General features: G+C 36.3%; 2 protein-coding genes and 2 long non-coding RNA genes across 4 annotated transcripts; all 4 read right to left on the bottom strand.

Moving 5' to 3' along the window:
- Window positions 1-18097: 18097 nt before the first annotated feature.
- On the bottom strand, window positions 18098-19051 carry LOC140165366 (uncharacterized). Its single transcript, XR_011860694.1, has 3 exons — window positions 18928-19051; window positions 18381-18501; window positions 18098-18165 (listed from the first exon to the last, which is right to left on the bottom strand). It is a non-coding gene; the product is annotated as an uncharacterized lncRNA (long non-coding RNA).
- Window positions 19052-27378: 8327 nt separating this feature from the next.
- Window positions 27379-41763, bottom strand: LOC140166782 (low-density lipoprotein receptor-related protein 12-like). The gene is made up of 5 exons (XM_072190273.1): window positions 41700-41763; window positions 41036-41398; window positions 34684-34791; window positions 30603-30719; window positions 27379-27758 (listed from the first exon to the last, which is right to left on the bottom strand). The coding sequence occupies exons 1-5, from the start codon at window positions 41761-41763 to the stop codon at window positions 27379-27381; spliced, it is 1032 nt and encodes a 343-aa protein (XP_072046374.1).
- Window positions 41764-57823: 16060 nt separating this feature from the next.
- LOC140166781 (uncharacterized) lies at window positions 57824-63039 on the bottom strand. The gene is made up of 10 exons (XM_072190272.1): window positions 62853-63039; window positions 61989-62102; window positions 61485-61616; window positions 60915-61035; window positions 60664-60735; window positions 60458-60529; window positions 60243-60314; window positions 59777-59848; window positions 59232-59315; window positions 57824-58936 (listed from the first exon to the last, which is right to left on the bottom strand). Exons 1-10 carry the CDS (start codon window positions 63037-63039, stop codon window positions 57865-57867), a joined length of 1998 nt encoding a protein of 665 aa, XP_072046373.1. The 3' UTR covers window positions 57824-57864.
- A 2250-nt stretch (window positions 63040-65289) lies between these two features.
- LOC140165365 (uncharacterized) lies at window positions 65290-67030 on the bottom strand. Its single transcript, XR_011860693.1, has 3 exons — window positions 66927-67030; window positions 65884-65997; window positions 65290-65668 (listed from the first exon to the last, which is right to left on the bottom strand). It is a non-coding gene; the product is annotated as an uncharacterized lncRNA (long non-coding RNA).
- Window positions 67031-72089: the final 5059 nt, after the last annotated feature.

The raw sequence follows: 72089 nt of genomic DNA, 5'->3' as shown, positions 1-72089 counted from the left end.
TTCTGAGCTTTGGATATTTTAAAGTTGCCGAAAAAACATGCACACTTTTTTACCGTTTTTAAATCGGATGTATGCCGAATTCAGGGCTCGCCATAAAGCCAGCAAACCTCGAACCCTTGCACTTTAACCTATACACTTTTAGTTGTGTTCACCATCATGGAGCTCTATATAATTATGATAGAGCTCCATGCTTTGATAGTGACGTATTGTGTTTTTCGATGATCGCAGCAGTAATCGCGCGCACTAACCTAATCGTGCGCACTAACCTAATCGGGCGCACTAACCTAATCGCGCGTACTAACCTAATCGTGCAGAGCGTATACACATGCGTACAAGGGCGGTTTAGCGACACGCTTGCAGCACAACCGCGTAAAAGCACTGGTGTCACTATAATATTAATCCGCAGCACTGAACATAACACGAAATCTCAATCTAACCAATCACTCGCCTAGCACTAAACACTCATCATCAATGTATGTAGCAATACTTGAACCATAACACGAGCAGTGGCCAACATTATATATGTGACCGTACAGCACGAATGAATGCCGTATTTTTCTGCGCTATGTATCTCAATTAAATGAGGTACAGTAGCACCAAATTGAAATACCTATGAATATGACCTCATGCCCATTTTACACTGTAACTCAGAATACAATTGAGGACATTTACGGCTCATTCGTGCTGTACGGTCACATATAACGGTATCCCTCAATCTGACCCTAGCACCAAACCTTTATAATTGGGTTGAGTGATATTGTTAGGTATAGTGTTCGCCAACACTATCCTCTTATTTGAGCCCTGAATTCGAGTAACGGTGGGCCTATGTGCCTTTCATTCGTACATTAGACAGTCGAAAATGAAGTTATATTTTTAATTATTTAATAGAACGTGGCACAAATTTAAGTGATGGTCAAATCTGTAATGTTGTAAGATGATTTTTGAAATTGCATGTATGTGTATAATAAATCAGAAGATGTATTGTTAGATATAATTCAATGTGTATGTAAAATATTAAATTTGTTTGCAAAAAGAACCTGAAATGGCAAAAACAATTGTATTTGTATTATTGTCTCTTGTGAGCACCCCAGAATAACACAACTTGGCCACGCAAAAATATTACCACAATCACAACCAATCAAGCCGACCACAACTGCGTTATGTGATGACGCAAATCAGAATTGACATAATCGCAACAAACGCATGGCACAACCACATTGACATAACCACAACGCATCCCGATTACATAACGACATGACCATAAACACAATGCCACAACCGCGCTGACACAAGTTCACGCAACAATTCAATGATACCATACCACAAACGTACATACAAACACCACAACCACAAGGATACAACTACACCTATTAGTTTTATTAGCCGCCATTGTTCGCATAGTCGTTCACTAAAATAAACTTACTAAATATACATTTTGTTACTGAAAATTTGAGCAAGAAACGACGGAGATATCGTGCCAAAAATTTGTTATCACCCAAATCGAAACGTGCACTTGGATACTGTCAATGGGCAACGTACAGCATCAAAATACGCCTAAAATTATACGCCTAAAATTATACGCCTAAAATTATACGCCTAACCTTGGTCCTTAAGCTGCTCATCTTATTAATGTTATAACAATGCAAAAAAAGAATAGTTTGTAATATATAGGTAATTTGGTTAACAAGGAAACACAGCAAGGTAACACAGCAAAGTGGGTCAGTACTTTCGATTGTGACCTAGTATGCTGCGTTTCCTTGGTAACAAAAAATCATAATGCAAAATGGTCTTTCTATGGATTGTTTTAACAAAATCGGGGGACATTTTATGTTTTGACCCACGAATTATCGTGCCAAAAAACCCGTTGTCGCCCAAATAAAAGTGCATAAAAAAATACATGCCTAACCCGAGTCCTTAAACTGCTAGTCTTGTAAATAACAATCCCACAAAAGAATAGTTTCTAATAAATTTTGTAGTGCAAACTATTCTTTCTATGAATTGTTTTAACAATATACGGGATATTTTATGTTTTGAACCGTGTGGAACCCATAATATTAATAACCAAGTCGTAGGTAGGTCAAACTACCGACGGCAAAAGAAATAAGATACCAGCTACAGTAAGCCAAATAATTAAGATGCCAGTTACGTTCACCCCATGCATATCCTAAATAAAGGCAGATCTGTCATAATTGGAACCAACAGCCAATAGCTGCATCTTTTATCTCGAATTTAAGACCTCATTTGTTGAAATTGTTCAAGAAATAAAGACACGGTGAACAAGAGAAGTAGCGCCGTGCTTTCATTGATTATCACGAAGAACTAGCGTCGTGCTTTCATTGATTAAAAAACAAAAGTGCAACTTTTTATTTCGTATCTTCATTAGGTTTTGGATCACCGTTTCTTTAATTCTCAACCAATTTCAACAAATAAGGTCTTAAATCAGAGCTAAAGAGTACAGGTTGCTTGTTTTAATTTTGACACATTTGTCATTATTTAGGATATACAGGAGTGAACACAACTGGTACCTTAATCGTTTGGCTTACTGTATAATGTCATCAATAGATTGATATCAGTCAAGAAACATAAGACACGGGGATCCAAAATCCCATTGAAAATGCAAGTTGCAAATTGCTTCATTGGATGCATTATTGATGTGTGCACAGATCATTGATTAGAATATCAAAATGCAACTTTTTATTCTGTTTCTTCCTTAGGTTGGATTTTCGATCAGTAATTCTTTCTGAACCGATTTCGACAAATAAGGTCAGAAATCGTAGCTAAAGGATACATATATTGGCTGCTGGTTTTAAATCGTAAAGGTTCGTTCATACTACCACCGCATCTGGGATGCGGTGCTTTGCGATACGGTGCGTTGCCGCATCGCATCGTACTGCAAACTACTGCATTGCGATATCGCAATGAAGTTAAATACATTTTAACTTGCAAATGCGACGAGTTGCGTTGAGTTGCGGCAAAAGTAATCGATATATCGGCATCGCAAAGCAACGCAACGCAAATGCGGTGGTAGTATGAACGAACCTTAACAAATGGTCTACAGTGGTGAAAATAACTGGTACCTTATTTCTTATGCTATCTGTATATAATTTTCTGAATCCTCATCGACAGAGCACACAGTTGTAATTGGTTTAACACAGCGTGAGCAATTTTGAACTTTGCCCTCTGTATAAACTGGATATCTTGAAATGCCCATGGAATACCTGTAATAACCGTAAAATTCATCTACAAACCTGAAACTGATTTAAAGCAAAAATATACTGCGCCAATAAAGTATCCTTACACTTGGAAAAATAATCACAATTTCAAAACTGAACAATATTGGGGTAAATGTATTTTTTTAAATAGATGCACTATCTAATCCTGCACATTATGACACCACATTGAATCCAATGTGACCTCAAGAAGTAAAGTTGCAAGCAATTGAATAGACGAAGGTCCAGTTTTAAAAGTGACAAATTTGCCTATCCAAGGCGCAAAAAGATTACAACAAGCGCAATAAAGAGACAACACAGTTTCTTCAATGAAGCGTTATTTATGCAGTTTTTTATTTGAGTTTTTACTTCACTGTACTTTTCATAACTTTCATTTTATTTGTCAGTTCTTTTGTTTCAGTTTTCTTTTGTTCCTTTTGTTTTAAATTAAAGCCAAATGCATAAATTAGCCATTCACCACTCTCAAACCAGATTTGTGGTCTGTGGAGTTTTGTATAGGCCAGTTTGTCACTTTTGAAACTGGACCTTCGTCTAATCAAATGCTGGTAACTTTGCTTCTTGAAATCACATTGGATTCAATGTGGTATCATAATGTGCAGGATTTACTCCAATATTGTTCAGTTTGGAAATTGTGATTATTTTTCCAAGTGTAAGGATACTTTATTGGCGCAGTATACGATGGTCGTAGTACCAAGTTGACCCATGTTAAATGCGCTGGGGAAGGAGGGGGGGGGGGTGGCAAAGAATCTTTGGCAGCCTAAGGGGGGGGGGGCAATTTTTGGCAGGTCGAGAGCTTTTTAGCATGCCGAGTGGCGTAGCTAGGTGGGGCAGAGTGCCCCTCCAGTAAATTTTCAATGATAAATGGTGATAGCAAAAAATTGACAAACGGGAACAGAAAAAATAAAATAGGCTATTTGTTATTTTGAAAAATGGACCCGTCCCCGTTCTTGTCAGATTAATTGTTTTTTGTAGTTACTGATGCTAAATATTGGATAAATACGATGCATATCCAAATTATTGCATTTCGAACAGCGCCCTCGTGAAGATGAAATTTATTGCAAATTCCACATTTTCAGGGGCCCAAAGTCAATGTGGTCCACCTTCAAAATTTACAAGCATTATGTGCATATAGGGATGTAATCATTTTTTGTCTTAAACGGAACCTGCTACCAGAAATAATTGCAGACCCCATTGAATTGAAACGATTCTACTGTGGCAGTACATCAAAAATGTACAGTAAAATAAGATACGTGAAATTAAAGAAAATTAGATAAAAACAAACTTACTTGGACTAAAATCGATCAGCCGTGATGTCATTCTTGCATACGATTGGTTTGAGTAGCGGATTGAGAAACCGTGATGCAACAGTGTTACTTTTGAGAGACCGATTTTCGATACATTATCACAAACTTCTTGCAGTAGAGGTAAACATTTATATAAACAATCACATTCTCTCAAATGACTCGTATAACACGACCAGGAACCAATGGGTATGATGGAATAGCAGGAAATATTTACGAATGAAGCGTCACACACCATTTGTCACGCGGATTCGACCTGTTAGCGTATAATGCGCATCTCACAACATTTTATATGCAAATTGATTATTTTACCTTTGGATGTTGGTAAAATCATATAGACGAATCCAATTTCACGCATTCCTACACCTCAATGGCAGCCATAGCCGCGACGGGGACCCAGCTATCTCACCTAAAATGAAATGTGAAATGATGCGGCCTTGAAGGGTATTTTAAACTGCATTCTATCACCCGTGTTACACGTAGACAAAAGAATGATGACAGTTTACAACACAAAAGAATCTAACATCGAATTTTAAGCGGGTTTAATCCACCCAATTGGGCACTCACAACACCTGTTTGGTGCATGCGGGACCCTATAATGGCCGACCAAATCCTGACCATGACCTGGCTCGTTGGATTCGTCTATAGCTGAAGTATTCTGGTGTAGCGATGTCTGCATATTCTGGTTTACTCCAAATCACTTGTGTGCTGATTACCAGTTGCCCCAATTGTTCCGATTCACTTGACATTTTGCGAGATAGTTGATTAAAAAATTTAATTGGAACTATTTTCTAGTTACTTTGTTTCATTGGGTCAAATTTACTTCGGCGATGAATTGTAGCAAAACCCGTCTTTAGCTCTTATGTTATTAACACATTTTACTAGCCGGCATCTTATTCCTTTCACAACTGAAGAATGTAGCAAACTCATAGATTTATGTGAATCAGGGTAAATGTCTTAGGGCCGCTACAGACTTCGAGTATTCGACGTAGAATATTTGATGTAACATATCTACGTTATCTAATCTAGTCCCATTCTATTTCCATTAATGTTAGTTCTAACGAATGTTTGATGGCGTAAAATCGATAATATGGTGAAGTGAACATTCAATTGACTGAAGAGGTTCATCAGGTCTGTTGATTAAACAGCTAATAAAAGTTCTTTGCCAAGACCAAAGGAAAAACTTACGTTTTTCTGCTGACAGTTTCGCCAGAAACCTTCTGGCTTTCTCAAAGCGATTGATGTTATATTGATCCATCTGCTTGGAGGGCAAGGGCAAGATGGGTCAAGGAATCAGTATGGATTCGCAAGAGGAGACAACACCATGAACAGAGACGAGGGGACATTCTTGCTAAGCCACATCTTTGATCCTCTGCTCAAGACCAACGGTGGAGACAGGAGTACTTCCTGTAAAACAACAACATCCGTCCGGGATACCCGCTCCAAGCAGATGGATCAATAACAACATCAATCGCTTTGAGAAAGCCAGAAGGTTTCTGGCGTAACTGTCAGCAGAAAAACGTAAGTTTTTCCTTTGGTCTTGGCAAAGAACTTTTATTAGCTGAACATTCAATTGCTTAAAAATAATTGAACAATTAACTTTTTCAGACAGCGTGGCATGATGTAACTGAAAATGACCTACATACATCCAAAGACATGGAAATTCATGTTTCTGGCAGGTTGATTGACTTGATCATATCAATAATAAGGTTAATAAGATACAGGTACCCACCTATTGTGCAAGATCAAGACAGTTTTATTACTTCCAGATATTAAATTCTAGGTTATTTCATAAATGTGAGTGAGACATTATGTGTGTGGATCGGGGAGCAGAATGATAATAACTATTGTGCAAGATCAAGATCAAGGCAGTTTTATTATTTCAGATATTAAATTCTATATTATTTCATAATGTGAGTGGTTCGGAGAATTATGTGTGGGGATTAAGGGGACTCGGTTGTAAAGGTGATTTTCCAAACCCATCATCCTAATAATTCAAGTTTGGTCAGATTGTGCACCTTGATGAAACATCATTTTTACGAAAACTGCACAGTTGCCATGGCAACGGCGTCCATATTGATTTTTTGGGTAAATTTGCGTGCAGCTTTTTTCGGTAACGGTTTGTTCATACATTTTGTGATAATCATGTCTAGAAACATATAGGACGGGTTTTTTTGTGAGCAAATGCGTCGTTTTGACGCTTAATATTATTTAGATGACGCGAAAAGACATTTGGCTAAAATTAAAGTTTTAAGTTTAGAAACACTGAATATGCACAATTAGTCAGTAGAAATGCAAATGGAATCGCATAAATGGCTTGGCTTATTTGCAATAATAATTTTTATTATTATTAATTTTAAAAAAGCTAAACAAAAACAAATTTCTTTAAAATACTGTTGATAGATGAGTTGACTTATCACGCATCATCACAATTTTCATTGTATTTCGCCTGGCAGTATGCGCGCGCATCATATTTTGATCAGGACTCGTGTTTTTAAAAAAACCCACCACATCACAATAAGGCTATTGAATAGTGTAGTGGTTGCATGCAGTTCACTTAAGCATATCGATATACCGATCCCTTGCCTTTGTTGATAAACATTGAGGTCAACTTATCTATAAATTTGTCAAAACTGCCTCCTAAAAACAATTAAAATTGTATACATGCATTAGTATAGGAATATACAGGAAATATTAGTAGTTTCAATTTTGCAATTTCTTGTCCACGTCTATGAATCATCAAATGAGAACCGAATGTCCAATTTCATTCTAATAAAAAGCAAAATAAAAAGCAAATTAAAGGTGAAATTTCAAAGAAATTAAATATGAGAAATCCCTAAAATGCCGCCTAAATACACCTATTGTCCCATTTTACAACGTCAGTGTCCCCTTAATGTGTGTGACATTATTTCTTAATAAATACATTTGGTCGTCCTCTTCCTGTACTGTTTTATCTTGCTCGAACCTTAATTTTGCTCCTCTAAATGAATTGATTGAATTAAATTATACTTTTAAAATGAATTATATAGTTCCTGAATTGGAAGCTCCGAATCATCTTTGATATGTATGTAAAAATACTATGTGATACATTATGAGTTCCATTCACTTCAATAAAATGTGTTCATTGGATCCGGTTCACCTGCATTGGAAAACAAATTCCTGTTGCACTACATTAGCACTGTTTGTCCCATTCCAAGTTTGCCATTTTATACTCATGACATGATTGATGAAATTGTCGAAATATTAAATTTCTTGAGTAGGAGGTTGGAATATTATATTACTTTTAATAATTTTATCATGTTTTTATTGTTTTTTATTGGCCTAATTATTAGGGCAAGAGCTTCATAATCGAAAGCTTGTGGGTTCGATCCCCACCACGGCTATTGTGTTGCGTCCTTGGGCAAAATTACTTCACTCCACCCAGGTGTAAAATGGGGAGCTGCTGGAGATGATTATAATCTAAGAGTCTTTTATATATATATATATTCAGTGTTTGGTGGAAGTCTATTGTTTAGAAACTGAAACGCAAGTGATTAAGTGAGTTGGTCTGTAAGTTGACTTCATTGGAAATTGGCGCATCAATGCTCATTTTAATAAATAGGTAGTAATAGGTGATGTCAATCACACTCACGTCTGTCAATTAAAGTTTTTGTTCATTTTTTAATATATTTTTTTGGATTTCTTAATTTATCTATTTATTAAACAAAAGTAGCTTTGAAACTTTCAACGGAAACTAATGAAGGAAAAATTTCATTTACCTTGCAAATATTTTCGGTATCCTCAGGCAGTTGTAACTGGCTGATTGTCTTCCTCACACGTGGATGATTTAGGTGTTTCTAGAAGACTTTCGTAAATTTTGGGAATATCCCACACACCGACATCGCCCGGTTAATAATTACACCACACAGCAAGAGACACTAAAATGAATACACGGGATCAATACACGTGGATGTGCTATGCACGATTGATATTCAGACGATAAATCTTTGGATACCGGGTTTGAAAATGATGAATATCTCCCGTAAATGATTTCGTATAAAGAAACCAGATCATGGTTCCTTGCACGTGAATATATATTTTTAACAGATATGATAGTCGCTGGCTTGCGCTTTGAGATACTAGCTTGCGTCTTGAGTCAAAAACTGACAATAATTTTGATTTATATGTGCCGAATTATATAGCGCAGTGTATAGGTCAATCGTGAAGGTAGTCTAAAACCATATGACCAATGGTGTACAATGCTTGACTAACACACAGCGAGGACAGTAACCGGGCTAATCGGGGCTATTGTCAGTAGCCTTAGTCAGATGTCCTTCGGCTCTTATGCGACATTAAACAGGTCGATATAAAATGGCTATGTGTGGCGGTGGATTTAACCTACCATGGCGATTTCTGCCATGAAGATATCGGGGCGATGACACTGTGTCCCGGCCGCCCGTCTCTGTTTAACCTGATTTGTTCTTTCTTCATTGCTATGGATTCCTTGATCTTTCTGTTGTGAGTCTTGTTCTCCTTTTTGATGATCTCGCTATACGGTGCCCGGTGGACTTCAGATGTTATGCGACAGTAGAAGTCTTAACAGCGCTCTTGCTTTGGGATGTGTATTCTTTGATACGCTCTCCAAGAGCCCGCGCAGTCTCACCAATATAATTATACACTGTCCAATCCGCGCACGGAATCCTGTATACCACACCTGACTGATCTTGGATCTCAGAATAATTGTCCTTGGGCGCCACCAAATGTTGGCACATGCTGCTAAGCGGTTTGAACACAGTCTTGATATTATATGTTCCGAATATGTGTTTGAGTTTCTCCGACACGTCTTTCACATACGGTAAGAGAGCGAGGGGTTGATAAGTTCTAGGTCGAGCAGCAGATGTGGGATTTTGGTATGTAATATATTTTGGAATGTAAAGAAACCTTTAAGCATTAGCTTTAATAAAGCGAAACAAATATTTCAATCGGCTCACAACTTTTAAAGATATGTCCTTTTAAAGAAATGTACCCGTTTTTCATTGTCCACGGATGAGGGTGTTTTGGGACACCCTGTATGACATGTTACGTCACAGAGCGTGTTTATAGTGGGAGCAGATGTGCGGTACATTGCGGTATAATTTCTATCCGGTCAGAAATTATCCGGATACTTGCCCACTATAAACACTAGCAGTATATGTATGTACGGTACATCGATATCCTTCTCAACCGATGGATATTGTTGCCAGATATTTGCACTATAAACACACCAGTATAAATTGTGTGCGGTATAACCGGAAGTAGGAGATTCTTCATGATGCGTAGGATGCGCGCAGGACATTCGGAACGATTTTCACCCCAAGAGTTATCAAAACAGAAGCTACATGTTCACCGCCATCATGGCCATGATCATATTGTTGAATGGGCTGTTTATAGCTCGCGCCACAATATTTACACATTCCCCGTGTGACCTCGGGGTCATTGCAAATGTACGATAATGTTAGTTGGTATATAATTTGTGCGGTAACTGTGTCTCACTATAAACAGATCCTGTACGGTATACTCAAAATGCGGTATATTCACTATAAACACGCTCATAGTCATTTCCTGGTGTAGAAACACATAACTATCCTAACGCTGTGTCTTCCACAGACACATTTAAACATTTAAACCCAGAAGTGAAATACACAATCTCACTAATCAAACCTTGATACCATCCGCTAGGGTACAACCTGTTCACCACCCCATGGTGCAGCCATAAACGACTAATTTGCTCCTACAATCCAGGAAAAAATAGTTGGCACATTGACACTTACACTAAACAATTAAAATGCGTGCCCTATCAAAATGGGAGAGGCGAGTGAAATATGCATGTAATATGAAGTACAGACACCCTATATCTCACCCTTCCCCATTTCCCACCCTTCAATGTTGGAGGGTCTCACAGACCTGTTGACAACATGGCTTGGTCCAACATTGAATTGGGGGAGCGGGGACAGAGATATACCAAAAGACAGGCAAAGTGTGCCAACCTTTTTTTCCTGGCAAGTTGTAGTTTGACGCAACTGTATTTTAATTTAAAAAGAAAAGAAAAAAGCGCAGTGATTTATAGTGCGCTACGCACAGGCACAACGCCTAGACGTTGATCCACAAGCCTCAGCACACTTTACAGGTTGTCGCTGACCACTACGGCCCTACATCATTCCACAAACCATTAAACAACAAATCAGGGACTTTGCTGCTTCAGGAGCGCACACCCTAGACATTCCACAAATAACCATCGCAACCAGGATCAGCTCCCCGAGTTTCGTACGGGTTACAACGAGACAAATTAGCAGTGAGTTCCTTGTCCAGGGGAATTTCAAGCTAACTCAATTTTTCCACGTGAGCGTATAGGCACCGCCAGGGTTCGAACCCGCAACCTCTCGTACCACAGTCGAACGCCTTATCGATTGAGCTAACTTGACTGCTAGATAACAATCTAACAAATAACAATTATGGTATTAAAATATCATATCCAGCTATAATGTTCCGTTTCATCCAGTTTGGTGTTATCGTTGGTTAGATATGTCATTTTATATGGAATAGACTGAAGCTCATGAGAACAAAATAAAAACCGGTAAGATAAAATTGAAAAAAAAGGCAATATTTCATTAATTTGTCTTACATTGTTTTTTCCTGGTAATAATCTTCCGTGCCTACCATTTTTTATTCACATTTGTTCAATATTTGCATTGGTGTAAATGTTCCCCCAAAGCATCAATTGGTAATGGGTTAACATTCAATCTAATTTATAATATTTCAATTCTGGCCTATTTTTTCTTAATTTTCGAAAAGACAATTTTTGCTACATGACTTCTTATGTCACGCCATCTCTTGCAATAATTAAGGTCTGGGGAAAATAATGTGGTGGCAGCAGAGCTGAAACAGGTAATAAACGTATATATTGAGCATAAAGGTTGAAATGATGTCGTTAAAATGTGTGTTTACTACCAGCATGGAAGAAAGAGATAAGAAGGAACCACAACGAACGCATTCACTTTGTCCACTCCCTTTACCGACATTTAGTTGACATTGTTATTCATGAGGATTTACTTTGATCAATACCCCGCGTTAAATAGGTGATTGGTATTGTATTCCATGTATTTGCATGTCTTCTGGAGCGTGTGTGAAGGATGATTTGAACTAATGACCTTCCGTGCAAGCACCCTATAGGATTTTCTCTGGTGACTTGATCATCGGTCTTTGATGGCCTACATCTTTTTCTTCCATTTTGCCCAATTTTTCCGAACTTTGATGACTTTTTTCTCAGAGTTCGCAGTCTTTGGCACTGAAACGAGTTAGCTAGTTACGATTATACACATATAAACTATTAAATTAAACAGGTTTTATGTACCGGACTCAACCGGAACATTGTGCATTATTTAAGAACATTTTACATCTATTTTTCATCGAAAAAGTCACCAAAATCTTACCTTATTTGCTAAAGATGAAACTCAGCAAAAAACCGGCAGATTTTGATTACCTTTTCGATGTTTTATAGGACATTTTCTACACAACACGATCAAGAAAACAGTTTGACTGTAGATCCCAAAACAAAGCTACTATACATGTTCAGAGCATCAGTGAAATTCCATAATCTTACTTCTGGGTAGCGTTTGTTTGTTCGTGGATGGGTTTGTTATAAAATTTTTCCAGTAATGATTTCGCCAAGCATCGATCGCGGTAAATGGATCATACATGAAAGGAAGTACCATTGATAGCTTTTCTTTTCATGCGTCAATAGATAAGCGGATTAAAATTTGGCCGATCGAAGTCGTTGTGGTTCCTTCTCATCTCTTTCTTCCATGCTACCAGCTACCTTCGGTTGTATTTATAAATACGCACGTGACGCGTGTGCACGACATACCAAGACCAGCAAGCGTGACCAAATCCTCATGCCACTGATATGGATAGAAACTCCTTAGATAAATATCATCAAATTTAAGTAATAATTGAATTGCAATATTATTACACATGGAGACACATGGGGGAGGGGTCCGAATTTGGAATATGTTATCAAAAACAACATTTTGAAAATATTTTTCGACGGAAAAAATACTATCGACGGAAACGTTTACAATAATACTAGTATCACAAAGTAAACAAAGTAGACAATTTTTCTGCACTGTCTGGTGTTGCTTACCACTTTTGCATTCTAATGTTCAAGAAGACCACCCGTTGGGCCACTTTCAGACTTCCTACCGCGGAGATAGTCACGTGTGTATTTATAATAAACGGACACTCTGTGATTAGTATTATGATATACTAGTCTAGTAGTCGAAGTGCGGAAGTGCTACGACTTGGCACTTAGACGCTTCCGTAAAGCATACTTACTACTGTGTAAATTTACGGTGCTCAACAACATAAAGCAATAAGCATTTGAAAACAATATGAATCTTAGAAGCCGACTTTATTTTATGTTTCAAATTATAAATACAAACCGCATTATATGAATTTAACACTGTACATTTATTTTAAGAAACTTGATATATATTGTTATAAAAGCCTTATCCAAAAATATTAAAACGTTCCAGTAAAGGAATAAACCCTTCGTGCAACCTGTATAGTCTCGTGTCTGTACAATCTTGGCTACAGTTCTGTATCAGAGCAGAATGTTGAAAAACGTACGATTTATTTGTTTTAAAATCAAGGAATAAACCCTTAGTTCAACCTTTATAGTCTCGGACCTACCATCGTGGTTACAGTTCCATATGAGTAAAAAATTGCATTGGCATATTTTGTACTCAAAACTCAAAATTAACGGACGGGTATCATCGCGGAATTTGGCCTTCTGTGTTGATATTTCAAATGAACCACTTTTTCATTAGATTTTCTAACATCAAATTACTGTACAAAGTCAGTAAATCCTTTATCATCTCAGTTCTAACGCTCGCTTTATAAATATTTAGTTTTTTCCCTTTATCCCATTTTACACCATTTCAGGATACCCGCATCATTTCCACACATAATTGAACGCTAAGTCCGGCATTCGAATGCGAATAATGACGAGAATATCGCCGCTGGAAGTAATCCCTGAAATGGTGGCTATAGGAGTTGAACTCAAATGTCTAGCTTTACGTATGTGTAAATCGCAAACTACTCTGCAATTGAATATTTTATGCACCCTGTATTTTTACCTCATTACAAAAATTTCTAAATGTTTTCATCTACAAGCCACGTGTAAATACAATCGATCGACACATGAGCTGAATGGGCTTCTATGGGGGAAACAGATTGCAGCCATGGGAAATCTAGTCGCATCACAAAGAAGTTTGTGGTGACCCGAGTGTCCTGCCAATTTCTTAATTGCAATAATCTCAGGGACCCAAGGTAAATAAAGTAGTTACAATGGTAAACTATTCATATTGTTCGACAGGTGAGACGATTCATGGACCGTATTCCTGTAGATGTAGATGTAGATTCAACAATACTCTGAGAGCATTGTATAGTTGATTGCTAGGAAGTGGCCTTCCTTTTCCTTGCCCATTTTTCTGCCATTCTGTCTCATTCTTTTGTCTTCATACAGGCTAGCATTTTGCTTGAGCCTGGTCCCATCAGGAACTAAGTGTGTATCAGCCGGACCGACCGGTTGAACAAACAAACAAACAACAAACAAACAAACAAACAATGTTAATCATTATAAGAATCGTGCAATCCGAGCATGCGTATGCGTATTGAACTAATTATATGAATTTTGCGATCGATTTCTGGGATTTTTTTACTCTGCCTCTGTTACATTTGTTTGTCTCATTGACATATCTGAGACTGACGATATAGATTTTGATTTTTTACCTGCCTTTCTATAATCAGTAATTAGAGACGCGATTGTGTATAAATATGGATTAAGGGACGAATTTATAGGGATGATAAATACAACAGACCATGTGTACATCTGCAGTGGAATCACGGCGGCTCCCGTCTGGGAGAGGAGACCCATGATAATTACTGGCATCCAACATATAAAATCTGTACCAACTATCGCCGACATTTTGACCGCCAGTTTTAAATCTGCATCCCTCTCGTTGTTTACTGCCCCTTTCATCTTCTGACGCATTATTCTGACATTTATAAACATTATGAAATAACACACAAATATGCAAAGAAAGCAGACTAAATTTAAACCAAGAAATATGAAGATTGAGAAAAACCATGCTGGCTTAAATTGCTCTGGTACAGGTAGATCAAACGTACGCGCTGAATTAAGACCGCCAACATCACTCGATTCGATGTTATAACTTGTAGGGCGAGTAATCAATGGTAAACCAATACAAACATCGGACAGATCATAAAACTCTGACTCAGGTCCGGCAAGTAAAGTAGGAACTAGCGCTAACACGAAAGCGATCAGCCAAACTATCAGGGTCGCAACTCGACATGATCGCAAATGAAATTTGATCGTGCTTAAAGGAAACATAATACAAAGGAATCGGTCAAATGTTATCAAGGTAATGAAGAAAACCGAGGCCTCGCTCGATAATAGGGAAAGGAAACTTTCTAGTTTGCAAAGACCAGATGACCTCCAATCGTCTGAATAAATGAAGTATTCATCGCCGTAATAAACATCTACGGATGCCAAAATAACCATATACACCCCCATAAGACAATCAGACACGGCCAAACTACCAATCAACACCGCTTGCTTTGACGCTATTAAAGTATTCGTTTTTCCCGTATGCGAAGAACGATTACATAGGCGTTTCCTATTAGCGCACTGATACCCAGAATCCACATTGATATGCGTAACACAGAGTTTTGCATAAGGCTTCCGCACATGAAAAGCGGTGGTTGTGGCTCTAGAGTGATACAGTCGTCAAGAGTATCAAAATGGCAGCACAAATGGTGGTCGTCAACGTACCTGTGGAAATTGAAAAGAGGAACAGGAAAGGATTGTGAAAACAAATCACAAGAAGAATATCATTTAATAAAAGCGTCAATTTTAGTAGCTTCAAATTTGCATCACTATAATAAACACATTTAGATTTGGCAGAATCCAGGCGAAATTAGCATTGCAGGGAATTCTACAATGTGTTATCATCTTATAATCTTTATCACTTTCAATCCATTGTGCAGACCTATTTGTTGTTGTTTTTACTTAAAAAAATCAATAAGTAGCATCAATTCAATTGTCGGAATTACAATGTCGTCGATACCGGTGCTGGAGATCACCGTTAGTGCTTCTATATGAACAGATCTGCACTGTGATTCACAAAACACATTGTTGCTCTAAAAATGGTCACCCTTAACACCTTTCCATTCAAATGTATAGGAACACACACAAATTCGATGTTATTTGACTGATAACAATCCGTGCTGCGTGTTTAGCTCTCATGCAAGTACTTACAGTTTTCGTAGGGCGGCAAGTCCTCGGAATCCATTTTCATGCACAGTTATTGAAATCTCTCTTGCTCTTTCACGGATCAACACACTTTTTTGTTTGGAAAGAAAATAATTGCACACCGTTTTACATTTTGGTCTCGGAATGTATGTATTACGGGATTACCAGCAGTTTTCAGTTATGGATATTTCATAGGATTTTGAAGCTTTTAATGAGTTGTAGATGCACTAGTCCTGTCAGTCTGCCGTTTTTCACCCCGTCCTTGTCTGTTGTCTGTAGGCGTCTTTTGTTTTTGCACTGAGGGCAATTACGACTTTCGAGCTTTGCTCTTGTGATTGTCCTACCATCCTTTTCTCGACTTTTGTTACTGTATATAATTATGATATGATGGTGAAATAAACTTGAACTTGATGATGGGGAACATTTCTGGAACTGTTGGTATACGGTTTAAAACACAAAACAGCATGTTCTGAAGAGAACAGGCCTTTCCATTAGCCTATATAACAGTTGGTCACCAGATTGCAATATAGATAGAGGCGGTTCATAAATGTGATTAGACAACAATAATCAGCTGACTTCTTTTAGCGGTCATACTATTAACAAAAAACCCGAGAATACATAGACAACAATATAGTGTTCAGCTGACTTCTTTTAGCGGTCATACTATTTAAAATAAAAAGAGAATACTTTTTTAAAGCTGTGGGTTCGTACAGTGCCCCCTGTGAGAAGTCTTGTCCCCCTCTCCCCCCTGTGGGATGTTGGCAGCCCTGATATGTAAGATTTGTATCATTTTTTGCCCCCCATTGCCCACCCTCTGAAAACGTAAAAGTGCTGGGTACGTCACCGGGTTCGTAATAATGGATAGAAACAAATCGATCTATAACAACTCCCGCCGGGATTTAAGCTATGACAGTGGGAAACCACATGACTAAAATCAAACCCATAACCAAAACTATGAAAGACGTATTCTGATAGTATTTCAATTAACTTACAGAGTTTTTAAAAGCCTAGCTCCGGCAAATGCGTCGCTCTGTATGGTAATCAATGGTACATCCCACAAATACCTAAATTTAAAAACATTTTATACAGGTAATGTCAATCTAGCTCATTAATGTCTTAACAACTCAAATTATGCCACATTACGGTCTTGATAAGATTCTGCGACGTAATGGAAAGATAATTCGATTTGACATAGTGTTGCAGAATGGTAAATCATAGCAAACATTTGGTAAAATTTGGGTGAAAAGCTCCAAAATTGGCACAGATGTAGCTCTTGATATGCTTAACAAATTTGGATCCAGGGCCAATTTAAATTCATTCCAAGATGGCGGGTAGAGGTCATATCGAACAGGGAAAGGGAAACAAATTCAGACTTGTTCAAATGTAGTTGACCTTTTTGCCTATAACTTGAGAACCATACATCACAGATAAGTCAAACTATACTTTTTCTGAATCCTTATGATCAGAGGAACACTTTGACATGGTTTTTCTCCCTGTATAAAATTCGATGACCTCTACCCGCCATCTTGGAATCAATTTAAATTGACCCTTTATCCAAATTTGTTAAGCATATCAAGAGCTACATCTGTGCCAATTTTGGGGCTTTTCACCAAAAGTAAACAATACTTTCACCATTCTGCAGTGCTATTAACTAATGATTGTCTCAGAAACACGAGTGTAGTTATGTCAAATTACAGCTATAACTATTTTTGCCAAACAAATGGTTTGATGAAAATAGACTTTAATAGATTTAATTACAATTATTATAACCATGTTTGGGATTTAAATCTTGGAAATAATGGCCACATTTTAACCTCATACTTACAGTTCCTGCAACATCGGCATACCCTCAAATGAATTTGCCTGAATGTAAGACATGTTGTTTCGTGAAAGATCCCTAGGTACAAAAATGAAGGCGAAAAATCATCCAGTTATTGTAAAAGAGCTTGTTTCTTTAATATATTTTTACAAGGCCAATTGTTTTAGTTAAGATAAATGTTCTTTTTCAATTCATACTTACAACCATGTAACGTTGTAAAGCCCGTCAAAGCATCCATGTTCTAAAATATTAATACTATTTCCTTCCAGAGACCTAAAAGAAATGGTAGAAGGGTTTATTATTACACAAGGACTGAAAACGTAATTGAAACGTTATGTGGTCGTCGGATTCAGACTACTTGACTTTGAAATTACAAGAGCATTCAAAACTTACAGTGTGTGTAAATGAGCGAGTCCTTTAAAAATACCAGGTTCAAGTGCTCCAATGTGTCCTTCTGATAACACTCTGAAATAACCAGAAGAAAACTTTGAAAACAGGGAATGAACGCGTTACCTTTTAAAAACAGGTTTTATCTTCAAATTATCATAATCTTAGTGGCTGATAGAAAAATCTGGGCCTATTCAATATTAATTATTAAAAAATGTCTTATTTGCATGTGCAAAGAAACACCAGGCTTCTGACTAAACATCGCAAGGCCGGGGTATTCGTGGTATGCTCACAATGAATTTGATGTTCTAGCCATGTTGTCTAGAGTTTCATCCGCCCACCCCTGTTCACATGAGACCATGAGGCTTTCTCCTTCATATTGACAAGAACAATCATCTGGACATTTCTTCACATCTGCAAAGTATATACAAGGATAAAAGAACAAATGACTGAATGAACAAATAAAACAACCTAAGAGAAAGTACTTCATCAAGCAATCTCATAAGAAAGCTTAATTCTGAATGTTTTATGTCAAGTTGAGTTACTCCACATGCACTCGAATTTCTGAATGCTCGTTGATTTATATAGCAATTGTTCTCATTGTAGTCATTAACTTGTTACTCATCCATTAGGCAGGTATGCTGAAACTGCCGTTTATTTTATGACAGTATTATTGATCTTTATGGGAGCTATAAAAAAGTATCTTTATTCATTTATAAACAAAGTGTACGGATACATTAGTGTCGTTTCTAGTAAGCTGCCGTAAGGACAATTCTGACCATGAACCCAAAGTTTGTTTAATTGGAACATTGTCCAATGTTAATAATATTAAATGAATACCACAAAATGTTTCATCATCTCCTCCGGGACATTCGATCTCGCCATCACATACTTCCTCCATCGTCACACACTTTGAGATGTTCACATCGGGTGCTTTGTCACACAGGTAGGACCCAGGACAATGGATATATGCTGCAAAGATATATAAGATAACAAAGGTTCAGATAAATGATCGGTGTACCAGAAAATGACTCATGTATCAGGTTTCTTACACCATGCATCAGTAAAGTAACTTAAAAAATAGTATTAATATGCTACATTATAGCGAAGTTCTTCAGATATAGGAACCCAGCAAACACAAAACGTTTTCGACATCATTCGCAAAAGGTTATAAAAGGTTGTCAGAAAACGTTTAAATGTCGGGTTTTATAAAGGGTACATTTATGGTATAAAACATTTTCATAACATTAAATAACATTTCTTGGTAATTTACTGCACAGCAAACAAAAATGTTTTACAGAAAATATTTAAATGTCGGGTTATATAAAGGGTATAAAAACGTTTTAATAACATTCCAAAAACATTTTTGAAAACTTGGTACAAATCATTCTAAACAGAATGTTATTTTGGGGTTGAAAAATATTTTGCAAAAAACGTTTGCCCAAAATTTTACAATAACGTTTTTAAAATGTTTTCACGACCTTTATATAACCCGACATTTAAATGTTATTAAAACGTTTTGTAAAAAACATTTTAAGAACATTTCTGTGTTTGCTGGGTGCAAATATTTTAACATGATGTTATTTAAGTGTTGACAACATATTTGGCCAAAAATTTTTCCAAAAATAGTTTACAATGACATTTCGAAAACATTTTAAAAATATTGTTGTAGTGTGTTTTCATACAAAACGTTTTCAAACGATTTCATGACCTTTATATAACCCGACATTTTAATGTTATTAAAACGTTTTACCTAAACCAAAACCCAAAATATAACTTATTTAAAACGTTTTAAAAACGTTTTTGTGTTTGCTGGGAAGGTAAAACATCTTTTTATGTATCTGTAATAACTTTCTCTTCGCTAATGGTTTTTGATTTTGATTTTGATCTGATAACAGTTAGTTTTATTATTCAGAATCCGTATAGAATTTTGAACATTGTGCCGAACAGTTTTATATGAAATAATACAAGTTTAACACCAGAAAGTTCAACACTTCGCTTATAGCTGGACATTTAGGAGACGGTATTTACCACAACGAAGTTCGTCTGCATTGTTGGCATAGCAATCGGTGAATCCATCGCATTTGGCATTGTAAGATACACAAAACCCGGAACCACAGTGGTAATCACTACCTTCGCATAAAGCTGAGAAGAAAAGAAAACAAAACTCAATATAAATGTCGTTTAAGTCGTTGTTACATCATTCGACTGGTCAGTGCCAGAAGTGGGTAAGTGCAATAGCTTCCCTGTAAACATTTGGCAATTTACACACAGTGTGTTGTACTCATATACACACGACTGAGTAGTCGTAATGGTCATTGCACCATAATTACCAAACAAATTAATACTTTCAAACAACACGCAGTACCAATGGTCATGATAGTAGCTACTCAAAATAAGAAGATATAGAGCCTAATTGATCATCCAGAATTTGAACCCGGGATATCTAGCAACAGGGTTCATGATTGGATGAGAAAATATAATTAACAAGATTATTCAGATGCAAAAACAATCGCCATCCTTACAAAGAACGTGAAAATTGCTATCAGGGTATTAGCCATCTTAAAAAACGCATCCATCCTGACGCATTACTTATTTGTAATGCAATTGAATTCTTTTGATCATTATTAAAGTTTTAATAATAGTTCGATGGCTAATTAAACTTGTATATCTGCGCATAGAGCAAGTGTCGAAAATAATCGTAAGCTGCTTCAGCTCCTGCTTGAGAGTTCAAAATAATAGTTATCGTATGGTGGTAGTATTTCAAGAATCATATTTATTACTTTACCATTAATTCTACTTGCAGGAAGCTTTTCTATCTGTAAATGGAATCCGGCTAGCTGGCCTGTGTTATCAGTTTCAAGTATCATCCACATGGAGGAATCCCTAGATGAAATAGTCCGGATCTTTACCTCGCCTGTTAGCTCAGCAGTCTGTTCTTTTCCAGCCACTAAGCCATTACCTATCAAGAACATTGCATCATTGTTAGTCACTCAAAAATATCTTTGAAATAACCATGTTAAACAGGACTGAACGATCAGAATGCTGTAAATGGCGTAAGCAGCAAACGGATTTTCTTATGCTGGTAGCCATCTTAGTACAATTCTCTAATTTGAAGAAGAATAAATAATACATAGATGCCACTATCATTTCAGATATGACACAAGCATTTGGTTCACGGTCCACCCCACGTGATATGAGTGACAGTCAAACCGCCTACCTGTTAAAAGATAATCAAATCCTCTTTCCAGTTCGAAGCTTTTGATACGTAATACAATAATCATATTTTCCCCCGCTATGATATACCATTCGCAATTTAAATTCGGCGGGTATTGCAATGGGAACCCGGGCGAGGTGTAATTCAACACTTCTACAGTTTCAAGAAATATATTTCTTGGTCCACAGTATCCTGTAAAAAAGAGAAACAATTAATTACTACTAAAGCATTGCTTTCTGTATGGAATTGGACCAATCGGACGTTTTGTCCTAGTTTTGCGCGACTGTCTAGATGTTTATTTTATTTCCATGGAACCGGCAAACTGTGTTCCTCTGACGGTAGGAGCACTCTAAAGGCTAGTATATAGTCTTAGGTTTATTACTTGCTGCAGAAAACGTCGTGAAACAGAACAACGGTCATTATTGGAGTGGGAAATAGCTGCTGAAAACGCAACGCCTGTCTCAACGGAAAAACGCACGAAAAATCGTCGGAAGGTGGGACTAAATACTAGCCTCAATACAATGCATTATACGCAGCAAATACACCCCAGGTAGCCCTATCGGTCCTGAACTAGTACCTAAGTCAAGTACTCTTGTTATTTCTATTATTACTCACCGCAATATTGTTCGTCAAGTCCTGTTGGGCATAGACGTCGACCGTCACATTTCTGATCCGCGTAAAGACACATCAGGCCCAGATTTAAAGGGCATACGAAATCATCAGTATAACATGTAGCTGTGGATAAATTAAGGGGAAATAACGCTATGACACAAACCTAGTCGCCCTACTAAAGGTGCCGTGTTTATGTTTTGTACATGTCTTAAAGTGTTAATAGCACCCTCTGCTATTATGCTGTTGATACTATTATGCAGTTTATTCTGTATATAGTTTGACACCGCTGAGTGTTTAATATAGGCGTAGATGCGGGGGGGGGCTAACACACCAATATGTTGATAGGGATGGTGGTCCATACAAACATCCGCGAATGTTGACGCCTGTATATGGGTTTATGACCATAATGCATAAACTTCATAACAGCATTAACTACATAACAACAGAGGGTGGTATCACTCTTCATTAAAGTGTTTAATATTATCATTTTATTGAGACGGGGGTGTGCAGTGCTTACTATTAGGGCTTTAATAGAGAACCGGTTGCACAAACACATTTCGATGTATTAATAGGACGTTAATGATTTGGGTACAGATTTCATTTCATTTTTCGCAAATTATCTCTCACAAATAAGGCTACTCACGCCCTGTATCAAAATGTGTCGAATGGTCCATCTTGGTTTCCCTTGATTATTAACTCTTGGACCATGTCCATTTTGATATTTTATTAAATGAATGTTATCTTGAAGTCGACTGGTTTTCATAATACCATTTCGACTTAATTACAGCTTTGAAATATTAGGAACAAGTCACGATATAATAATAACTAGCCATGATTATAACGTTCTCGTTTACTTACTATTAGTTTCTGACCATGTTATTCTCACAAAAAACCAGTGTTTTTGTCTCGGCTCCACGGCGACGCATCCCACGCCATTTTCAATTCCGAATGGGGCAACAACACCGACTTCGGTGCTTCGGATCCTGTGAACCTTAACACAAGTGGTCCTTCAATAGCCTCATAAACGTCAAATGGAATGGTCGCATTTGGGGCTCCTACGTAAAACTTGTCTTGGTATAGACCAGTATCCAATGTTATGATTTCTATGACGATGGTTCCTCTGGTAGAAGTAACTAATGTCCAGGAGCAGTCGATGGTAAGAGGGTATTGTCTAGGGAACCGTGGTGACGTCACATTGAATTCATTGTTAGGAGTAAGATACATATCTTCAATGCCACAGAAATCTAATTAGACAAATATTACATAAACCAGTATTAACACAAAGAATGTATAATAAAAGATATATAACAAAAAAATATGATAACGGAGATCATACTGTAGTTGTGATAGGCCCTATGTTTATGTTAGCAGGAAATACACCTCAATACACCCCGGCAAACATATGGATCCCGTTTCCTTTTCGCGAACCAACCAAATTAACAAACCATATCTTACTGCAGTCTCGTTCGTCCGATCCATGTAAACATTGGTCCTGGCCGTCACATACTGTGGCTTCATCTACACAACCATAGCCATTAGAACATAGAAATTGATCTGAATCACAACCAACTATAGAAGAAAATGATGCAAAATATTTAAAGGTGATTGATACTTTGTTGCATTGTGTTCCAATATTAAACCTACACAAAAGGCAAGCAGTGTATCATCATCAATCAGTATCAATATTTATATATAATTATATTCAATATCAATACCACGGGTATTAATACTAACGCTAAATATTACCTAAAAAAATTTATGTAGTGTTAACACAGCTTGCACAATCAACGATCCAAGTTGGGTTAAAATGCTTTTTTGACAAACGGATTATTGTTAAATGTGACCGTACACGACGAATGAGCCGTAAATGTCATAAATTGTATTCTGAGTTACCTGAAATTGGTGCTCTAAGTATCTCATTTTGTCAAACACCTTTTAAACCAATCGATAATCCTATTGTTGAAAAGGATAATAAGCTTCTACCTATTTCTATAGAATTTTTAAATAGCTCTGGTCTTTGTTTGCTTTGGCTAAATCATGTTCAAGTGGTGGGTTACAAAGCATTGTATTTTGTCTAGGTATGTATAACCAACAATTAACAATGAGAGAATATTCCTGAACCTCGCTGACTTGGGGATGATTTGAAATGACCGCCAATTATGACTGTTTGATATTTATTACCAGCAATGTGGAAAAAGAGACATGTAGAACCGAAAAAAAACCCATTTTGTTGAAGGAGCAAGGTTCAACAAACCATAACCCGCTTCTGGATATCGTTTGAAGTCAAATGATATACCATTTTAAAGCTTATGATATATATTTTCTAAACACGAAATAAAACTAAATTGACCGGGGACGAATTTACGGCTCATTCGTGGTGTACGGTCACAAATTCATTACTTTTCAATAGCAATAATATTATGAAATTGGTTTTAAGGTTAAGGCCTTTTTCAGTTTTGTCAACAGAAGAGTAAAATGTTACCATAATTTTCCCGCCACTCAATCTGTAGCCAAACACCGATCGATATTTGACCCTCAGCGTTTGTAGTCAGTCTCAACCACAATGCCGAGTCTTCTACTGATGCTTTTCGTGGCCCCGCATTGCCTGTAAGACGTAGAATTACAGCAGAGTCTGTAATCTCGTTCCCAATACCGATGTATAAGATGTCATGTTCGTAATGTAAACTAATCGTCTGGAATGTGATTAGCAGAGAACCCGATGAATGGTCACTTGTGACGCGCCAGAAACAGTCCAGATTATTCGGGTAGTAGAGAGGGTAAAATGGCGATTTGTAATCGAGTACTTCGTTGCCGACGGAAACAGTATTATTGGGGCAATAATCTAAAAAGTACACCAATGAAAAAGCAATGAAATCGAAATAAGAATAAGTGAATATTCGACGTCGATTGTGCGGTACAACAAGTATTCCTTAGTCAATATATTTCAATTATATTTAAATCAACGAATTTTTGTTGACGTAAAATCGATAATATAATGCACCAGCTATATTTGACGTCAAAAATGTTTTATTTTGTGTCAACAAACATTCGTTAGAAGATAAAAATGAATTGAAACATATTGAATAACGAATACTTGGTGCATGTAATATTCGAATCCTCACTGGTGGTGTAAAGCAAACCTGATCATGAATTTCGAAAACTTACCGCATGGGGATGCCCACTCATCTGACCAGTCCATACATTCTCCCTTAACATTACAAACCAAAGCTTGGTCTAAACAGCCAAAGCCGCTATAACAAGCGAACTGGTCGGGTAAGCACTGAACTAATTACACAATCAAAAGTAAATACATTAGCATATATACATATACATATACATATAAACAAATTCAAAGTATAGACCTGTGGAAAAGGCAACCGTTACTACTAGTTTCACAGCATACCCTCACTTACGATCATTGGGTATACCGATCATCAGCGGATAATTTGTCATTTTTTGTTTGTTTTTGGTTGATTTGTATGGCGCTTTCAACTACTGAGGCTATTTGCGCCAGTACTCACTCCTTTGTCAAGTCGCACCTGTATAACTCCATTCAGTCACAATACGTAATTTTCTGCTTCACTGCATCTTAGTTATTTCTTAGATTTTTCCTCTGTCTGCGTGGTAAAAACCAAACGGTTTCTCTTCAGAGCCACACCAGGCTGAGTCAGCCGAGGAAGGGCTAAAACGTGGTCAAATTACTTTGCATGATCCTCCGCTAGCTTGACTTCCTCGCATCCAAGCCTGTTCCCCACCCGGTATAGCATTCATATCTACATACTAACAAAGTATGATGTTTTGCATAACTTTTATTTTGCATAAAGAAACACCGCGCGATGTGTGTTGTAAGGGTGCATACCACCAAATTAATGTCCCTCATCATTTATTAGACATTAGGATAATCATCCCTGAAAACAGAAACACACAGTCATGCAGCGTACACTTAAGTGTGAAACATGTGTTTGAACCTGAGGTATACTACTCTCAGGTTTGACCAAGAACACTAATTTATGCAGGATACACCCCATGCAGCCTACGCCAATACGGTAGGTCTGACCAAACACGGAGAAGCTGAAGGTCACTCTGCCCACTCTGTTATTTATCTTCTACCTGACCAGCATGCAAATCCCTCATAATTTAGACAACCGCAGGTCAAGGCCGTGTAGGCCCTATGTGTTGTTCGGTATCGGCCGCTTTAGGGGCAGAATACGGTCACTGTTCTAATATTCTCTACTTTTAAAGAATAGTTTATATTATATGTAGCCTAATACTTTAGGATTGTGGAGACAGATACAGATATTGCTAATTCATTTGTTACATACACAGTCCGCTATATTTTGCCTTTTAAAATATAAGTTACCAATCATTGTGACATGCACCCTTATTCACAAACACGAACTGCACGGGGTTTCCCAGCAAAACTTGTATTTTTTCATAGTGACCGTAAAGTATGATATTTTGCATATGCAAAACTACATATTTTGCCGAAGTATGTAGTTTTGCATATGCAAAACTACATACTTTTGGAAAGTATGTAATTTTGCATATGCAAAACTACATACTTTTGGAAAGTATGTAATTTTGCATATGCAAAATATCATATTTTGCAAAGGTATGTGGTTTTGCACGCAGCACCGGGTTCCCCAGAGCCCAAGTTTGCGTTATCCATCCGACACCACGTGGAGGTTTGGGTTGAGTTGCCCGCGAGCAAATACTAAGCCAGCTCTGCGGGCCTTGCCGGACGGACAATTTGTCATGGTTTCAAGTTAACACATATGCATATACATGTATATACATTCTGTGGTGTCAAAACCATGACAAACCTAGCCATTCCAGCACATCCCAGTAGTCGAAAGTGCTCAACCACTGCACTATAAATAGTGCGGGCGTAATAATTATAACAAGTATTATTTTTCAGGTGACTAACTTTGGAATTAAAAGTGCTCAAACCCCATTACAGGTGAGCGTAGAAACAAATTCATATAGACTTCAGGTTTTTATATTAAATCCGAATTAACTTAATCCGTGACGTATAAATTGTGTGCATATCGCTATTCGTCGTGAGCTAATAAATTCATTATAGGCGCTGGAATGAAACAGCATTTTTCTTCTTTCCTCATTTTTTTGGATCGAAATTAAAATGGGACAATGTGATCAATGAAAACTAACATTTAGATATGAATCTATTCTTTATGCAAATCACACATTATTGTTTTAATTGTTACTGTAATTAATGTACTTCAGGCTTAGTTTTTCACAGAGCATTTTAGTACACCATTGAGTATTATAATGATACAAAAAAGTAGAAATTTGAGGAAAAGTTAGGAAGTCGTTCACACATTGATTTAATTTTTTATGGAGTTGACTATCACGCGATGGTAGTGAATTCTGAATGACCTATAGTTTGCAATGTAAATGATTCAATACATTTATATAGGATACAATGTATTTGGGAATATGATCTAAAGCATGCAAATTTTACCTGTTCCTGGTCTTCTTTCAATCTCCATCAAAACACCACGAAATCCTACGGCATGATTGGATGAAAACTTCAGCCACATTTGAATATACGGCACAAGGATACTTGAAGGAAACGCCGATTCTCTTACAAGTACACCCATAGTATCATCAGTAACATTGTGTCCATGTCCAACAGCGAGGACATCCCACCATTCCGTTGTGAGCTCTATTATGCTAATTATATAGGTTCCGTGTTCTGATTCCGTGAATAACCATATGCAGTCCAGATCATTTGGATACGGTATGCCAAAATAGAAGTTTGGTGAGGATATGAATATTGGGCCGTTGTTGAGTAAATTCCCTATTTCTATACTGCATTCATCTGCGAATTTCAAGCAACAATTTTACTCTCACAAGTAGCCATTCATTTACTCCTTCAAGCTGTGTAAAACAGAATGGGCTATTCTATTTAAAATCCACACTACCCCTGTGGAAGATTTTGGAAATACCTTTCACAGGGGAGTATGAATTTCAAATGGAATAAACACATTAGGCAGCTCTATTTGAAACTCACCTTCCCTCTCTCTTTGGAAGATTCAGGTTGAATCTTTCTCAGCAGGTGTGTGAAATTCTAATGGAGTTGCCTAATGTGTTCATTCCATTTGAAATTCATACTCCCCCTGTTGTTGATATTTCCAAAATCTTCCACAGGGGTAGTGTGGATTTTAAATGGAATAGCCCAATATGGATTGAGGAGATCACACTTCTTTTAGTTATTTCATGACATCCATCATGGTATAGTACAGGGCTCCGCAAATAGCGGCGCCGTTTAGATTTAAAAAAAATATTAAAAAAAATATTTAAAAAAGATAAAAAACAAATATTTAAAAAAGATAAAATAAAAATAAAATCAAACCCCTTGATCAAACTTCATCAGCAGAAATATCTCCAATATTCTACATTTCAAAATTAAAAATAATAATATGCCCTTCCTGACTGCCATTCTGCCCTCAAAATTATGTCCTCTACCGACGGCTAAAATAGTACAAAATGTTGCAACAAATGGCGTCATTTGCACCTTAAAGTTAAAAAAAATCGATAGATTCAGAGGGGGGACACCCTCCTCTGACCCCCCTCACGGTAATGGCTGCTTCGAAGCCACAGAGTGGCGATTTGCAGTTTTCTTTTATTTCATGTGGCACTTCAACAAATCTATTTGAGGAAGCCTGGTCTAGTAAATGCCTTTTGTTCTTTCCCCTTAGTGTAAAGTTACGTATGACTATCATTTCTTGTTTCAAGTTGATGCCTAATATGTTGAGAGGTCAAAAATGACAGGTGCCCAGTGGGCACCATTGGGCAATAAAAGAAATACGAGGTCAAAGGTTATACAGCCGTCAAAATTGAAATGGCGAAAAGGTCAAAGATTTGGACTCAATATGGGTCAAACACAGAAAAGTATTATTGTATTATTACTCAAAATGCTTGTCTTGTTATATTCAGAAAAAGAAAAGTTTTCACTTTGTTACCTAGGTAACGCAGGAAAATATGTCAACATCAGTTGAACTCAACGGACATTAACTCTTTTTGCCGAGTTACCATGCTAACGAAACATGGTAGGTGGTGCAAACTATTTCTTTTCTAAATTATTATAACAATACAAACATTTTGAGACAAACACTGTGAGGACCAAATTCCAACCTTTGACCTTTTCGCCAATGAATCCAGACCAATATAGTCATAGGTATAGGTTAAATTATATATTTTCTGAATCCTTGTGACCTTTTGTGAATATTTTGTGTAAACGTTGACCCTGAATTTCTCGGAATTCACAAGGGTGCCCATTGTGCACCCGTTATATTCGTACCCTCAGATTTCAATATTAAAGCAAAACGTGTTAGTCATACCCAACTTAACACTCACAAGTAAGTTTTATCCGACTTTTATGGTATTAATTTGATGAATACGAATAATACAAAAACACCGTGCATAGTTTTGATTCCGTTAATGTTTTGTAATTAGAGAATAAAGGTATTGTTTTTAGCCGCTGGAGTGCATCTATCGTCTCATATAACACGGGCAACATCATTATTTTAAGTAAAAATAATGATGTCGTGTGTATATGAGACGATAGATGCACGACAGCGGCTAAAAACAATACGTTTATTCTCATTCTTAAACACTTCAATTCAAATGAATATTTTAATCATTAGCATACCAAATTTTAATCAAATTAAATCCTACATTTTACAAGGAATTACCTGGGGCTGAGAATCGATCAGTCCCGTCGTTGCTATGCGCCTCCGATTGGTTCAAATAGCGAGTACGAGTATCGCGTCGACACACACGCGCTAAGGTGTGTGATATTGTGTCATATCACACGGGTAAGAACCAATAAGATTGCAAGAACATTCTCAAGTGTTTAAGAATATATCTTATTGCTAGAATAATGGATATGGATGATGAAAAATCACAGCCTTTCCACACAATTATATTGCTTTTTTCTTCATAAATGTGTTTTGGGTGTGTATGGGTTACGTGGGAGGAAGTAGGGATGCGTTTAAATCATGGTAAATTTGAGGAGGGCGGTACTCACACACACATGCAAAACGAGGAGAATTCTATGCGAATTAACATTAATCTACTGGATGCAGCTATTATGACATACATAGGCTTAGGAAGGGGGGGGGGGCTTGGGGGCTCAGCCCTGAATAATTTTGGTGCGGGGCTGGAATACCTTTCAACCCCCCTAATCCTAGGTGAAGTTAAAAATTCGTGATAAAATAGAGAGAACATGGGTGTTTGTGACCTATATTTTGGAAAATTTTCTGCCACTATGTAGCCCGCTAGGCACTCCTGTATTTTGCATTTGAATATCGTGCTATACCAGTCAACACACTACCATGAGCATGACTACATGCTTGGGAAGAGAGTATGATGAGTATTCGGGTTTGCAGTAAGCAAATAGTAGTACAACAATTCTTTTTCAATTTACACGTTTAGAATCTGCTCTTTTCAATGATTTGTTTCATTTACAATGAATTCCTTCTATATTTCGTACAAAAACGCCACAAACACGAGTTTTTCATTTTAAATCTTTAAATTTTATCTGTCTATAAACATTATAACGGAATAAACGGCATATTTACGAATATCCAGTTTATTCCGTTTAATTGGATATGTGTGGGTGTAGGCGTTGTGTGGGTGGGCGGGGGTGTTTAATACTCACAGCAAGCCCATTCATCCGATCCATCCATACAGTTTCTGACACCATCGCACTCTAGAGCCTTGTCTACGCACCCAACGCCAGAATAACACTTAAAATCAATATCGTCATCACACACCTCTGTATGGGAAAATTAGAGTGTCAATTTGACAATCAATTTCTGCATTAAAAATAATATTTTGTTCATTAGATGGAGGCGCCCTATTTAAAGTTAGCTTTGGACATTTGATTAATTAATTAATTAATTAATTAATAAAATAAATAGAATAATTCAATGTCCAAAGCTAACGCTAAATAGGGCACCTCCGCCTTATATACTTCTGGATGCCGACTGATTATCTGGTAGAGGAAAAGTGATTGTATAGTTATGAGTAATTGGTACTATAATAATATTAAAACCTCAAGGATGAATACCAATAAACTTTTACATAATATATATCTTGGTTTTTTTATGTATTCTTGTACAGGCTATAATTTCATAATTTGACCTTCTGGTGTATTAATATGTGAGTGGACGCAGCGAATCAGCCGTAAACTCGGGAAATTGTATTCTGAGTTAAAGTGTAAAATGTATGTGAATGTCGTATTCATAGGTGTATCAATTCGTTGCAACAAGTATCTTATCAAACGCTGTTTAAGGATACATGATTTACTGACAAGTGACTCATTTCGGAATGCGATCATGAATTTTGAAGAAAAAAAAAGTTTCCACAGGCTTCGTCGGGACTCGAACCAGCGATTCTAAACTTCCTTCGATTACGCGTCTAGCGCTTTACCGCTCGGCCACCGTGGCAGTTGAGCGGATGAGTGTGATGATAAAAGATAAATCTCATAATGCCATCTTTAGCCTTTTGTTTACTAAAAAGACGCGTTTTGTAAAGATAGATTAGCCGTTTTATGCATAAATAGCATGAACGTTTGGGAAAGGTTTCAAACAAATAATAAAGACACTGATGTGATGATGAAATTGCGTAAGTCGGGAATTATCGCGTCGCAATGTTTTGTTTTGGTTTTAGGAATGTGACCTTAGAATTTACGACTTCATAACATTATCATTCGAAATCAATAAACGATATTTCAACACTATAAGTCCTCATTCTTTCTCTAGAATGTTTTGTACATGTATGTGAAATAGCTTCAACAATGGTTCGCTGCATAATGGTAAAAATAGCCTTGACCAAAAAAAGGGCGAGAGGTACCATATTTACGGATTCAGGCTAAATTTAAAATTGATATAAAACGTTTGTTTTTTGATCGATTACAAAAATTTATTTTTGTCGTATAAAGAAATTGTATCTGGTGTGAATTACACTACAGTTTTTATTCCTAGGGCTCTTTGACTTCTTCAAATAATTTTTTAATGATAGAGTGAATCCCTGGCCCTCTATAATTACGCACAAAAGATCGACCCCCTTAAATCAATCAATAATACTGATGAAGAGGATAATAAGCTTCTACCTATTTCTATAGAATAGTTCTTGTCTTTGTTTGCTTTGGCTAAATCCTGTTCAAGTGGTAGATAACAAAGCATTGTATTTAGTCTAGGTATGTATATTAATCAACAATGAACAATGAGAGGATATTTCTGAACCTCGTTAACTTGGGGATGATTTGAATTGACCGCCAATTATGACTGTTGGATATTTATTACCAGAAATGTAGAAAAAGAGACACATGTAGAACCGAAAAAAAACACCATTTTGTTGAAGGAGCAAAGTTCAACAAATCATAACCTTGCTTTTGGATATCGTTTGAAGTCAAATGATATACCATTTTAAAGCTTATGGTATATATTTTCTAAACACGAAATAAAACAAAATTGACCGGGGCCGACTTTACGGCTGATTCGCCGCGTCCAGTCACATATTATATTCACTTTTGTTCCATTTTGTATATTGATGTAATGATGGTGGTGGTGGTGGTGGTTATTGCTGTTGTTGTAGTTGTCGTTACAGAATAGGTATCCCAATGGTACTTCCTATACATGGCGGATATAGTGACTATTTTACATCCACGAAAACCTTTATGAACCGCTACTTTTAATTTGCCTAAATACTATAGGTTGCATTTTATTAAATAAACTATGCATAAATTATAATTTAAAAAAACCAAATCGGTATGTATGTAGAAGGAAGTCTGAACTGCAAGTGTTAAAATTTGGAAAAAGTTACTCCATTTTCTTAAAGTTGGTCGCGAATTTCTTAGAGAAAAGTACGTTTCAAGTACGTGAAAATATGGGCCTACCGATATCTGAACATTAGACTGCGTATAACTCTATCACCCCCTTACCACTAAAAATAATCACAAAAACGTGCATTTAAATAAGTACTGTTTAATTAATACGTCATACACTTCCTAAGTCACATAAGGAACGACGATGTTAAACTTATAGTTAACAGTTTTTATATATTTTAAATGAACATGACATTGACGTTACTAAGGAAAATAATTGCCTATTCCACTTATAGAAATCAACTAGTTAGTTGTATTGGTTTAAACATTCTGGCAATCACAACATTGTGTCTTATATGTTAGAAAAACAATTATCAAGCACGAATCACGTGGTTTTATTTAAAACAACCTCAAATTGACCATAAAAACGAATTCAAAATTTCCGCGTCGAAATTGCCGGTGGCAATGACGTCATGGTTATTTGTGCTCAATTGTCGTCAGCCTTCATTTTGTTAATGGATCGTCATTGCCACTCGGTGCCCGGGAAGTTTGAATATCTTGTGGTGAGAGACGGCTGTTTTTATTCGTATTTATGGTCAATATGAGTTTGTTTTATATAATCCACGTGATTCGTGCTTGATAATTATTTTTCTACATATACATGATATAAGGTACAATGTTGTGATTGGCTTAAACATGCAATTCATTCCGCATTATGCCGTAAGAAAATCGAAATTTATTTATTTATTTCTTCTTGTCTATACTAGGTCAAATTGTAACCTCCAAAATGGATTTTATTACATGTCGGACTTCTTGTTCTATTTGGATACTTTGATTCGCTTCAAAACACGACAAACATATGAACATTTTCTACATTTTGTTATGCCTTTTTTGTCATTTTGGAACGTCACTTTTTGCTTCCAACCGCAACGTATTGACCAATTCACAATGGATTTCACCCTCTAGAGGGCATACTAACTAATTTTCGACTAATGTAGCATGCGGTTGGTGTTCCCGTATCACGTTTCACGTAAATTTCGCAATCTCTCTATTAATACCAATTGCACCAAACGTCAACCCGTAGTACATTTTTTGGTTACACCACTTTTTTGGGACAGACTGTAGTAAAAACTTAGTATCTGAACTTATTTGTCTTAGATTTTCAACCCGTGCGTATGGGTAGGGAATTGATTCATATTAGGCGGCAGCCCCAGGGCTGCAACCTTCTGTCTTAGATGTTCAACCCGTGCGTGTGGGTAGGGAATTGATTCATATTAGACGACAACCCCAGGGCTGCAACCTTCTCGCCCAGGTAATCGCTCAGGTGTTGGGTTTGCACGAAGTGTAGTAGGTAGGGCATCTTTCAAAAGATGTACAGCTCAACTTACCGTACTTTTCCTAACCAGACAGGTTGACCTATATTTTCTTTGAATAATTATCAAATTTCTTAATTTAGGTATAATACAGTGCAGAAAAAGATGTCAAAAAAATCTGTTAAAACAGATTTCCAATAAATTGTTCCATTTTCCATTTTGGGTTAAATACTCAATTTTCATGCGCGGGATATTTGAAACATAAAATGAAAACATGTCCATTGCACTTTTCCTCGAGATGTACTATAATATCAAGGTTACGGATATATTATAATCCTTCTTATCTTCACTGATCCATCAGATACCTATTGTTATGAATGATCAGTGAAAAGGTTCAGAACTGGGCTACTAATGGTCTGTCAAGTATCTATAGTTATTTTCATGACTGTGTCAACTCAAAAATCATGCAAGGTCGAATGTAGGAAAAGTATGATCAGTTGAGCTGTACTACCACACTTGTACCAAACAGAAAACATGTAGATTTGAGAGTTTTTCTTGAATTTAATAAATTCTATTTGCCTATCATTGATTTTACTCACCACAGCTCAAAGACGTGTTAAGACACTCCGGGTAATCCGTGCACATAAAAACTTCGCCCACGCATGTGTCACCAGTATTGCACCATACATTAGTCTGCTTGCAGGGCACTGAAATACACACAACACAAAAAGAAAGTCCTCACTTATGTTAACACGTCATGAATCTAAACCTGTGCATCTTACGACAATTTGAATGATACAGTCATGTAGAATCTCGTTAGTTCCAAGTTGATGCCACATGTGCTACCAAAAGCCCTAAATTGACAAAGATTATTGTATTTGAATTTTAATATGTAATTCAACCTTATGATTGTTATATTATGACATTGATGAATACAAACAATAAACCCTAAATAAACAATAAACGACAAATATTTACAATATAATTTCACCACCTTTCGCAATACCATAATCCTCTCCGAACAATAAGACACAACCACACTTTCACTGCGCACAGAAAACTATGCATACAGAGAAGTACTGATCAACGAGGTCAACCAATATTATGATTCACAAACCCTCCACCACCCTATGTAATACACACAAAAAAAATATTTGACACGGCAAACAAATATCATGCCTGATCAGACATATTTTTTGTGGGTGGAAAATGTGGTCCATTTTAACCCTCCACCACCCTACGTACAAATTATTTGACACGGCAAAAAAATCATGCCTGATCAGACCCGTAGCCAATATATTTTTGGTGGGTCGTAAATGTGGACCATTTTCTTACATAAACAGACGCAAAAAAATGACAAAGAATTACTTTGATTTAATATTATTTAGCATCATGTAAAAATAGCCATTAAAGTAATCCTTTCATATAGGAGTGACAACATGGTAAAAGCTTCAGCTTTCAAGTTGACCAATCATCCGCATAGCATCATGTAAAATAGCCATTAAAGTAATCCTTTCATATAGGAGTAACATAAGAGTAAACATGGTAAAAGCTTCAGCTTTCAAGTTGACCAATACGCAAGAAGAAAGCATCAAGTGTAATAAGCTTAGTTTAACGGAAATCTACATTCAACAATAACATCCAAGCACATGTATGTACAGGGTGTCCCAATAAAAACAGAACCCCCATTGTGCCCTCTTTTTCTCCTATTTCTGAAAAGTTGATCCAAAATATGTTGGTATGTAAAGAAACCTTAAATCGTTAGCTTTAATAAACCAAAACAATTAGTTTAATTGGCTCACAACTTTTGAAGAAATGCCCTCTTTAAGAAATGTGCCCGTTTTTCACTCTGTTCTTCACTGTTTTTCACTCTCACGCCCTATGAACGAAAGTCCGTTCGTTAGGAATCCGACTCCTCCCTGAAACGTAAGTGTAAAATGTTGGAAATTGCAACCCAAAAGTTCAACTTTGTGTTTTGACTATTTTTTTACAAACTTTTTTAAACTTTTTGACTGCCACATGAAAGGTCTTTCGTTTATACAACGTCATCGAACTTTTGGTTTGTTCCCTTATGTTTCTGCAAATTGTTTGCAGTGTAATATATATTTCCCTAGAACAAAGCATGAAAAAGTGTAACAATTGTGTCTTGCGATAAATTTTATCATGTAATTTCAACCTTATGACTGCTTTGTTATGACATTAATCAATACAAACAATAATCCCTTGAGAAGACGGAACCATAATACCTGGTTTTATTTTTCAATCTACCCCACCCCACCATAATCCTCACATCCCTTGCCGGTGAATACAAGTACGTGATACACACACCGTACGTACTGAAATTTTCCGCCTAACCGTGGAGATTTTTTACACTCCAAATCGGCAAATGCAGCCATAGCCTTAAATGCCTTTTTACGTCATATGCCTCGTGGTGGCTTCTGGCAACCGAGGACGTCCTCAATTGGAATGTGTCCGAATTTATGTGAAGCGTTTCCCTGCCGACGTCCACGGTTGCAAGCCAATACAGAGTGTCCCTGAAAGAATGTAAGAATTTTACGAAACTTTCTCATTTTCAAACCTTTCCATGGATTCAAATAATATAGCAAGTAAGAGCTTCACAATTTGAACCAAATAATAATAATCCATTGTATTCAACATGTAAAGCAATGCATCAAATAATTTTAATGCAGCATTGAAATTGCAAAAGTTCTTTAACGTGATTTTTTATTTATTTGATTATTTGATTGACATAGTGCGATTTATCTGGGAACTGGGAACAAATTATTTTACAAGATACTTACAAGTTACACCGCACAGTGTCATCGCCCCGATATCATCATGGCAGAAATCGCCATGGTAGGTTGAATCCACAGCCATACATGGCCATTTTGTTCCGACCTGTTTAATAGTTTTGAGACGCATAACGGGCCGAGGGACATCCGACTAAGGCTATAGGCTATTGACAATAGCCTGGTAACTGACCTCTGTAGATGTCAGTGAGCATTGTATACGCCATGAGGTCATCTGCTTTTAGACTGCCTCCACCAGTGGCCTACGCTGCGCTATAGTTCGGCACATATAAAATCATAATTTTTGTCAGTTTTTGAGCTCAATACGCACGGTTCTTTCTCAATATGCAGGCTAACGATTATCATATCCTTTCAACACATATATTCAAGTGCAAGCATCGAAATATGGCTTCTTTAGAATAAAAAAATTACTTGAGATATTCATCATTTTCTAATCAAATGCAAAGCACATTCACGTGTATCGATCCCGGGTTTTGATTTTAGTGTCTCTGCTGTACAATGTAGCCTAATTATTAACCAGGCGATGTCGGTGTGCATCGCTCCGCCCTGCTTTATGATGATACTGATTTTACTTAATGCTGTGATACTGATGACATCATTAAGACAATGGACCAGTACACTGGTGTAAATGGCATATTACAATTTCAATGCTACATAAAGATGTATTGCTTTAACATTTGAAATAAACATCTCAAAAAAAGCAACTAACCCCCTTAAATAATGACCATTATTCAAAAACGGGCGATTGTATTACAAATCTGTAAAATGCGTTGGAAGCAGAATATATTTTTGCACATTTTGACACCTCATTTGTAGCAATTGACTAAATATTGACGTCACAGCGTACATTTAAATCAATGTAACCCAAGATTTGAAAGTTGCAGTAAATTGTATTGATTTTGAATTCAGTATAATTGGAAGGAAATCTGTGTAATGATATCTGAGTGTTTTTGTATTGTATGTAAGTGCAACTTTCAAATCTGGCCCTCACTACTTTAAATTGACAGGTGTTTTATTGTTTTCTGAGCTATCGTATCAAATAAGGTGTCAAAATGCGCAGAAATAAATTCTGCTTCCAACGCATTTTACAGATTTGTAATACAATAGCCCCTTTTGGAATAATGACTATGCAAGAAACTATCTTTATGTAGCATTGAAATTGCGATATGCCATGACAAAATATGCTAGCCCCTTTTTGAATGTCAACAAACAAACAAGTGCAATAATCATGTTCATATAAATGCACGTACCCACACACACTTACCCGGCACAAACCTTAAGTTCATTCCTCACCACACACCTCCACCAAACAATCCCACACATCCACAAACACCACAAATAAGCATAAGTAAAGTGACAGTATAGTTTTAACGTCTTTCACACTGATATATGTCATGAACTACATTGGTCCAATCAGGGGCTATTTTAGGAGTAAAAAGTCACTGCACGCCAGCAAATGGAAAGCTTCCGAGCAGACTTTGTAAACGTTGTGCAAAGCGTTGTGGGTGGGGGGAGGGGGTGGGGTACAGGGTGGATCTAGGGCGGCCATGGCTTCGCGCTTGCTCCACAGAGTCTGAATTACAAAAAATTGACACCAAATGCCGATCTTAAAAATTACATGTAGTATTTTTAAGCACTTTATACAAGATATGCACAAATCTTTTATGCGTCAAGAAATTTGTGATTAAAATTCATCAATACTGATCGCTTGATGGAAATGTCTGTACAATATCATGAATTTTGAGAGCTATATATTTAGCACCAGTAAAGTATACCAGATGAATCATGAACATAATTTATTTTTGTGGTATAAAATAAAACATTCATATCGAGTTTTAGCTTCCAATTTGTATATAATACCTATTTTTTACGCACCTAAATTTTAATCAAGGATCTTCATTTAAGCTTATAGCCTTTTAAAATGAATATTTAAGACAGAAAAATCATGATTATATCTTGGATAGGGCTCATATCACATTATCATTATGAACAAACTCTTACAATATGCCTCACACAAGATGGTTTCTTTCAGAACGCTATATTAAAAAATTACCCCCACTAACTTTTAATTGGTATACACTCACAAAACAGGATTTTCATATACATGATTATATACCAGAACTTCCAGAAGGTGTATGGTTGTATGCAGATAGGGATACGTTATTGTCATTCGCACATGACGATGTTTAGCACGTTTTTCACTAAAGAAGGAACCAATTAGCTCTAAAAGCTTTATCTGTAAGGTTACAATTGCAAAATTATATTAATTTTATAGCTACATGAGATGAGCCGTAAGATGTGCTCTGAACTGGACTTAATTTCAGATAATATAGGCAAAATTTAGCCAAATTATTTGTACTTGGTTTCCATTGAAGAAAGAATCAAACTACTTGCGTCATAAGATGTTCTCTGAACCGGACTTAATTTCTGATAATATAAGGTAAAAGATACGTTTCTTGTATTTGCTTTTTCACTAAAGGACTTCATTTTAGCAACATTTATAGGTTCCATGAATTTTTACAGGTATTGTGTGGAAATTTCTCGAAATAATTTTAATAGTTCTAGCCTCCTAACCATTGGGTACTGTATGATATTTATCCTTGCTCCGAAGTTGAAATAAATATGGCAAATGTAATTGAAAGATAAAACTTTAAACAGCAACAGTTGATTTCAAGAGATCATAATGATATACCGTAAAATTCCGTCTACAAGCATATATGCCTCTAAACGAGGTTTTTTTGACACAAGAGACAAGAGGCAGACACTCTCAACAAAAACGTTATTTGGAGTTTGAACAACTATATTACTGATAAAGGCGGCTTTACAAACATGTATATTTGTAAGACCAATCTATTGCAATGTTTTTGAGAAGCCTTTGATTGGCCTTTCATATCTTTCGTTAAAAAAAACCCTCGTTTAGAGGCATATATGCTTCTAGACGGAATTCTACGGTACTATATAATTGAATGATTATCTTATGGTGCCAATATTTGTTTGGTCACAATTATTTACTGGGTGCACACTTTGGGGGCAGTGTGAAGGTTTAAATTAATGGGTGGGCAAAATAATTTACTAGGTGTGCATTTGCCCATCCAGTTTACCTGTTATTTGTCACCCTGCTCCCCATTTCAAAAACCTGGACCCCCCTTTTCTATTATCTGTCTCCTTTCCCATTTTCTCCAGTTTTCTCTTCTTCTTCTTTTATTTTTTTCTATATTCATCGATCCCAATGAAATGAGGTGTCAACAGTCCGGTCCGACTGCCTGATCAGGAAGTACTGCCGAATTAGGCAGTATGTTGCCGAGTCAGGCAGCATGGTATCCCACAATGCAATGCTCTATTTCATATAGAGCATCTTTTAATATACCGTTATTTCTTGGTTTAGAGTAAAGAAGTAGGTGAAATAAATAAAATTATCAATGGATGTACAATTAGTAGTATTTTTTTCATCAATTTTAGTTAAAATAAAGTTAATTTGCATATTTAAATCAAATTTTTAAAAAACCGTTAGAAATTGTTTTGTTATTTAAATTATTTTCCTCCAGGTGGAATTATTTTTCGCCCGGTGAAAAATTGTCAACTTACATGTAGCTCATGTGTCAAAGTAAAATTTCCCCGATCTTTTATAAAATCACCATGAACAATTTAGTCCTTAGTCTGTCAAATTCGGAAGGGTTACTAAAGCCTGTGTTGCCTGACTCGGCAACATACTGCCTGATTCGGCAGTACTTCCTGATCAGGCAGTCGGACCGGACTGGTCAATGAAATGAGGTTTCTAAGGAAGGGATGCTGAAGTGTTGATGAAGTGTTAATGCGCTCAGAGTGCGCGAAAAATTAACATTTTGCCTGGCAGTAACCATTGGTAATCGTAAGAAAGGCCAAGCATCTCAACTACATATTTTAAGCACGGATTTTTAATTGTCACTGCACGAATTTTTAATCACACTGCACGAACGTGCCAGGAGACACACTAAAATAGCCCCTGTCCAAACTTGAAGCAACATTTACAATCGCAATCTGCAAATGTTTTGAAACAAGATATGCAGCATATTCTGTTTATGAGCATCATTATAGTTTTCAAAGAAGGGATATATAATGCTGGTCAATATTGACTTACCCATTTATTGTTACGCAATATTACCTGTTTCTTTAACTCTTTCGATTTGTATTTCAAATCCTCGGCTAGACTTTGCAAAATCAGAGTGAAAGTTCATCCATACTGCTTGCTCCTCAATAACCGCTACAACGACGCTTGAAATCCACGATGAAAACGATAAAGCTGTTATTTGAGATGTGACTATGTTACCGACACCAATTGTTAGGGTATCTTTCTCTGGTTGTGTGTCAAATTTGAGGAAATGGATAGCGAAACTGCCTTTGATATCATTAGCAGAGAAATACCATGTACAATCCACTGCAGATGGGTAGTAATACGGATAATTGGGAGATGTTATTGTTATCATGTTGGTATTTTGCATATCTTTTGTTTCTGAGCCGCATATACCTGCAATGAGAAAGACCAAAATAATATCACTGGAAAGTATTTACCATAACTTACATAAACATTGACTTCAGAGTTGCATCATCGATTACATTGTGCTATTCTTATACATAACTTTGTACCTACCTAACCTTTTTAAAAAAGAAAAGAAGAAAAATTGGTCCTGAAAATATCCATTTTGCTATCCATTAAATGAAATTTGAAAAAGAGATTCACGTATTCCACGTTCTTTAATTTTTACGTTTGTAATACACGGCTAAAGACTATTTAGGCGTTGACAAGAATTATTGAAGTTGAAGCTTACCTTCATTGTTTCCGTACACTCCGTACACACGAAATAATAAAAGCAATCCTGCCAGAGGTATCATGATTCTGAAATATTTTTTAAAAAATTGGTGTTGCTGACAAAATTTGGTGTTCTTGACTAAATTCGTGATCCAGCCAACCGCTATTGAAATAGTCAAGTCGGACAGCAAGTCAAGTTCCTTGTTGTATAGCCAGTTTAAATTTACTTCAAAAACATTTCAATCTCCAAATTTAATATCTTTGGCCGTCAAGTATTATTCATAAATTGTAAAGATTGCGCCACTTCATTAAGTAAACGAGTTGTCAATAATTGATGCCATGACTATAATTCCGTCAATCGCAATTGACATCTTCGTGATATAAAGCACTCTAAGAATACGACCGGCCCTGCTTCTGTGCCGTAATTGTTGATAATATAGTTAGGGTTCCACAATGAAATAGATTCAGGTGCAATTACAGCAGCATGTCCAAGAAGCCAAATTTTTCATACCCTAAAATTTAAACAAAAGCTGAACTATATGTAAGATTCAAATTATTTGTACCGATATTTTTAAAAGATATAATTAGTCAGGGTCAACAATATTTCAAACACTCAATCAATCAATATGTATCATATTATGCCTAATTTGTCGGAAGTTGTTGAAGTATATAACATCCGGTATCTTAAAAGAAATCTACAGGGTGGTCCAAAAAGAACTTTACCCAGTTTTGAGCATCTATTGTCAAAAGTGTTCCATATTCTAAATATATATCTTTCCAAGAATATGTGGTGAAAAAAGGAGAGAAAAAAAGAAGCTAAAGTAACAAAATGGCACCAGTTTTACGTCAGAGACGAAAATCACTTTGTCCACACGTAATTCAATGGGATGTATCCGATTACCAACAGGGATGTGTTAGGCATTCATATTGATAAACACCCTCGGCTTGTCATTCAAAATTTCACATGCATGAGCGAATTATTACAATCTAAGATATTAATCCTCACTAGTCATGCCATATGAAACAATGTACCCGAAATTAACATAAACATTATGCTTTCACCTGGAGCGATTTTGAATTTGATTGCATTTTGTGACTGCTTGGATTTCTAGCCAGGATTTCAAGGTGTCATTATAAGGCAATTTACAATACAAGACATGACTTTTTGGCAGAAGTATACTTAAGAACAGATATTTTTTGGACTTGCTGCGTTAATTCGAATTCGTTTCCAGAATGTGAGAATTCCACCCAAACCTATCGTAAGTCTACATTAGAAGTAACTATATGTTGAATAGATGTGAAGGACTGAGTGGACGTAATAGAACTGGCCGAACTCCTGCCTAATACTCCATACTCCAGAGTCAGTTATATACGCAACAATTTACCTCGCATATCACGAATGGCGTTTCAAATTGTTGTTGCATATTTTTGATGAACATATTTTTGAGAGTATTCGATGAAAAAGTTAGTTAAAAATAAGTTGTGATTGATTTGTTAATTTCATAATTCTTTGTCAATCACGGGATTGAAGCCGAGGGTGTTTACCCCAGAGGATGTTTAAAGACATTCCCACAACCCAATGGGGTTTCTGACCTTGTATGTCTGGCTTTTGTACACATGTGGTACAGTTGATCATGCCTTGCATTGGAATTGTGTGCAAATATCTGGTGTTTTCATCCTATTATTTAACATTTATAACATCGAGACTTAGGAATAAAATTAATGCAGTGGGACAATATGAATGTTTCCTGTAAGAAAATCAAATATCAGTCCTAAGTCTCAACTATTAGCTTGTTGGCTGCAGTTTTAAAATTACCATTTTGTGTGTGTGGCAATGGGGACTTTGCCTTTAAAATTAGGTTATATTGATCAAATTTCCCAATCATAGTGCATTGTAGGAATGCCTTTAAGCCTCCTCTGTGTTTACCCATTATGCCTAACGCAATGCTGATAGTAATCGGATACATCCCATCATTCAATTTGAATTCCGTGTGGACAAAGTGATTTTCGACCCATTGACGTAAAATTGCTGTCATTTTATCAATTTTTCTTCTTTTTCTCTCATTTTTGCACCACATATTTTTATACAGATATATATTTAAAATATGTAAAAATATTGGGAATAGCTATTCTGAACTCCCAGAAATTAAGCTTTCAAGTTGGGTAAAGTCCTTTTTGGACCACACTGTATTACCGTACCTTTATTTGGCTAATTTCTTAAAATGTCCATGATTGCAAAAAGGAATGACACGTTATCTTCGTTACTTTAATTTTCGTCAAATTGGTTAATGGCGTTTCATAAGTGACAATGGCTATACATTTTGTGCTGATTCGAATATTGACCTATTTTTGACGTCGACAATGATTGTTTGTTTGTTTAAACGGTCGTTCCGTGTGGAGACACGCTTGGGACCTGATGCGACCAGGCTCAAACAAATAGCTCAAGGCGCAGCAGGCTAAAAAGCCTATATAAGTATGCTGGCCTGTATGGAAAGAGAAGTGAGAAACAGATTTGAAGACAAAGAACAAGGAAAAGAAGGCCACTCACAACAATCAAGTTAACAATTTTAATGTCAGCCTTTGGGTCAAGAGAAAGGAAGTGCTTAATCCAATCTCAATTGCCACTGAGGCTGTAATAAATACAACCAATAAGAATAACCGTGTTTCTGTTAAGTACACGTAGAACGTTTAAAATAGTGTGAATATAAAGGCTATTTACAATTTTAACTTACAAAGTACAGTATGTCTAAAAATACACATGTTAGCGAAAATTGATCATGTACTGTACAAATTGTAAGATTCTACTGACATTGTGTGTTAAAATTACAAGTAAGCTTAGATGTTAAGGGCTGGGGTATGAACGTTTGGACAGTATTTATTTTGGGACATTAGAGCACATCAGACATATCGAATTGCATTCTGAATACGAAGAATGTCATTCTGATATCAAATAATTTTGAATTTTGAAATTCGCAATTTAATACACATTTTATGGCAAATCATTAAAAATTGATATTTTTGATATTTAACAGTACTTGAAGTAAACTTTATAAATCTGATGATTTATACTTAAAGTGTATGTAGGTGGGATAAAAAGCCGACGATCAATTGAAAATTTTGACCTTTCGTATTGAAGATATGGATTTTTTTTCCCAAAACACCTAACAAAAATAAGGTCTTTTTGGGAAAAAATCCATATCTTCAATATGAAAGGTCAAAATTTCAATTGACCGTCGGCTTTTCCTCCCTGCTACATACACTTTAAGAATATATCATTAGATTTATATAATTTACTTGGAGGACTGTTATATATCAAAAATTCGAAAAATATCAAATTTTTATAATTTGTCATAAAATTTGTATTATATTGTGATTTTCAAAAAATGATAATTATTTGATATCAGAAAGACATGCTTCGTATTCAGAATGCAATTCGATAGGTCTGAGGTGCTCTCATGTCCCACAAAAAATACTATCGAAACGCAATAAACGCTCATTTTAGATCCCTTAAAGTACACATTATTCTCGTTGATTCTCGTCCATCCTCACATCTTTGTTGTCTTATGTGCCAGGAAACTGAATTTACCTATGATTATACGCTTACATCTTGGCTACAAAATAAAAGTTATTTGATTAAAATGTGATTTTTGGTTGTTAAGATGTGTTGGTATCAATATTTATATATATCTTTTCACGGTTGAACTTCTTGCCCAAAAGTTTTAGAGCTTCTTGACAATTGGTGGTAACAGATAAAGAAGATGGTCATTAGAGAGGAACACGTTTTGGTGAAGGCATTTCTTCACGCTACAGTCCATCTCCTGTCATCAACATAATGAAATTAATAACAATCTTTTGCATATAGGCTTTGTTTGGGTTTCATTCTCTATTCAGCAGAATAAAAATATACTGCATCTTTCATGCTGCGACTGGGCCTACTCATAATGCCGGGCATAATGCCCCACTAAATGCATGATGGTGATGACTGGTGTCATAATATCACGTAAACATGGTAAATAACAGCTTGCTCAGGAAATCGTAGAATACGGACTGAGTACCCAAGTTGTGAAATTGACATTCACAGGGGTACTAGTAGAGGGTACATAGATAATGTCACGAATGGGACATTTATATTTGTTAACATTAACTTTTTTTGTGATTATTTTTACATGTAAGGGACGCACCATTAGACTTCAAGGGGGGGTAAGAAGTTTTTAAAAAAACTTCCCCACTACATGACATCTGTCAATATAAGTGGGGACAACTTACTGCATCGCAGTCCTGCTTCCTGAAGATATTGTGTGAAAGGTGGAAATAGCACCATTTTTGAAGAAAGCAGCGCAAGGGGATAAGCGTTTGGAGAAAGCAGCGCAAGGAGATAAGTGTTTGGAGAAAGCAACGCCATTTTCTGTGTGAGGATTTTATTCGCAAGGATATTTATCAATGCAAGTGTACAATGGACTTCGCTGACAAGTGAATAAGGATATACATCAACCGTCCTGAACATTGCAAGAACTCTATGTTACCATCAAGAAGAAGAATGCTGGCTAAGTACTGATTAGTTTAAAGAATAATTATATTTTATTATTTTGTATGTTCATTTGTTGTCATATATTATTGTACCAATCATATCTTACTTTCAATTAAAGACTTAGATTTTGTTAGCTTAATCAAACAGTGTATTTGTGTTGTGCATTCATGTGAATTTGGGTAAAAAGTAATTCTGGCCTTGAGTCGGTACGACTCGTAACAAAATATTTACTTTCAACTGGCTAGAGAAAACAAAAACGTTATTAAACGTTCGTAACAAGATACTGTGTATATGGTATTGTATGAAAAACCCTTATTTACCATTACATTAGATATTGCTTTTAGCAACGTTATTGAATATTTGTAGATGTAGATGGCATGTTTGAAGTCACAATAGTAGCAGGTATTTTGAGAATTAAGTCAAAATTGCATTCCAGAATTAACTCACTAGAAAAAAGAAGTGATTGGAAAATGGTTGGCTAGATAAAAACGGATATAAGGCCCTTCAAATTAAATAAAAATAAAAATAAAAACAGTTTACTGTTTAAGATTTTAAAAAAGGTACAAGGTAACTTTTTAATTATAAACTTGTTATGTAGCTAAATTGGGGAATTAGTCCAAGGGGAAAGCAGAGCGAGGTACCAGATTTGGAGTCTCAAGGGATGAGGGAATGAACGGGAACGGGAATGACTAACACGAAATGAACCAAATGAAACAGAAATTAAGTTTAAGAATTTATTATGAATTTACATCATCAGACAAATTGATCAAAATACATAATGTGTGTTTTAATAATAAGTCTTACCAGAGACGCAACATAATAATTGCAATTGAATATGATTCACGTGCAAGACATGATGACAATATAATCGTCATCATGTTGACCAATCTAACTAAACTTCATAAACCAATCCAGGGCACGTCTGATTCGGTTGCAGGGTTAACAAGGAGTGAAGTCTTTATTAACGCACAAACAAAACATTTTCAGTCAGTGCAATTGATGCACGGATATAAAAACGTTCACTTGATGAATGGTTATCATGGCTTACTGCACAATGATCAATATTCAATTATCGATGAACTATCGTCACAACAAACTTATAATTAATTACTTATTTTCTTTATTTTGAAATGAGTGGTCACAGCCCAATATCAACAGTGCATTTTGGCACTGCGGATTTAATTATATCTCAAGTATGGTTGATTTTATACATTGAAAGTAAGTAATGCCAGGGTGTTCTTTGTTTGTTCAGCATCATAGTTAGGATGATCAAAGTAAGAAAGTAGTAACAATTAATTAAAATGTCATCTAACAGAGAAAATGTCAAATAAAAAGCAAATGATTAAAGTTGATTCAGTTGATTGCGATTTTGTGTTTGCTAGTTATGCATGATTATGTGTATTTGTTCCATAGACCACTGTGTTGAATTACGTTCTGGTACACCAGAACGTTTTTTAGGAAAAAGTTTTGCTAGAAATATTTTGTACATAAACATTATGTAGCCAGAGGTTTCCAGTGGTATAAAAATCTCAACTTTTTATTGAGAAAAACGGGGGATGAGGCTGTGGATCACGAAATGCCCTTTTAAATATTTTGAAACTCTCAATTTTGGATGCGGGAGGGAAAGAGTAAACTCAAAATCAATTGTGAAGGGCCTAAAAATAACGCTGCAATTGTACAGCAGGAATAAGAAACAATTTAATTTTCGAAGGGCTATAGAAATTACATAAAAATCGCGAGGGTCGCACCTTTATTTGTGTAAGCAAATAGCATTATGAAATACAGCAAATAAAGTGAGTCTCGACGATCGCACAGAATTATTGCTTGCGGGCCCTAGTTACTAAATAGGAGACACGAAAAATTTGATCAGGTCTTACTTAAGTTGCAAAGCACATTCAATAGAACTACAAATTATTACAGACACCCAGGGCCGTACGCAGGATTTTTTTTGGGGGGTGCTGATTTTGAAAAAGTGGACTTTTTTCCCAAGGGGGGGGGAAATTTTGTGAAAAGTGGACTTTCTTCCCATAATTTGGACCTTTTTTGACCAAAAAAGCGTAAAAACCTGATTTTTTTGCTCGCTACGCTCGCAAATTCTGATATTTTGGGACTTTTTGTATACTTTTGCAAATTTGGGGAGGTGCGGTCGCATCCCCCCCCCCTGCGTACGGGCTTGCACCAAACGAAAACGAAAAGAAAAATTAATCAATTATTTGAATCCCGGGTTTGAATCAAACTATATCATACATTTATTATCAAGATATAAAGACACATGGCATCCCGACAGTATCATCATGATCATAGGAAAGTGACGTTTGACATTCTGAAATAAAATGTTATGTTTGACAGGGTTAATGCAGCGCATACCACATGACAAGTTAAAGATTGGTTGCATAGTATAGTAGGCTATATATTCAACACAAATGCCATTAGGATGCGATCACATAGAAGTATACTGTATACGGTATATGGTATTCGCTATACAATATACGCTCATTCGATCAGGCTGATATACATAGGAGTATACAATGTGAACTCAGTCTGATTGAATGAGCGTATATCGTATAGCGAATACCGTATACCGTATACAGTATACTTATATGTGAATGTGATCGCAGCCTTACTGCCATGTTTAAGCAATTATCTGTGATAGCTTTCATTTAATATCATCTATAATAAACTCCTCAACAAAAGTTTGGAAAGTTTTTTAAAGCATCTGTATCTCCAATTATTTGTGATATATTCATATCGTGTTGCATATCACTGGATAGTTACAATACTCCCCTTTACAATGACACCCCATTTGAAACAATAGCATTTTCCACGGCTGAGTACGCGCCTTGTGAATGTAGCGGGGTCTCAAACAGAATTTGCCAAATTGACCATTATTCTGTGCTCAAACAACGCTAGCCACTAACCTCAATAGCGGGTGGAAAACCACAGGCAGCTACAATAGTCAGGCACCTTCTCCTCATGCTGCTAACCGACCTGGTTACACGTTACTGTGGGATGGAATTTCATTCTTCAACAAGGATTCGTCGCAGGTCATTCAATGTGGTTGCATATGGGCTTCTCTGGCACGCACAGCACGATCAAGCTGGTCCCACAAGTGTTCAATCAATTTTGACTCTACTCCGATATTCTGTAGGTAGTCGTTGACTACCGTGGCTATGTGGGGCGAGCGGTGTCATCTTGGAGGATTGCATTAGGTCCCAGATTGTGAAGCTATGGGATTTGCAGCTTGCTGCACAGAATAATGATCAATTTGGCAGATTCTTTTTGAGACCCCACTACATTCACAAGGTGTGTACTCAGCCGTGAAAAATGTTATTGTTTTAAATGGGGTGTCATTGTAAAGGGGAGTATTGTAGCTATCCATTGATATGCAACACGATATGAATATGTCACAAATAATTTGAGATACAGATGCTTTAAAAAACTTTCCAAACTTTTGTTGAGGAGTTTATTATAGATGATATTAAATGAAAGCTATCACAGATAATTGCTTAAACATGGCAGTAAGGCTGCGATCACATATAAGTATACTGTATACGGTATACGGTATTCGATATACGATACAGATACAGATGCTTGAAAAAACTTTCCAAACTTTTGTTGAGGAGTTTATATTATTTAATTTGTTGCAAAAGCAATACGTACGTAATAGACACAATCTTATCATAACAAACAAATCATAATAGATGGATATCCTGTCATCAACATATCCACACCTCGTTAGATTTTTTTGAATACTAGTGTTCTGGTTACAGGTTCTAAAGGTCGCATGGTCTATATAGAGGTGATTATGCACCTGATCATCTCAGCCTTTTCGCTGGTTGCTAAAAGTGTTCTTAAATTTTATAGAGGGGCCTACTTATTATTGATGCTATCATAGGCATTACGCTGCCGGTGACCTCGCCATTCAATATAGCGTGGAGACCTTGCAATTATGAGCCCGTAAAAGCATTAGCGAAGAAGTCTAAAACTGTATTATCAACTCTTCCAGGAAATAACCGTTTTTTCCTTAAAAGTAAGCTGTACACTTGACAATTTCAAACAAGTAGTTAACAAAAATACACTTTATTATGTCTTAAATTAAAATTTTAAAAATGATATTAAAATTTCGATATGATGTTATATTAGTACATTTTTTGATTGTTACAGTCACGAATTTCAAATCGAGTAAAATACAGACACAATCATATTAAACCTTCCAGTTATGATATTTATGCAAAATTATTTATTTATATATTTATTTGTTTTTGTAACACGCAATTTTACTTTTTTTTCTGCACTTGCCACCATAGATTGATCCAAGCCCAATTCGTCGGCTGTATTCCATAGTGGCGTATAGTGGGGCACCGCGAATAGACAACTTTTCGAGAAAATCGGGTTTGAAGAAATGACAGTTTAAAATCTAGTTGTGTAAATCAGGCATTCATCATATTTTGTAAATGATGTGAAATATCTGTAGTAAACTAAATAAATTTTATTTTTATATATTTTTCAAAAGACATAGATACGTAATATTGCTGGCAAACTGAAAACAATAAACAATAAACACAAAACTATACTTCACTATGGAAAACATGCAGAACGCAGCACACTAACCTAACGTTAACCTTACGCCACCTCGGTCGCCGTGTAATCCCTATGGCGTTACTTTTCGTCGGCTTCATTCCATAGTGGCGTATAGGTCCGATACGTCACTATGACATGTAGCGAGGTGTACGACACTATGACATGCAATGTTTTTATTTTTGCCGATATTTCTTAATTATAAAATGTGTATGAAAAGTGACGTATGGTCGATACGCCACTATGGAAAACACGAAATTTCACTTTGTAACTATACGCCACATTTAATCAATTAATTACTAATTAACTGGCTAATTTTGACTGATGAGACTTAGAAAAATGACAGAGAACATCATTAAAAACATATGTGCCAATTTTCAATAAAATGACCAAAAATCACTATACGCCACTATGGAATACAGCCGACGAATTAATACGTTTATACACTAGGGCCCATGTAGGCAGGGGACGTGGAGATCAGGACGCCCTTAAGGTTATTAATTATTTTAAACTGTTGTGATTTGGTAGTTCACAGAATCTTACGAATGGTAGTGAGCTTTGGCAAAAACTGCATTGCTCAATTCACAGCGAGTGTGTAGAAGAATTAAAATATCACAGATATACTTTTATAGGTGCTGCGGTTCTTGAGTTACGTTGTAAAGAGGGCTGAAACAACAACACTTTTGTAAACGTACATAACTCATTAACAACAATAAATTAAGCAAGTTTTCAAAGCATACGATTTGTAGAATGGACTTTTGCAAAACATCAATGTGTTAATTTTCAATAATATATTGATCTAGATAATGGAAAATCGATTTTTAGGTTGCTTCGACCAACAATGCCTCGTCTACCCTTAATATTTAGATGGGGTCAGACACTCCTTTAATTCATAACAGAAGACGAAACCGAGGGAGGGACAGTTCAATATCACACTAGTAGTGCGCCTGTCACACTTCGTCGGATCGGCATACAAGAAACGGATGGTATTTTAGTACAGCCGTGGTTGTTCGTTAATGTTCATTTTATGTTCTTTTTATGTCTTGCTATCATCCGCCAAATGCGTTTCGTGTTACGTGATGTTCGTAAGTCTGTCAGCAAGTTTGTGCATGCACAAAACTTGAAACGGAGTGTGCCGAATACACATTTTTGAAATTGACATTTTTCACGCGCTTCGCGAGCGCAAATGAAATCCCAGTAAACCGGAACTGCTTTCAAAAACAAAAGGGGGAAATTTTATTGACACTAAATTATACGCTGAAAACATGTGGTGCTTTGATATTAACACGGGGACAAACATTGAACAACTTTTCTTTTTAAGACAAATTTTGGCTTTGAATGTTTCAGTAATTATGTTTAACTTTTATTTAGTATATGAAATATTCATAATAATCACTACCGCATACGATATTAGCACTAGATTAGTGTTGCTATCTTTTATGGGGAACCAAAAGAAATCCAGTGGGAAAAAATTCCCATTCCTTGCATGTAGATAAAACAGACTGTCTTGGCTTGGGGCTCGAACCCGCACTTCACCGATTGTCCGCTAGGTTCGGCACAGCATGCCATTTGGTCACCTTGCTTATTGGTGTGACATTTAATACATTTATACATTGTAAATAGAAGTGTTTTGAGTTAGTCGTAAGGTAAAAAAGTGGCACTTGCAGCAAGAACAATTGCGGTAAAATACAGACACAGTCGCTGGTTTTTACCATATTTGTATCCAAGGTTGGTGAAACGTTACTACAACATATCACTCATTTTTTTTCACAGACTTTTTGAGAAAAAAAGAGAAATTCGCGACTTTTAATATTACCATTATTGCTGTTAGATAATGTCCACAATGTTTACTTTTCAAATACTGAGCTGCATTTTTCTATATTTGTCGCTTATTATTTATTGCTATACAATAATGATCATTGATGAATTTCTCAATATTTTATGATTTAAGATATATTCATTCATAGCAAATTATGCATATAAAACGCACGAGCACTGTACAACAACTACTTAGCTTCAAAAACCTCATTTAAATGCATGATTTTAACAAAGGCGCTGCTTACTGGCGATGGATGATGTACATTATAATATTGATATACTGTATATATTTAACTATGCTTCATGCATTTGTGTACCATTGATGAAGTCTAATAAGTGAATAAATAAATAAATGAATGAATAAATGAATAAATGAATAAATGAATAAATGAATAAATGAATAAATGAATAAATGAATAAATGAATAAATGAATAAATGAATAAATGAATAAATGAATAAATGAATAAATGAATAAATGAATAAATGAATAAATGAATAAATGAATAAATAAATAAATACGCAGACATATTTTCATATAAAAGTTAATCAACTTTAAGTATGTTCTCGCGCGCCAATAAATATTTTATCATAGTTTTTTCCAAGTATATTTTCTCTTAAAAATCAATTAAGAGACGAAATTCATGTTTTATCAAGAAAATAACTTTCTTTTTCAGGGCTGCCTTTCTCAATCAATTGTAACGGCGATATTATGTTTTCACTCTAAATGTACATGTTCTTTTATCATCTTTGTGAAGAGTTATTAGAATGGTAAGTGTGTTTTCTTGAAGAGGTTCATTAGGTTTGTAGAAACTCATTATATACATTTCATCTTGTCAAAACCAAAAGTGTGTTGTTGTTACTTTCAGTTCTGTCCGACTACATTCATGCAATGAAATTATTATGCTCACCAAAAAATCAGTTCATTGTACGAGTGGACAATGTATTTTTTTTCAGGCCACATGTCGCAAGGAGTATACCCAAAGTTGACGAAAGACGGCAAAATTGCTTAAAATTGCTGAAAGTTCTATATCGCACAATAATCGGCAACTGTTTCGCCAATCTCAACTATCTGACGCAACCTTGCATAATGTTATGCACTTTAATAATCGTCGTGATCTTTGGGCACGTTTTTGCAACCTGACGCAACCTTGCATAATGTTGTGCATGTTTATCAATGTTTGGGCAAGTTTTTGCAACTTTTATCAATGTTATGCATTTTTACCAATATAAGGCAGCTTTAGGCATACTCCCTTGGGACACGTGATCTTTATCTATACAATTAGATATGATTAGTCAAGAAAATAAAATGCGAAATTAAGGGATCTGGAATGAGCGTTTTGAGCGTTTCGACAGTATTTTTTGTGGGGCATGAGAGCATATCAGACATATCGAATTGCATTCTGAATACGAAGAATGTCTTTCTGATATCAAATAATCATCATTTTTTGAAATTCACGATATAATACAAATTTTATGACAAATTATTAAAATTTGATATTTTTCACATTTTTGATATATAACAGTCCTCGAAGTAAATTTGTATAAATCTAATGACATATTCTTAAAGTGTATGTAGCTGGGAGGAAAAGCCGACGATCAATTGAAAATTTTGACCTTTTATATTGAAGATAGGATTTTTTCCCAAAAGACTTTTTATTTGATATCAGAAGGCCATTCTTCGTATTCAGAATGCAATTCGATGTCTGATGTGCTCTAATGTCCCACAATAAATACTGTCCAAACGTTCATACTCCACCCCTTAAGGTAATGAAGAATAGTCTTCTAAGTAATCTGGTGTCGATCCACATCGAATCCACATTGATTTCGCGTTCACACTACCTGGCTATAGCAAATCGTTCAAATCAAAGAATAAACTCTTTGTGCAACCTTTATGGTCTCGGGCCTTTAATCATGGTTACAGTTCTATGTAAAATCAAAATGTTGCAAAACTTATTTCAAGAAACTTGATATTATAATAGCTATAAAAGCCAGATCCAAATATTAAAACAAATTAAGGAATAAACCTTAGGTTCAACGTTTATGGTAAAGCCAAGAATTTTCTGCTTTACAAATGCTAAATTCCGCTTTTCTCCGCTTTGTAATTTTAGCACATTTCTGACATAATAAAATTTCACAAGAATCTTGTGACGATCATTGCGATTTGCAAAGTTGGGATGGGTAATTGGGTATCATGGCTGCAATGGGGCGTTTTACGGTAAATTTATGACGGATTTTACTTTATTTTGATGAATTTTGAAGACCCATTTCATTTAGTATTTTATTTATTTCTTTTCAATTGTATTTTTTCCTTTTTCTAGGTCATTTTTGATTATTTTTTTTATTTTTTTCTCAGAAATGCGTTTTCCGCTTTACCTCCGAATTCCGCGATTTTCGCGGAATTTCCGCAACGCGGAAAATTCTTGGCTTTAGTTTACGGTCTCGGGCCTACCATCGTGATTACAGTTTCGTATGAGTAAAAAAGTTGCATAGGAATAATTTGTACTTAAACTCAAAATTAACGGTGTCATCGCGGAATTTAGCTTTCTGTTTTGAAATTTACAAATGAACCACTTTTTTTTAAATTTATTTATTTATTACACTTTATCACTGGTATATACAATAATTATAATATAACATCAAAATATATTGCACATGAATATTCAAAAGTACATACAAAAAAAAAAAGGAAGTATAGATAAAATTTTGCACCAGTGAAAGGCAAGGACTAACAGGTGCAAAGCACCTCTAGGACAGTCCCACCAAAGATCAAAACAATGAGGACACCCCCTCCCCCTCCCCCAAAAAACCTACACAAGCCTACAACCAGAACACTGGCAACCTGTAACCCATGAGCATGTGTTGTAAGGATCAAAACTCTCCTCTAGTTTGTTCTTGTACCACTCAAAGAGCTGGCTCTTAAAAGAGGACATGTTGACAGTGGATCTAATTGTGAGAGGAAGTTGATTCCACAGGGGAACGATACGATTGAAAAACGATGCCCTGTGAGATTCGGTTTTGCATCGTTTGGGAATCAACAATAGGGGCTCAGCAGATGATCTGGTGGTGGGACGGTCCTTGAGGGTGGAGTTAAAAACAACAAAATGGTTAAGATTAAGGTCATAAAGTTCCATTTTACATCTAAAAAAGAATGTGAGATCAAGGATTTCACGTCTAAAAGACAAAGGATGGAGGTTTAATTTAGTTAACCTAGTTTGTTGCTCTCCTCTGGATGCCTTCAATTAATCGAAGAATACGTTTTGATGTACCACTCCAGAGAGAGCTGGCATACTCCACATCACTCCTGACCAGTGCAGTAAAAAGTGTCCTTGTGACCCTTTCGGGAGCGTTAAATCCTACTGCACGTTTTATCATACCCAACTTTTTATTGCACTTGTTGACAATACGTCTTACATGGTCATTCCATACAAGACTAGATAAAATATCAATACCAAGATCCTTGATAGAATCAGTTCTTGATAAAATATTGTTGTTCATACGATAGTCAAATTTCACCATATTTCTTTTTCTGGTGACTGAAATTATTTGGCATTTGGATGGATGGTTTATAACATCAAATAACTAAGCAAAGTCAGTAAATCGTCTTACATGGCCAAAATTCATATAAGTTCTAACACTCACTTTATAAATATTTAGTATTCATTTTAGACATTTAACGCTTTATCCCATTTTACACCATTTAAGGGTACCCACATCATTGCCGCACATGAGTTTGAACGCTAAGTCCGGCATTCGAATACGAATTTAATATCACCGCTGGAAGTAACCCCTAAAATGCTGGATAAAGGAGGTGAAGAGAGGTGAACTAAAATGTCTATCCTTACGTACGTGTAAATCGCAAACTACTCTGCCATATCGCCAGTAAATTCTTTTATGCACCCGGTATTTTTACCTCATTACCAAAAATTAATGTTCTGCATGTTTTCATCTACAAGCCACGCATATGATTACCACCACCAAATAGTATTATAGTGTTGTGCGCCCTTAAACCATTTCTTAGAAAACCTCGTTGACGCCTAAAGGCATGCAATTGAGCATAATTATTTTGCCTAAATTTGGATTGGTCATGACTAGTAATATCAAATCATTGTTTAATGATTTTAAACACTGGCATGATTTTGCATGTAAATCAGGTAATTCCCAGACATCATAGACTTCGAGGGCCAGTCGTAAAAATAATGACGGTCAACCTATTTTTCCAAGTCAGGGATCAGGCTAGGGCTAATGTCAGCCATCATAGCTACATAGCTGTCGCTAAGAACTGAGTCGCTCCTGCGAAGAAGAAATGACGTTTTTAAGGCAAGTTCAGTTCATATCTCAATGGGGACTTATTTGGTGGCGTGAGATCATATATAGGCTATATACATATGATATATAATTATTGACAAGGTAAATGGGTTTCTATGGGGAAAAGGTGATCAAAACTGTTCGGAAACAGATTGCAGCCGTGGGAAATCTAGTCACCTCACAAAGAAGTTTATATGTGGTGACCTGAGTGTCCTGCCAATGTCTTAATTGCAATAATCTCAGTGGGTCTAAGGTAAATAAAGTAGTCCAAAACTACAACTATTCACTTATTTTACAATGGTAAACTATTCATATTGATTGACAGGTGAGCCGATTCAACAATCCACTGAGAGCAAAATTGTACAATTGATTTGTTGGAAGAGGCATTTTTTTACCTTGCCCAGTTTCTGCAATTCTGTTTTATTCTTTTGTCTTCATACCCCGGCTTCATACATGCTAGCATGCTTTTAAGTTGAGCATTTTGCTTGAGTCTGGTCCCATCAGGACATAAGTGTGCATCAGTCGGACCGACTGGTTAATAAACAAACTGTTTATACAATCAATATACGAATCGTGCAATCAGTGCATGCGTATTGAACTATTATCGTATTAATTTTGCGATCGATTTCTGGATTTTTTTTTACTCTGCCTCTGTTACATTTGTTTGTCTCATAGATGTTATCCGTGTTCTATAAGCTGCATATCCTATCAGCGACTGCTATACCTTGTTTAGGATTTTCAAAAGAAGTACTTGGATGTGCAACGACGAATGTTTCAAATAGCCCGCCAAAGTCATACTAACTTCGAGGTCGTGCATTGAATTGGTTTGAATGAGGAATACTACGGGAACCTGCAGCGCCTTGTTAGAAGTCACACATGAGTAACATGGATAACCTCTATTGACATATCCGAGACTGACGCTATAGATTTTGATTTTTCACCTGCCTTTCTTTCTCAACTTTCCTGCTTTCTGTAATCAGTAATAAGAGTGGCGATTGTGTATAAATATGGATTAAGGGACGAATTTATAGGGATGATAAATACAACAGACCATGTGTACATCTGCAGAGGAATGACGGCGGCTCCCGTCTGGGAGAGGAGACCCATGATAATCACTGGCATCCAACATATAAAATCTGTACCAACTATCGCCGACATTTTGACCGCCAGTTTTAAATCTGCATCCCTGTCGTGATTTATTACCCCTTTCATCTTCTGACGCACTATTTTGACATTTATAAACATTACGAAATAACACACAAATATGAAAAGAAAGCAGACTAAATTTAAACCAAGAAATATGAAGATTGAGAAAAACCATGCTGGCTTGAATTGCTCTGGTACAGGTAGATCAAACGTACGCGCTGAATTAAGACCGCCAACATCACTCGATTCGATGTTGTAACTTGTAGGGCGAGTAATCAATGGTAAACCAATACAAACATCGGACAGATCATAAAACTCTGACTCAGGTCCGGCAAGTAAAGTAGGAACTAGCGCTAACACGAAAGCGATCAGCCAAGCTATCAGGGTCGCAACTCGACATGATCGCAAATGAAATTTGATCGTGCTTAGAGGAAATACAATACAAAGGAATCGGTCAAATGTTATCAAGGTAATGAAGAAAACCGAGGCCTCGCTCGATAATAGGGAAAGGAAACTTTCTAGTTTGCAAAGACCAGATGACCTCCAATCGTCTGAATAAATGAAGTATTCATCGCCGTAATAGACATCTACGGATGCCAAAATAACCATATACACCCCCATAAGGCAATCTGACACTGCCAAACTACCAATTAACACCGATTGCTTTGCCGCTATTAAATTTTTCGTTTTTTCCCGTATGCGAAGAACGATCACATAAGCGTTTCCTATTAGCGCACTGATACCCAGAATCCACATTGATATGCGTAACACAGAGTTTTGCATAAGGCTTCCGCACATGAAAAGCGGTGGTTGTGGCTCTAGAGTGATACAGTCGTCAAGAGTATCAAAATGGCAGCATAAATGGTGGTCGTCAACGTACCTGTGGAAATTGAAAAGAAGAACAGGAAAGGAATGTGAAAACAAATCACAACAAGAATATCATTTAATAAAAGCGTCAATTTTAGTAGCTTCAAATGTGCATCACTATAATAAACACGTTTAGATTTGGCAGTCAGAATCCAGCGAAATTGCAGGGAATACAACAATTAATTTAAGAAATCAATAAGTAGCATCAATTCAATTGTCGGAATTAAAATGTACTGGAGGTCACCGTTACTGCCTGTATATGAACAGATCCGTGTTGCATGTTTAGGTCGTCTCATGCAAGTACTTACAGTTTTCGTAGGGCGGTGAGTCCACGGAATCCATTTTCATGCACAGTTATTGAAATGTATCTTGCTCTTTCACGGATCAACACACTTTTTTGTTTGGAAAGAAAATAATTGCACACCATTTTACATTTAGGTCTCGGAATGTATATATTACGGGGTTACCAGCAGTTTTCAGTTATCGAAATTTCATAGCATTTGGAAGCTTTAAATGAGTTTTAGATGTATGATGGTGAACAGTTCTGTTAGTATACGGTTTAAAACACAACCAGAGTACAGTGAAACATTAAGAATTTTATTAGCACAATTACTTTTTTATATATATCATTTAGCAATAACTTGTAAGGAACAGTGGGCTTTTGCACGACCCCTTGTTGAGTGTTGGCTACGCCACTGGGTTCGTAATATTAAAGGATAGAAACAAATCGAGCGATAACAACTCCCGCCGGGATGTAAGCTATGACAGTGGGAAACCGCGAGACTAAAACCAAACCCACAACCAAAACTATGAAAGACGACGTCGTATTCTGATAGCATTTCAATTAACTTACAGAGTTTTTAAAAGCGTAGCTCCGGCAAATGCGTCGCTATGTATGGTAGTCAATGGTACATCCCATAAATACCTAAATTTGAGAATATTTTATACAGCTAATGTCAATCTAGCTCATTTATGTCTTAACAACTCAAATTAAGCTACATTAACAAATTTAAACAACATTATAATTACAAATAAAGAATGGACCCACGGCGACGCGTATGAATCGATTTGACAAACTAAATATATTAATTTTCTACATGTAATGATTCTTTATCTCAGAAACCCACGAGTGCAGTTATGTAAAATTACCTTCTTAACGTCTTTCTTGTGTCTTTCTCTATGTCAGAGAAAAACAACTCTTTATTTTTTCATGAAAATAGACCTTATTAGATATAATTACAATTATTATAACTATATGCGGGATTTAAATCTTGAAAAATTGACTTGGAAATAATGACCACATTTTAACACATACTTACAGTTCCTGCAATATCGGCATACCCTCAAATGAATTTGACTGAATGTAAGACATGTTGTTTCGTGAAAGATCCCTAGATACAAACATGATGCGAAAAATCATCCAATTAAAAAGGTATGGTAAAAAAAGCTTGTTCGTTTAATGTATCCAGGATATATATTTCACAAAGCCAATTGTTTTAGTTAAAATAAATGTTCTTTGTCAATTCATACTTACAACCATGTAACGTTGTAAAGCCCGTCAAAGCATCCCTGTTCTAAAATATCAATACTATTTCCTTCCAGAGACCTAAAAGAAATTGTAGAAGGGTTTATTGTGATTAATTACACACTGAAAACGCAGTAGGAACAGGTTAATTGAAACGTTATGTGGTCGTATTCAGGCTACTTGACTTTGAAGTTACAAGAACATTAAAAACTTACAGTGTGTGTAAATTAGCGAGTCCTTTAAAAATCGCAGGTTCAAGAATTCCAATGTGTCCTTCTGATAACACTCTGCAATACCAGAAGAAAACACAGCTAATCAAACTATGTAAACGGGGAATGATCGTGTTACCTTATAAAACAAGTTTGATTATTATTCAATATCTATTAAATGTCTTATTTGCATGTGCAAAGAAACACCAGGCTTCTGACTAAACATCACAAGGCCGAGGTATTCCTGGTATACTCACAATGAATTTGATGTTCTAGCCATGTTGTTTAGAGTTTCATCTGCCCACCCTTGTTCACATGAGACGATGAGACTTTCTCCTTCATATTGACAAGAACAATCATCTGGACATTTCTTCACATCTGCAAAGTACAAGGATAAAAGAACAAATGCCTGAATGAACGAATGAAACAACCTCAGAGTGAGTACTTCATCAAGCAATCCTCATGAGAAAGCTTAATTCTGAACGTTTTATGTAAAGTTAAGTTACTCCACATGCACTCGAATTTCTCAGTGTTCGTTTATTTATCATGTTTATATAGACATTGTTCCTTATTCTCCACCTAATCGTAGTCATTTACTTGTTACTCATCCATCAGGAAGAATGCTGAAACAACCGTTTACTTTATGACAGTATTAATTGATCTCTATGGGAACTATAAAAAGTATCTTTATTAATTTATAAAAAAATGTATAACGGATACATTAGCGTCATTTTAAGTAAACTGTCGCAGGGAAAATTCTGACCATGAACTCAAATCATGATTTGTTTAAAAGGGACATTGTCCAATGTTAACAATTAACTGAATACCACAAAATGTTTCATCATCTCCTCCGGGACATTCGATCTCGCCATCACATACTTCATCCATCGTCACACACTTTGAGATGTTCACATCAGGTGCTTTGTCACACAGGTAGGACCCAGGACAATGGATATATGCTATAAAGGTAAGATAACAAAGCTTCAGATAAAAGCTGATGTAAAATGACCGGTGTACCAAATATTTGTACAGTTTTGTTACGTCATGCATCAGTGTAGTAACTTTAAAATGGTAAGAACGCTACATATACAGTGGTTCTCCAGATGTAACCAGGTAAAACATATTTTTATGTATCTGTAATAACTTTCTCTTCGTTAATAGTTTTGGATTATGATTTTGATTTGATAACAGTTAGTTTTATTATTTACTATTCAGAATCCGTATAGAATTTTAAAAATTGTGCCGAATAGTTTTATATGAAATAATACAAATTTAATGTCAAAAAGTTCAACACTTCGTTTATAGCTAGAAATGTAGGAGACGGTATTTACCACAACGTAGTTCGTCTGCATTGTTGGCATAGCAATCGGTGAATCCATCGCATTTCGCATTGTAAGATACACAAAATCCTGAACCACAATGGTAATCACTACCTTCGCATAAAGCTAAGAAAAAAAATCAATTATAAATGTCGATAAAAGTTGTTTTTACATCATTCGACTGCTCAATGAGTAAGTGCAATAGCTGCCCTGTAAACATTTGGCAATTTACACACAGAATATTGTTCTCATACACACGACAGCTACACATGGCAGCTATTGCACTTACCCACTTCTGGCACTGAGCAGTCGTAATGGTCAACGCATCATAATTACCAAACAAATTAACACTTTCAAACAACACGCAGTACCAATGGTAGCTACTCAAAGTATGAGCATATAGAGCCTAATTAATCATCTAGAAATTAAACCTGGGATATCTACCAACTGGGTTCATGATTGGATGAGAAAATATAATTAACAAGATTATTCAGGTGTAGTAACAGTCACCATCCTGACAAAGAACGTGTTTGTAGTCGGAAACAAATTCCCGTTTACCTGTACGGATTCTCTAGCTAAGCTAACATGGTCAAATACGGTCCAAGTAAGTTTTACGGCTATTGCTATCAGGGTATTATCCATCTTAAAAAACGCATCCTTTAATCCCGGCCTTTAATAGTAGACGCATTTACTTATTAAATTTGTAGAAGATAATGCAATTGAATTTCTTTTGATCATTACTAATGTTGTTCTATTTTGATAGGAGTTCGATGGCTAATTAAACTTTTCTTTAGCTGCTTCAGCTCCTGCTTGGAAGTTCAAAATGATAGTTGTCGTATGGTGGTGTGATTTCAAGAATCATATTTATTACTTTACCATTAATTCCTCTGGCAGGAAGCTTCTCTATCTGTAAATGGAATCCGGCTAACTGGCCTGTGTTATCAGTTTCAAGTATCATCCACATGGTGGAATCCCTAGATGAAATAGTCCGGATCTTTACTTCGCCTGTTAGTTTAGCAGTCTGTTCTTTTCCAGCCACTAAGCCATTACCTATCAAGAACATTGCGTCATTGTTAGTCACTCGTAAACTCAGAAGTGCCAGTCAAAGTTCTAAAATATCTAACCATGTTAAACAGGATGAACGACACAGAATGCTGTAAGGGGCGTACGCAGCAAACGGATTTTTCTGGTAGCTATCTTACAATTCTCTGACCATAATAATTTGCAGGAAAAACCTCCTCTGTGTCTTTGGCCCTTAAACATGTTTAAAACAAAACTGCGAATAGGTCACATAGGAAATTTTGGTTTAAACATGTTCAGGGGCCAAAGACGCATAGGAGGTCTTTCCTGCCCATGGACGATATATAGATTTTGGTGAACTTTTTGCCACTATCATTTCAGATATCACACAAGCATTTGGTTCATGGTCCACCCCGCGTGATATGAATGACAATCAAACCGCCTACCTGTTAAAAGATAATCAAATCCTCTTTCCAATTCGAAGCTCTTGATACGTAATGCAATAATCATATTTTCCTCCGCTGTGATATACCATTCGCAATTTAGATTCGGCGGGTATTGCAATGGAAACCCGGGTGAGGTGTAATTCAACACTTCTATATTTTCAAGAAATATATTTCTTGGTCCACAGTATCCTGTAAAAAAGAGAAACAATTAATTAGTACTAAAAATATATATTGCTTTCTATATATGGAATTTGAGCAATCGGACGTTTTTGTCCTGCGAAGAACAACGATCATTAATGGAGTGGAAAATCATAGAACGGAAGCAAAAACTGCAGCGGAGAACCGGAAGTAGCTGCTGAAAACCCAACGTCTGTCTCAACGGAAAAACGCACGAAAAATCGTCAGGCCGGACTAAATGCTAGCCTCTATGCAATGCATTATTTTACCCAGCCAATTCCACCCCAGGTAGCCTATTCCTAAGTTGTGTACTCTATCATATTACTTACCGCAAAATTGTTCGTCAAGTCCTGTTGGGCATAGACGTCGACCGTCACATTTCTGATCCGCGTAAAGACACATAAGGCCCAGATTTAAAGGGCACACGAAATCATCAGCATTACATGTAGCTGTGGATAAATTGTGGAAAATCTCACTATAACAAAACATAGTCGCCCTACTAAAGGAGCTGTGTTTATGTTTTGTACATGTCTTAAAGTGCTATATATAACACGAGTTTTTTACCATTATTATTTCCTCTTACTTAATAAAATAAAAAGAAATCGATAGAATAAAAATTCTACAACGGTTTACCTGGGGTTCGAACCCACAATCTATGTATCCATAGTCTAATGACTACACGACTGTGCTATGATTCGTTGTGCCACAAAGGTGTTTGTTTATGATACTTATTGATTAAGGAATAAAGTGCATACACACAATATACTATTACTAGTATATTAGTACTAATAAATACGAATATAATACTAACCCTAACCCTAATCCCTAACCCTAACCCTAACCCTAACCCTTACCCTAACATTAACATTAACCCTAACCCTAACCCTAACCCTAACCCTAACCCTAAACCCTAACCTTAACCTAACCTTAACCTTAACCTTAACCCTAACCCTAACCCTAACCCTAACCCTAACCCTAACCCTAACCCTAACCCTAACCCTAACCCTAACCCTAACCCCTAACCCCTAACCCCTAACCCCAAGACCCTAACCCTAAGACCCTAACCCTGACAATAATGAACCTTGCCTCGGACTATGCGGTTAGTGATATATTGCGGCCCATTATGGTTGCAGAAAGAAATTAAGCGGCCCGGGCCCAGAGAGGGCCTCAAACTTGCCTTGCGCATCCGAAAAACACCTATGGTTTGGACCAAAATAAACTACATAACAGCATCAACTGCATAACAACAGAGGGTGGTATCACTCCTCATTAAAGTGTTTAATGTTAGCATTTTATTAAGACCGGTGTGCAGTGTTTACTATTAGCGCTTTAGTAGAGAACCGGTTGTTGCACAAACACATTTCGATGTATTAATAGGAAGTTAATGATTTGGGTACAGATTTCATTTCATTTTTCGCAAATTATCTCTCGCAAATAAGGCTACTCACGCCCTGTGTCAAAATGTGTCGAATGGCCCATCTTGGTTTCCCTTGATTATTAACTCTTGGACCACGACCATTTTGATATTACATTAAATGAATGTTATCCTGAAGTCGACTGCTTTTCAAAATACCATTATACTTGATTACAGCTTTGAAATATTAGGAACAAGCCACGATATAATAATAACTAGCCATGATAATAACGTTCTCGTTTACTTACTATTAGTTTCTGACCATGTTATTCTCACAAAAAAACCAGTGTTTTTGTCTCGGCTCCACGGCGACGCATCCCACGCCATTTTCAATTCCGAATGGGGCAACAACACCGACTTCGGTGCTTCGGATCCTGTGAACCTTAACACAAGTGGTCCTTCAATAGCCTCATAAACGTCAAATGGAATGGTCGCATTAGGCGCTCCTACGTAAAACTTGTCTTGGTATAGACCAGTATCCAATGTTATGATTTCTATGACGATGTTTCCTCTGGTAGAAGTAACTAATGTCCAGGAGCAGTCGATGGTAAGAGGGTATTGTCTAGGGAACCGTGGTGACGTCACATTGAATTCATTGTTAGGAGTAAGATACATATCTTCAATGCCACAGAAATCTAATTGGACAAATATTATACAAACCAGTATTAACACAAAGAATGTATAATAAATGATATATATAATAAAAATAAAATAAGATAACGGAGATCATACTGTAGTTGTGATAGGCCCTATGTTTATGTTAGCAGTAAATACACATCAATACACCCCGGCAAACTATGGATTCCGTTTCCTTTTAGCGAACCAACCAAATTAACAAACCATATCTTACTGCAGTCTCGTTCGTCCGATCCATGTAAACATTGGTCCTGGCCGTCACATACTGTGGCTTCATCTACACAACCATAGCCATTAGAACATAGAAATTGATCTGGATCACAACCAACTATAGAAGAAAATGATGCAAAATATTTAAAGGTGATTGATAATTTGTTGCATTGTATTCCAATATTAAACCTACACAAAAGGCAAGCAGTGTATCATTATCAATCAGTATCAATATTTATATTCAATATCAATACCACGGGTATTAATACTAACGCTAAATATTACCATTTATGTAGTGTTTACAAAGCTTGCACAATCAACGATCCAAGTTGGGTTAAAATGTTTTTTTGACAAACGGATTACTGTTAAATGTGACCGTACACGACGAATGAGCCGTAAATGTCATAAATTGTATTCTGAGTTACAGTGTAAAATGTGCATGAAGGTCATATTCATAGGTACCTGAAATTGGTGCGACAAGTGTCTCATTTTGTCAAACACCTTTTAAACCAATCGATAATCCTATTGTTGAAGAGGATAATAAGCGTCTACCTATTTCTATAGAATTTTTAAATAGCTCTGGTCTTTGTTTGCTTTGACTAAATCCTGTTCAAGTGATGGGTTACAAAGCATTGTATTTTGTCTAGGTATGTATAACCAACAATCAACAAGGACATTCCTGAACCTCGCTGACTATGGGATGAATTGAAATGACCGCCAATTATGACTGTTTGATATTTGTTACCAGCAATGTGGAAATAGAGACACATGTAGAACCGAAAAAAACCCATTTTGTTGAAGGAGCAAAGTTCAACAAACCATAACCCGCTTCTGGATATCGTTTGAAGTCAAATGATATACCATTTTAAAGCTTATGATATATATTTTCTAAACACGAAATAAAACTAAATTGACCGGAGACGAATTTACGGCTCATTCGTGGTGTACGGTCACAAATTCATTACTTTTAAATAGCAATAATATTATGAAATTGGTTTTAAGGTTAAGGCCTTTTTCAATTTTGTCAACAGAAGAGTAAAATGTTACCATATTTTTCCCGCCATTCAATCTGTAGCCAAACACCGATCGATATTTGACCCTCAGTATTTGTAGTCAGTCTCAACCACAATGCCGAGTCTTCGACTGATGCTTTTCGTGGCCCCGCATTGCCTGTAAGACGTAGAATTACAGCAGAGTATGTAATCTCGTTCCCAATACCGATGTATAAGATGTCCTGTTCGTAATGCAAACTAATCGTCTGGAATGTGATTAGCAGAGAACCTGATGAATGGTCACTTGTGACGCGCCAGAAACAGTCCAGATTATTCGGGTAGTAGAGAGGGTAAAATGGCGATTTGTAATCGAGTACTTCGTTGCCGACGGAAACAGTATTATTGGGGCAATAATCTAGAAAGTACACCAATGAAAAAAACAATGAAATCGAAATAAGAATAACTGAATATTCGACGTCGATTGTACGGTACAACAAGTATTGCTCAGTCAATCTATTCCAATTATATTTCAAATCAACTTGTAACGAATTTTTGTTGACGTAAAATCGATAATATAATGCACCAGCTATATTCGACGTCAAATATGTTTTATTTTGTTTCAACAAACATTCGTTAGAAGATAAAAATGAATTGAAACTGATTGAATAACGAATACTTGTTGCATCGAATATTTTGACTTCGAGTTCCAAAGTATGAATCCTCACTGATGGTGTATAGCAACCCTGATCATGAATTTCGAAAACTTACCGCATGGGGATGCCCACTCATCTGACCAGTCCATACATTCTCCCTTATCATTACAAACCAAAGCTTGGTCTAAACAGCCAAAGCCGCTAGAACACGCGAACTGGTCGGGTAAGCACTCAACTAATTACACAATCAAAAGTCAATACATTAGCATGAAAGTACATTTGTTATCCACGTATGGAAAATTAAATTCTTGATCTCAATACAAAATATTGAATTTTTATATGCTCTCCCTTTTGGGATTGAGCACTTTATTCAAAAGAAAGTCTAACTATGAGTAAAATGTTGGTATAAATATACATATACACATATATATATATATATATATAAATAAGAAATGAGAACAGATGACAACGTAGCATGTAACATGAAATTTAATCCGAGCTTTCGCCTTCAGGGCTTCATCAAGGATGGCATTGGCAAACTGTTAAATGAATAAACAGAGAGAGGATACATAAATGTCAGGCAATAAATCCATACATTACTGGAAAATATTACAAAATCAAAAACTGAGCAGACCAGAAACAATGTTTATGTACAAAGATTATACAGAAAAAGGAATTATAATACAAACTGTTGATGGCAAAATAAAAATAGCAAAATTATGATGCTATGGTTCCTGAATAGAGCCAACAATAAAAAACAGAATGAGTATGGGAATGTATAAAAACCTAAGCAAAACATTAACTTACCGAGAGGAGAGATGCAAAATATGTGTGCTGGTGACGGCAATGCGTATGATAAGACATGATCAATATGGAACAAAAACAAAGACAAAAGCAGCGCGAAAAGGGATTGAGGGCGTAAAAGGCAGAAACCAAAAGTGAGGGTGGAATTACATAAAATCAGGGATCAATAGACGGGATAGGCATCTGAAATAACGTAACGAAACCGGACGATATAGCTTAGGTCTAGACAATAGGCGGATTAGCGGCCATATTGTTTCCTACATGATGTTATTCACGTGTCCTTATACTTTAGTACACAAATATATAAGTTATCAGGTTTATAATTTTAAAATTATATTTTGAGTATACAATTTATTCTGTAGTAAATCGATCAAATGCCAGTCTGACCAGCTAGTATTCTCCTCCGCCGACAGTGTGATTCCAGTTACTCCACGTACCGTGTTGCGAAGGTGGAGGAGACTAAAGCTGTATTGACGAACACTTTATGCAAATCACACATTATTGTTTTAATCAAAAACTCTTCAATGTTACTGGAATTAATGCACTTCAGGCTTAGTTTTTCACAGGGTATTTTAGTACACCATTGAGTATTATAATGATACAAAAAAGTTGAAATTTGAGGAAAAGTTAGGAAGTCGTTCACACAATGCTTTAAAAATCTTTTATGGAGTTGACTATCACGCGATGGTAGTGAATTCTGAATGACCTATAGTTTGCAATGTAAATGATTCAATACATTTATATAGGATACACTGTATTTGGGAATATGATTTAAAGCATGCAATTTTTACCTGTTCCTGGTCTTCTTTCAATCTCCATCAAAACACCACGAAATCCTATGGCATGATTGGATGAAAACTTCAGCCACATTTTCATATACGGCACAAGGATACTTGAAGGAAACGACCATTCTCTTACAAGTACACCCATAGTATCATCAGTAACATTGTGTCCATGTCCAACAGCGAGGACATCCCACCATTCCGTTGTGAGCTCTAGTATGCTAATCATATAGGTTCCGAGTTGTGATTCCGTAAATAACCATATGCAGTCTAGGTTACTTGGGTACGGTATGCCAAAATAGTAGTTTGGTGAGGATATGAATATTGGACCGTTGTTGAGTAAATTCCCTATATCTATGCTGCATTCATCTGCGAATGTCAAGTAAACATTTTACTCTCACAAGTAGCCATTCATTTACTCCTTCAAAGCTGTGTAAAACAGTATATGGATTGAGGAGATCACACCTCCTTTATTAAAAATATTACATGATGTCCATTATCTAGTAAATGCCTTTTTTGTTCTTTCCCCTTTAGTGTAAAGTTGCGTATGACTAACATTTCTTGGTTCAAGTTGATGCCTAATATGTTAAGTGGTCAAAAATGACAGGTGCCCAGTGGGCAATAAAAGAAATACGAGGTCAAAGGTTATAGAGCCGTCAAATAGCCGTCAGCCGCCATAGGTTTAGGAACGGGAGGGGGCTTGGGGGCTCAGCCTCCTCAATAATTTCCTCCTCTCTAATCCTAGGTGAAGTTAAAAAATTGTGATAAAATAGAGGGAAAATCGGTATTTGTGACCCATATTTTGCAATATTTTCTGCCACAATGTAGCCCGCTAGGTACTCCTGCCACACAACTTTATTTTGCATTTGAATATCGCGCTATACCAGTCAACACACTACCATGATCATGACTAATTCCTTCTATATTTCGTACAAAAACGCCACAAACATGAGTTTACTTCATTTTGAATCACACTGTCTTATCTGTCTATACACTTCTAGTGCCCGTTTCTGTTCATCGTTATGTATTCTTCTCCCGTGCATTATTTTTGCGAACTACCCTTCATAGCCCAAATTATATAAACCTGCACGCTAAACAATGCATTATCTAAAACCCGCACGCTAAACAATAGATTCTAGATAATACGTGCACGCTCAAATACTAGAAACACTACTTTCACATAATTATATAGTAGAGTTAGGTGGCGCTTTCGACACAGAGGTCACATACAGGCGGTGATGGAAGCGATAGCGCCAATTTTGAGGTCGCCATTGGATTTACACATAATCATGAAATCTTCACAAACAATTCTAAATTTGTTATGTAGTGTCAAAGCAAAATTATCTTACTCTAAAACCGTCGGGGTTCTACAAAGTACCCCACTGCAAGTATGTTAATTTTCCATTTGTAATTGCTAACCGTGTATTTTGAATGGGGCTGTCAGCCCTGTATCTTCGCCAGCCTCGTACGTCACTTGTTGCGCTTCCTATGCCGCCTGGTCACATAACTATATAATTGTCTGTTTGATATATATACCATCAAAAAAGTACGAATATACATTCTGTGGTGTTAAAATGGTATAGTTACAAACGGTGTTCTATTTTGCAAATATCGTTGTCATAAATTATGATTAATGACCTCAAATAAATCAAACATCAAATGAGAATAATCGAGCTTCTATTAATTAAAAAGTGCCAAAAACAGGTGGATCATAATTTTACAAGATGACACCATTGCAAAATATTCAGCATTTTACAAATGAAATACATGTAGGCCTATGTCTAAAATAACATGGCCGGGCCCGGGAAACACACACTAGCGCATAATATCATGATCATGCTTTATAATACTGAACAAATTGTAAAATCCCAATGTCGTTTGTTTTAATATAAGTAGATTTAAAGTTCAAATTATAGAGCTATAAAGTCCAGTTCATATTTTTTTTTCTCATCTCAATTCACCGTAGTACTAGTCGGACATCTAAATTGATCGTTTCCAGGTGAACTGGTTCAGTGCTCTCTGTGTTCGAAACCACGATATTAAATGATCACAACATAAAGTCAATTGGTTACAAACCATGCGTATCAATGGTATCGATTGCGCCATACGTCATACTAAAGTACGACGTATGGCGCAATCGATACCATTGATAGCTAGCTTATACAGGGATTGATTTTCTTTACCAGTTAAATGCTACCTAGCTGGTCAATGGCATGGCCTGACGGTGTTTTTAAAATGTAAGATATTTTCCCTAATATTAAAACTAATATAATGAATGCAGCAATTAATATTGCCTATTGTTTTAATACACTCAAAGTGTATGACGGATACTGTACTCGTGCAAATGCATTCGTCAAGATATATTGCACTTGCCATGGAGTTATTGCATTTAGCTCTCGAGCCTATCGGCTCTCGAGCTAAATGCAATAACTCCACGGCGCGTGCGATTATCTTGACGAATGCATTGCACTCAGTTCATTATCCTTATCATAAACATGATAACGGAATAAATGGCCTATTTACGAATATGCAGTTTATTCCGTTTAATTGAATATGTGTGGGTGTAGGCGTTGTGTGGGTGGGCGGGGTGTTTAATACTCACAGCAAACCCATTCATCCGATCCATCCATACAGTTTCTGATGCCATCGCATTCTAGAGCCTTGTCTACGCACCCAACGCCAGAATAACACTTAAAATCAATATCATCATCACACACCGCTGTATAGGAAAATTAGAGTGTCAATTTGTATCTATCATTTCATTAAAAATAATATTTTGTTCATTAAATAGAGGCGTCCTATTTAAAGTTAGCTTTGGACATTTGATTAATTAATTAATTTAATAAAATAATTCAATGTCCTAAGCTAACATTTAATAGGGCACCTCCGCCTAAAGTATACTTCTGGATGCCGACTGATTATCTGGAAGAGGAAAATGATTGTATGGTTATGAGTAATTGGTACTATAATAATCAGTCC

This window comes from Amphiura filiformis, chromosome 12 (genome assembly GCF_039555335.1).
Source record: "Amphiura filiformis chromosome 12, Afil_fr2py, whole genome shotgun sequence".
NCBI classification, from domain to species: Eukaryota; Metazoa; Echinodermata; class Ophiuroidea; order Amphilepidida; family Amphiuridae; genus Amphiura; species Amphiura filiformis.
The sequence above is the reverse complement of the archived record's forward strand: the minus strand, read 5'-3'. Positions and strand labels throughout refer to the sequence as shown.

What these genes read in the sequence shown, in the direction of transcription:
- LOC140166781 (XM_072190272.1), bottom strand. Translation starts at nt 63,039, where the DNA reads ATGTTCTTGATAGGTAATGGCTTAGTGGCTGGAAAAGAACAGACTGCT. An exon ending in CTCGCTAATTTACACACACT is followed by an intron (nt 60,530 to 60,663) that starts GTAAGTTTTTAA and finishes AATTTCTTTTAG; the next exon opens with GTCTCTGGAAGGAAATAGTA. An exon ending in ATGCCGATATTGCAGGAACT is followed by an intron (nt 59,849 to 60,242) that starts GTAAGTATGTGT and finishes TCTCAAATTTAG; the next exon opens with GTATTTATGGGATGTACCAT.
- LOC140166782 (XM_072190273.1), bottom strand. Translation starts at nt 41,763, where the DNA reads ATGATACCTCTGGCAGGATTGCTTTTATTATTTCGTGTGTACGGAGTG. An exon ending in TAACACGTCTTTGAGCTGTG is followed by an intron (nt 30,720 to 34,683) that starts GTGAGTAAAATC and finishes TTTCCCATACAG; the next exon opens with AGGTGTGTGATGACGATATT. An exon ending in ATCGGATGAATGGGCTTGCT is followed by an intron (nt 27,759 to 30,602) that starts GTGAGTATTAAA and finishes TGAAATTCGCAG; the next exon opens with ATGAATGCAGTATAGAAATA.